Below are 52,378 nucleotides of genomic sequence, written 5' to 3'. Positions count from 1 at the left end.
AGCAAAGTGTTGTTAGAGCGCATCTTTGAATTCACGATCAAAATGTCACCTTTGGGAGCTCTCTCCTGAACTGCGTGTAATTTTTTGTAGAAAGCATCCCTCTCCACTGCATCCATGGCACTATACCATTATGATTCTCCTTAACCTGAACCGGAATTTTGCAGTCAGAATCCTGTTAAAACCCGGTTCCCAGGTCAAGATAGCGCATTTTGAGGTAGCCGTCAGAAACAACTCGACACCGGATTCCCGTCTGCTACCACTTGGCTTTCCAGAGTACAGAGGCACATGGCCGCAAGAAGGAGAGGAGTACTTTCCAGAGTCCCACTGTCTTACTTCGCTTCGGCCCAGGATGTCTACCTTATATCGTTGGAAACTAACTTGATTTGGAGGAAGCGAGCATTCTGGGGACCCTCGCTGCCGTTGTCAAGGAGCCGGCCCAGATTCCAGAAACCAACCGTGAGGTCAGCCTCTATCGCGTCTTTGTTGACGTTCCGGTAGCAATAAAGTTTCAAAATTTGCAAGTCGGTTGCGTAAAAATTTCTACCACTTACGACAGGGGAGCCTTTGAGTGTATTCTTAGGCTCCAACTCACAGGGTGCATCTCATACCTTTTGAAGGTATTGTTTTTTAGAAGTTTGTGTTAGGGTCCATGTTTCACATCCTTGACATAGCAAGGGTCTTATGATCGTTTTATATACTCGGAGCTATGTTTTCCTAGGTATGCAGCTGGCTTTTAAAATCCGCAGGAACGAGTAGAAGGCTCTGTTTGCGAGCTTCATTCCGCGACTATATAAAGTTGTGTACATTTTTCAAATTGTACGCGTCAATTATTATATTTTATCTGGTGGGCGTCATTTTTCTCGTTTGCGTCATAATTTTCGTATTGTTTTCGTTAATTTGTAGACAAACTTCATTTGCTGTTTGGTCGACATTTATAAACATCATATATTTATGATATATAATGTTCATATCGTCCGCATATACAAGGATTTGTAAGGACTTTTAGAAAACGTGCCTTTTGTACAGGCAACTTTTATATAACCTACTGTAATGCTAAAGTGTCAGACCGTCTCCTTGTTTTAGTCCGACGTTTATCTCAAATGCATCTGTCAAGCTGTGACTGTTTTGGGCCGCACTGTTGTGTGAGACATTGTCATGCTACCTTTGGCAGATTTGCTGGAATTCCCATGCCAAACATTACTTTATACAAACCATACCGGTCAATAGTGTCATATGCCTAATAGAAGTCAACGAATATTTGACGGACGTCGCATATGATGACAAGTTCTTCTTTGTGGATAGGACATATTACACTTTTTGACCACCCTTGCTGAACCTGTTTTTGGTCCCAAATGGAGAGAACCACATTATCGATAGATATCATAGTCGGTAAAGCCGCCTATGACAGTATAGCCAGGGTAAAACGGAAGAATTCGGTACCCCAACGAAATTAATGAGACTGACTAGGCTGACCCTGACCAATGTGCGAGGCCATATGAAAGCAGGAGGATCACTCTCGAGACCATTCAACATCAACAACGGTCTCAGATAAGGGGATGCCCTATCATGCGTCCTCTTCTACCTGGCCCTGGTAAAAAGGTATTCGCGATGCCGATGTAAATGCGAGATCCTCTTCAAGTCCACCCAACTACTGGCCTACGCTGATGATATCGACATCATGGGAAGAACAACCCGAGATGTACAGTCTATCTTCATCCAGATCGAGCAGGCGGCACGAGGTCTTGGGCTGCACGTTAATGAAGGCAAGACGAAGTACATAGTGGAAACGTCAGCCCCAAAATCAAAAGAATGAACAACATCGAATCGCACTGGTCAAACGAAAACAATGAAGGTAGGAGACTACTACTGTTGAAAATTGCTCCTATCTAGGGTCGAAAATCACAACCGATAAAAGCTATGACGATGAATTCTGCGCACGGTGGTTGGCTACCAACAGAACCTATTTCAGCTTACAAAAACTGTTTCGCTCAAAACGTCTCACCATAGGATCAAAGCTCTTACTCTCGGAGACTTGGGCTCTTAGCAAGAAAAATTGTGAACTGCTGCGTTAGAGAGAAGAATGCTCCGAAGAATTTTTGGTCCCCTACATGAGGATGGACGATTCCGTAGCCTACATAACAATGAAATCCATGACCGTCAAGTTGTGGATAAAATCCGGCTCAACAGGTTGCGCTGGGTGGCACTTAATCCGTATGGATGAAGATGATCCAGCCCGAAAAGTCTATAAGGGCAGTATCTATAGTAGAAAAAGAAGACGAGGCAGACCCTACCTGAGATGGAACGATGACGTGAGCCAGAACTCCAGACAGCTTTTAGGGGTATTGAATTGGTGGACCTCGGCGCAAAACCGGAATGTCAGGAGTTTCTTATTAGATCAGCCCTAGACCGGATACCGCTTGTTGCGCCGTTGATGATAATTTACTCAGAATCTTAAAAAGAAGAAATCCATTGTGCAAAATAGCTATGGACTCATGAGCGACAAAATCAATTCCCTTAACTTTCTTCATCCTCAAATCGATCTACACCATCCCTACTTGCAGACATTCTATTCCCAACAAATGAATGACACAAACATAGCGTGGCGGCTCCTCGATGGTGCGAAGACTGTTGTTGATATTATTATTAGAATGGTGCCGGTCTTCAAATTGCATTTCGTTTCTCACTTTGTTTAAAAGGAGCAACGTATGCTGCATATTTACATGCAGCGTGCACGCAAGATGCATCTTTTCATACACATGTGGCGATAAATTTAACGTTGATTTTAAGACTACGATTTTTATTGCACTTCTAACAGAAGGTGGCGGAGGTAGCTCAGGATGTTTACAGCCCCTTCAAGTATATAAGATCTCTCCTATTTGTTTGTGTTTCAGATGGTCCCTTATGGGTTAGGCAGTTTAAAATGTCTTTATTTTTGATAATATAAAAGCATTAAAATCAGCAACTGTAATTTTCTACTCATATCGTTTAGTGTGCATCTACGGGGAGTTTCTTACTCTTTTACAGATTTTCCATTCCTTCGACTTCCTCATTTGCATCACGCAAAAAACCCGACACCGTAAACCCACCATTACATGAGTGCAGAACATTGGAATGCTTTGCGTACTTTAGGGTCACTTTCCTTTCTATTCTGGGATTGCATGTTCTTTATTTAGCCACGCATCTCTTAAATCAGCTTCGCAGGATTGAAGTGTGTTTATAGAAAGTCACTATTTATTTTAGGCGATGCAACCTTTCCGAATGCATCGTGACTAGATTGAATCGCTATTCGAAATTAGAAAACGATCAACCACGACAAAATGAGCTGAAGAAACTGATGCGTGAGTAAAAACGGAAGGAATTCTGGAAGCAATGACTTCGAAACTATTTGATGAGGTTTAGATTTAATCGAAAGTGATAAACGATTTTGGGATATTTTTGATGAGTTGGACTCGAAAGAATCTTTTGTCTGACTTTTGCTTGTTTTGAAGGTTGAGAGAAAGTTAAGATTGTTTGGCTAAAAGAGGAAGATGATTCAATTAGATGATGAAGCGAACAGGTTAGTACCGAAAATTCCATTTTTTTTTAAGGAAATATTTAATATAGAAATGAAAGAAAAACAAGGCATATGAAAGATCTAAAAAATTTAAGATAAATTATAATGTTACAAACTTGAGTTACGACGCTGTCTGTAAGTGGCAATCCAAATAGAATCTTTTGGATTGGATTCCTTCCAATGATATCATGGACAACGAACCTGAAGCAAAAATAATATGTATATAGGGTTTGCAAGTCTGATTCAGAATTTTCCAAACCAAACTCTGAATTTTCCTAACTGCTGATTTTTCCAAATTAACTTCAGACTTTTCCAAATCATTTTCACATTTTTTTCATTTCAAATTCAGAGTTTTCCATTCAAAAATCAGAATTCTCCATTTCAAATTCCGATTTTTTCAATATTCCACTATAAGACTTTATACCAACATTTTATCATTGGGTATGGACGGAGCTTATCCAGTGAAAGAAATCTGAGCTGCCCATTAATGTTCTATCATTGCTTGTTTTCATGGTCTGGAGAAAAAAGGAACGCCCTCAATTTTTGTTGCTTTTTTCATGACTTCTAGACATATAATCTTGAACTTGTGACTGCAGTTTATTCCGCCATTTCGTGTAGAACCTCATGAATGTGGACCGATAACCGAGAGGATATCCCAAGTACTCAGAAGCTTAAATGGTGAGGTTACTAATTCCTTTCAAACATCCGGAGTAGGCGAAATGTCAAGAGCCACCTCAACTCCTCAACTGCTTGGTCCTTGGTTTTATTGAAAGTATGTGTGACGAAACCCTGAAAGCACACTGGGGCAAATGAAAGGACTATCTCATCGAAGTACAGTGTACATTTAAGTAAATCGACAGGTTCAGAATGGCCTGAGGGAGCTGGAAATAACACTTAAACAGGTCGGGAAGCTGGAAATTGGACGCTTCATGTATGAAAGGTTTTGTGTATTCCTTTTATAAATACATTTGAGTGTGCATTTGCCCCATTAATACGTAGCACGTTATATATGCATATATTATGTGAAAATATCCACTTTCAAGTGATATTGACACTCAAAGTCTTGAATTTGCAAGAAAGCGAAAATTTGACCTATTATAACTTTGTTAGTATAGTGCGATTTCCACAAAATTGGGTAGGATCTTCTATGTTCTATGTTATAGCCTATACTATCGTAAAATTTCGTGGCGCTAGGATGAACTTAAGGAGGGGTTTGCAGTCAATTACTAAAAATTATAGTAATATACTATTATTAACTTAATTTGAAAGGATATCGGTATGGAAAGTATTTCGGAGCCTAGGCACCACATACAACCTCCTGATTTTTTTTTCAGATTTTTCGGTTGGGTAGTTTTTGAGAATGGGTCCGTTAAAGAGATGATCACTTTCGACTCGCCACACTCCCCACCTTTCCAACAAATGTCAAAACTAAGGGCAGCTTCGGAAAGCACCAATCAAGACCTTCCATTTGATACCCTACATAACTACATTTGGTGAAAAAAAATTACACCCCCTTTTAATATGTATCTGGAACCCCCCCCCCCCCCGCGTTAAATTCGACGTAAAATGATGTAACTCACTGTATGCGTGAGCATTCACAGTTCCCACCTTTCCACAAAAGCGATTGACACGCTATAACCGTTTCCGAGAAAAATGCGTGTGATGGACAGACAGTAAACCGATTTTAATAAGGTTTTGTTTTACACGAAACCTTAAAAGGGAACTATCGAGGTTGACCGCATGCATTCTATTGAAAAACTTCGCAAAAGGAAGGATTATGCCGCGAGTTCCAGCAGAACGTTTTTAACTTTTAAATCCTCATCTTCGTAGAACAGAAGCTCATTCCCGACGCGGCAATTCTGTTGTGCTATTTAGTTAGCTTAGTTTGCTGGAGGGAGCCGCAGCTCCGAGCACTAAAGCCATTGTTAGGCACATTGTACTATCCCCGTAATTCGCCTATTTAATGGCTTTCCGCCTACGGCGTTCGTAGGCTTTAGCGAATTTGAGAACATTCAATAGAGGCAGAGAGTGTGCAGATTCTTCATTGAAGAAAACCTTACCAAGGTGTCTTTCTCACATTGGCTGCACATAGCCGAAACCACTACCCCAATCTTTTCCATATGATAGTTTAACAAGCAGTGCCCAGTTAAAAGCCCAACTAGGGTTTTCATGTAACACTCCTTAAGGAACATAAATGCCGCTCTGGCGACCCCAGGTTCTTTCACAACGATTTTCGCCTGCCGGCAACAGTTCAAATTTCTCCACTCGACTGCGTGAATCCTTGCAATTTCACCCTACAGAGTAGACTTGACAGTGGATGACCGGCTGCCAAAAGCTGGTTCTGGCGCCACCATTGTGGATCCTGACCCTCGGTGACCAGTCTGTCAGCCTCCTCATTACCAGCGATATTTGAGTGCCCCAGCACCCACCTCAGGAATGTTTCGTTCAGTCGGTCAAGTTTAAGCAACACCTGATGATAACTCCACACCAACTGGCTTGATATGTCGTTGCTGCTTAGTGCTGATAATGCTGCCCTTGTCGAAACAGATTTGAATATTACAAACCCTCCATTTTTTTCGATATTCTTCTGCTGCCAATGAAATGGCATATATCTCCCCCTGGAATGTGATCGTAATTTTTTCGAGGGGTTGAGCCAGCTCCATAATCGGATTCCCCGAGAACACCTCTGCGCCCGATTCGCCTTCCTTGATTGACACGTCGGTGAAAATTATTAAGTCTGTAATCTGAAAAGACTCATGACCATTTATCGACTATTCTTCTCTTTTGGTGATTATGGCAGTGTATGTCGGATCTGGAAACCATATGATCGGCCGGCATCAGAAGAACTAAAAACTAAGAATCAGAACTACCGGATGTTTGTCAAGGAATTTCCCGCCTTTCCACGCTCCAATGGTATCGAGTCTATATGCGTCATTAGCAGCTTCCTACTGTCAGCAAAATTCAGTCTCAGCCACCAGACGATGCATGCATACACCAAAATGGGTTTTATTATAGATGTATACATTCAATGTATCCGTTTTGGAGAAAGTCGTCAGGTCTTACCTATCGGAGGAGCCATAGCAAGGTATCCACTACGAGGAGCAACAACAGAGGAGAGAGAACCCCTCGCTGTGGACAGCCCTTAAGATATCCTGCCTCAATAGACTTCTAGCCGACCAATATGTGGATTTTTCTCCACCCTCTCTCTCTTCCTACCACCTTCACATCACACCAGCTAATTGGAATATAAGACTGTACTAGGCATGCAAGATATATATTCCGAATATGTAGACCCAAGCATCCATTCCCTCTGTTACTAGCACAGGAATGATACCATCCGGACCTGCAGACTTGAAGTTAAATGCCCATTTTACTCATTCCAGTGATACTACTTCGCATACCAGATTCCAGTCTCTCGGTTGAGGGCTGAATGCACCTGTCGGTCCCGAGATGAGATTTTGGATGCTGTCTGGAAAGTGCACTTCAAGCAAATAATTTGCCGTTTTTCATCGCTTTCTGTGTACCTCCCGCTCTGTAAACGTAAATAACGCAGCTTCTGGCTACGTTCTTTAATTAGGATCCGCTTCAGCTTTGAGGTTACCTCAAGAGAGTTATTCTCTTTGCAAAAGCGTGTGCTAACCGTACCAACAGTTCGAGGAAGTAATGGGATCCTTATAATAGCTAAGAGTAACCAAAAAGTGGTTCATTTTAAATTCATCACTGCAGGAAATTGTAATGTAGTCTGTTTCATAAAACTTGTGACGGAACTGCAAAAAAATGGAAAAGATCAAAGGCGTTGTGCTTATGGACAAGCAGCTATTCATTGAGCGTCAACAGTAACGGATAAAATGAATGGGGGAGTAGAGATACTCTAGCAACATTAGACTGATTATGCAATTTCCGAGGGTCTGCATTGCTTTCGCCCCAAGCTCAGTTTTTGGTTCCTAGGACCCTAGAGCTGCATCATCTGAAATGATCCTAAAGGCAGAATATATGCTGTGTGCTATCATTATGTGGACAGCACTCAGTTTATGTACATCGCATGAGATCTGTAATGACATTCACAAGCGGGGCTACGTAGAGAGAGAGAGATGGAGCCCAATACTCTAGATACAGACAGCCTTCAGGTATACCGAAGTCCCCAATATTCGTCTCATCCTTGCCAGAATCATGCTCACAGTGGATGCTTTACCGGAAGCATATTATGCGTGCGGCTTATAACTGGCGTTTATTATTACCTCCAATAATTGCCCCTACGACGCTTGGTAGTGAAAGCCACACTATTTGCTTCGCATAAGTAGAACTCAGAATTCTTCAATGCTGTGCTGCTATATAGTCTCCGTAGCCTACTCCCAGGGCTTCTTCTGGAGCCGAAAGGTTAAAAACATTATTATATATGCCATCCGCAGCAATCAGCTTGGCGCGACTTCTATAAGACACTCGCTCTATTCATTCCATTGAAGTTTGGAGCAACTTTATAATTTCTCTAATTCTGAGAATCTTCCTCCTCCTCTGCCCGCTCCGATGAAGGATTTTGCAGTTCACATAAGAATTAGCTGAAGAACATATTCCACAAAAGTAGCGGCAGCATACTACCTTGAAGCAACCTTTCGTTACTTCTGCCATGAGATAACGATCAATACATACTTCGGCACACAAAAATTCCTTCGCTAGGGTAGCAGAAATCTACTCCACAAAGTTCTTTCCCGTAACCACCCGCATCGCACCCGCTTTCCAGAATTGCATTCCCTGACTTTGGAAAATTAGGAATTAGGTGCAGACTCATAGGATTCTGCCGACTGACAGGTACGTCCTTAGCACTTTTTCGCGAATACGATGTTCAACCAGTCGCATCAGACATTTCAATGAAATGATATTAGGATAATTTTTCAAAAGTTTCTTGACAGATGGAGGTAGGTTACTGTTTGCATGATTAGAAGATGGAAGTCGCAGTGGATAAGCCATACATTGAAAAGGCGACGAGAGGATCACTCTCTTAACATGTTATGAAAAGCAGTAAAAGGAAGCTATAGGCTTCTCACGAAATACTGATGAAAGAGTAGCAACTATGATTTTCCATTAAATAATAAAAAAAAAAAATATTGTTAGCTACGCAATTCCAATATTTGCAGTTCGTGACAGTACAAATTTGTCTCCCTTTTTAGTTGGTTTACCCGGTTAGATTCATCTAAGCTCACCCAGTAAGCAACGAGGCTCCCTCGACGATTACCTACCTTGTCGTGGTAAGGGAGCTCAGTAAGGAGGATCCGGGAAACCAGAGGTGACACCTGAAGCTAAGCAGTAATCAAAACCCCAAGCCAGGTGTAACTACCGTGTCAAATGCTGAATGGTCCCAGGGGTTAAGATGTGGCCGTGAATGGCGAACTCTGGATATCAGGCGACTCCCAGTTTCAACTAGCATCACATCGACAAAAAGAGGCTCTGCCGAGATCCACTTATTTTTCCCGGTAAAACAAAGGCCATGACAGCCAACTATGAAGAAATTAAAATCCTAAAGATGGGTAATGAGCCCACATTCTTCAACGTGGTCATCGACATCACGGTAGCATCCCTGACATTGCTGCTGTTATCGGAGAGCGGAAAATATCAAACGATATCACGCTCTCGGATCACAGGCGCATTGTTTCCGCAATGGGCATGGATCCATCTTCACCCACTCATTTCGGAATCCATGTAAGACAGATTGGGCGACGTACAAAACAGAACTGAGCGCCCGAGTTACGATCTTTGGGAGACTCATCAAATCCAACAAACAACCCAGATGATCACAACTACTATAAGAGAAGCTTTCGAAGACAACTGCCCACTTATGATGCCAAGGAAATGCCATGCTAAAACACTATGGTGGAACTCGGCCATATGCAGAAGAAGAGACGGCGTGTAATTTGCATGCAGTTGCCCATCCTCCTCAGACTTCAGACGAAGATACCTTGGTAAGGTTTGCTTCCAGAAAGAGTCTGCGCATTCTCTGTCTCTGGGTAATGTTCTCAGATTCGTGATGAATAAGCGATCTCAGGGGATAGTACAGTGGGCCTAGCAATGGTCTGAGTCTTTGGAGCTACGTCTTCCCACACTAAACTAAACTAACTAAAGTAACGATTTCGCGAATCTTTTACACTTCCACAAAACATGATGGTCTTCCCTTTACTAAAGGATGTGGTCATGATATCTCAGAAAGACTCTTCGTTATAGTAGAATTTGAAACTTTATTCAGACAATGTTAAAATATATCTAAACTTCATCAAAATTTCCATTTCGTTTTTTTTTCTTTCGAATCCTGTTTGGAATTGACCTCCAGATTCAACAAGTTGCCTTACAAGTGAAGCGTTTTTTTTTCTAATGCAATTGGAAAACCAAAAAAAACTGAAATAACGTTTCAAATGTCGAGTAAAGAGAATTTTAGTTGTCACTAACAGAATATTTTTCCTGATATATCAACCATATTTTTTTAAGATTTGAAGAAATAGTGTTCAAAGTATTTTTACTTACTGTTTATGCAGCTTCGTTGTTGAAAAATGTTCGCATTAATTTTTAATATTTGTTAGTTGATGGTTTAAAATTATTAAGCACCGTCAAATCGCCTTATTTTTAATTGTTTTAGGCATTCAACCCTTTAAATTCTGGTTATTGTGTTTAAACTAACTCTTTCCATAAAACACAATCACAAACCGTCAACGAGCTAAACGCTCAAAACAAATTATTCGGAACGTCATATCCTCTCGTTTCGGAAGCTACATGTACAGCGGCTGCATTTTCCGAACGCTTCATAAAAATATCCCATGTAAACAGAAATTTCCCTCGGCCACCATATTCCCATAAATCTGTCAAGAAAATCCGTAATCCTGTCAGTTGTGTGTCAAGGGAGAAGTTTTCCTTTTGCGAGGGGCTTGTGTTTTCATTATCAGATCGAGAAAAAGTATTCGAAAGACATGAAATAAATAACAAAACTTGAAGAGAATTAACGGCTGACCGAAATTGCGGTCAAGAGCAAAATCGGTCGTTTGGCAAACGAAATTGCCGCATAGCCAAAAATTCACGACTTCATAATCGCAATCACAAGTGTCAATCGGGAATCTCATAAATTCGAAGAGTGCAAAAAAAAACGAGAACACGGACGAGGACTTTTCCCTATATATTTTTCTGGGACGACACTAGTCGTGTAAGAAATGAAAACATCGCTCTTTTGCTGTTCATGAGATTATTTGCCTGAACTTGCCAAGCAGAACCCACCACGGAAAATCGGACGAAACCAAAATGACTTCGGCTGTCGATATTCAAATAGTGAATCCGCCAAATTTGGAGAAAATTCAGAATTTCTTCAAGGACGCGACATATCGCGAAACAATTGAGTTCAGTGCAAATTTCAATACGCGGCTATGTATCGAGCGGCGATTGCGGCTACCATTCATCGACCCCCAGACGGGAGTAGCGCAAAACCACTCGCAATTGTTTATGGATCGGCGACAGCGTTTGCCCCCGTTTCGGGAGGGACAGATCTATTCATATCCGGCTGCTCGATGGCGGAAGAGTCGACGCCAGTATTTGAGCAAAATGTACAGGTGGGTTGCGTTGTTTCTACTTTTTTTCCAGCTTCTCAATGTTCACTCATACATATAAGCGCGGAGTGCTCAGCGAAAACTTTCGACGGCCGGAAATTCTATTCGAAATGCCCTCGTTAAGCGATAACAGCAAAGTTCGGCTATCTCGGTTCGCAACACAGTTTGCTCGTGTTGTACTTTTTGCAGCCCAGTGGAAATGCTGATCGCCAATTTGATATTGAGGCCGAACGGGCAGTTCAGCAGGGGCTCAGAACAGTGTATAGTACTAATGTATGCAGCTGGCGCACTTTGACCTCTAAAAAGCGAAATGGAGCAACAATTAGTGTTTAAATTGGGTCTTTATTGAATATACGGCTCTGTCAGAAGCTCCACCATGTTTAAACATCCATCGGAGGCCTAAAGATCAAAGCATTTTGCTTTGCAACGGGGTTAAACGTTTATTTCTCAGAATATCAAGCATTTTCCGCGCACAACAGTATCAGCTTCAGAAGTGGAAGACCGTCATCTTTGCAAAAAATTCGCTGTTGCTCTTCTTCCATAGGTACACAATATAAAAGGTGGTGAAATGGGGTCCGGGAAAGTTTCCCATTTTCAGAGTTGTTAATTTTCCTTATAGAGGTGCAAAGACTATCCCGTGACCTGGGAGAGGAATTGAAGGATGGAAATTCTTCCCATCCAGCAGCTCATTTTGCATATTTCGGGCTCATATTTGCAGGTGAAAGTTGTATTCTCCTCCTGTTTGACCAGTGCGGTTCGATGTTGTTGATTGGTTGGTTTTCGGTGCTGACGTTGTCTTGCCTTCATTGATGTGCAGCCCAAGATCTCGCGCCGGTTGCCGCCTGCTCGATCTGGATGAAAGCAGTTTGTACGTCTCAGGTGGTTCTTCCCATGATGTCGATATCGTCAGCATAGGCCAGTAGTTGGGTGGCCTTAAAGAGGATCGTATCTCTTACATTTACCTCAGCATCACCGATCACTTTTTCCAAGGCCAGGTTAAAGAGGACGCATGATAGGGCATCCCTTTGTCGTAGACCGTTGTTGATGTCGAATGGTCTTGAGAGTGATCCCGCTGCTTTTATCTGGCATCGCACATTGGTCAGCCTAGTCAGTCTTATAAGTTTCGTCCGGATACCGAATTCTCTCATGGCCGTGTACAGTTTTGCCCTGGCTATGCTATCATAGGCGGCTTTAAAGTCGATGAATAGATGGTGCAACTGTTGTCCATATTCCAACAGTTTTTCCATCGCTTGCCGCACAGAGAAAATCTGATCTGCTACTGATTTGCCTGGAGTGAAGCCTCTTTGTTATGGGCCAATGATGTTCTGAGCATATGAGGCTATCCAGCCTAGCAAGATAGAGGAGAATATCTTATAGATGGTAATCAGCAACGTGATACCTCTATAATTGCTGCACTGTGTGATATCTCCCTTTTTATGTATGAGACAGTTAAAGCCTCGTTGCCAATCGTCAGGCATTGATTCGCTGTCCCATACCTTGAGCACAAGTTGATGAACCACTTGGTGTAATTGATCGCCTCCATATTTAACCAATTCGGCTGTAATTCCATCGACTCCAGGTGGCTTATGATTTTGAAGCCAAAGAATTGTACGGACTGTTTCTCCTATACTTGGTGGTGGCAGTATTTGTCCGTCGTCTTCAGTTGGCGGGAACTTCAACTCGCCGATGTTCTTGTTGTTCAGTAGCTCATCTCAGTACTCAACCCATCGCTCCAATATGCCCATTCTGTCGAAAATCAGATTTCCCTCTTTGTCTCGGCAGGATGAGCATCGAGGTGTATAAGGCTTCATACTGCTGACTGATTGGTAAAACTTTCCCGCCTGGTGCGGTTGATCCCTGTACTTTTCCAGTTCACGGACTTGTTGGTTCCCCCAGGCTTCCTTTTTCCGTCTGTGAAGTCGCTTCTCCGCTCGACGGCTGAGGCCAAGTATCTTTGTGGCCGTATCAATGATAACGTTCTTCAGGTGGTTGTGAAGATCATTTGTTGATGTTTCATCTCCAGGCCCTCTGTTGACTGCGGTTATTGCGATTCGAGTCTATATTGGCCCCCCTATATGTTCTGACATTCAGCAAGGCTGAGAGGTGGCCGCGTTCAATCAGCACGTGGTCAATTTGGTTGAAAGTGGTCCCGCCTGGAGAGGCCCACGTATGTTTGTGAACCTCTTTCCGCGCAAACCAGGTACTTCCAACAACCATTTCGTGCGATACTACTAACTGGATAATGCGCAATCCGTTATCATTGGTATCCCTATGTAAGCTATGGGAGCCGACGTATCGCCTGAATACGGTCACCGCCCCTACTTAACTGTTGAAATCTGCAAGTATGATTTTGATATCATACTTTGGACAGGCTCCAAGGGTCCGCTCAACTACCTCGTAGAAGATATCCTTCTCCGACTCTGTAGTCTCCTCTGTAGGGGTGTGAATGTTTATGAGGCTTATATTTCTAAAGTTGCCTCGCAAACGCAGAGTGCATAGCCTTTCGCTTATATTTTCAAAGCCGATAACAGCAGGTTTCATTTTTTGGCTGACTAAGAAACCTACTCCGAACACATAGTTTACTGGATGGCCGCTATAATATATGGTGTAGCGGCTCTTCTCCAGGAGACCGCTCCCTGTCAATCGCATCTCTTACAACGCTGTTACATCAGCCTTATATTGGGAAAGGGTATCGGCTAGCTGCTCAGCAGCATTCGGTCTGTACAGGGAGCACACGTTCCATGAGAAAATGCACAAATCGTTAATCCGTTGTCGTTGCCGGGTTCGTCGTTGTAAGATCCATCCTGTCCGAAGCTCCTTTCGTGGCTTCGTAACATCGGTTTTCCGTGTAGGGTTGTCAGCCCTACCCAACCCCCAACCTGAAGGACCATTTGGTACATTTTGTACCGTTTTTAGGCGCGGGAGACTCGCCTTCATCCTTCTCCGTCTGTAGTTTTTCATAAAGAAAGAGCTTCCAGCGATCACCACTTGGAGGTGGAGATAGGGTTTGCTAGTAGAGCTGTTGGTGTTGGTTCAGCAGGCGTTTCCCAGGTCTTATGCTCCATCGTGGGTACAAATCCACGTTTCGCCCTGGGACCAATACTTTGACAGCGTTACTATGGAACTGGCTATTCCTCGTAAGCTTTAGCCCTTATAGAGTTTGCCATTTGTGTGCTATCGTTGTCGATATTTTGGAATGGGCTCCAAATTTGTTTAAGTCTTCTCGAGAAAGGTGCGATAGTTGAGGAGGCAGACTGTCAGCCTCTCAATCTTTTTACTTTGGGTTCGGCTGCAGGTAGCATGCAAATACCCTTCTAGTTGTCGCACTCAAGACGGATGCTCTTCGGAATCTTAACGGCCATCCGCTTCCTCCACTCACTCAGATTCCCATGATTTACGAATGAATGGAAATAACAAATCTGCAAGGGCCGACTGAACAGTTCCGTGGGGAGATCGTCTAGGTCTTTTTTTACTCCCCTTGAACGCGTTATTGGCAATGATAATGTCGCTCCTGCTTGGAGGACCAGTCCTTATCCGCAGGATACGGCGGACTCATATCATATCATATCATTCGCAGTTCACCGAAAGTTATACCATTCAGAAACTTGGTGGAGTCCACGTTCCACTTGTTGCTATACGTCGTGGATGAGAAGCTTACGTTTAACTTCTTTACTATTCACGACAGCTTCTACTTCCCTCATCAACGCAATGATCGAATTTATTTTGTCACGCTGTACGCTGAGGTGTATTTTTCGCATTTTTTCACGGTAACGGAACTCCAGCGCATCACGCTCAATCGCACTCGCAGTCGTTAACCATTCCCTGCGTCACCGATCCGCCTTCACATTTTCGCAGTCAGTCAAGTCTTATAACGCCCTTTTCGACGTGGCCAACAACTTCATCCACACAAGAGATAAAACATTTTTGAGAGCAATATTCTCGGGTGAAATCACGGAAACGGCCCATATTGAATTTGTGGGGCTGACGTTCTGGTTGCCTGCGAATTGATGCAGTAGCGAAACGCAAGCGAAGGTAAGCGGTCATCGAATGATGGTTCATTTTACGGCCACCATAAGACAGCTTCTAAATCTATTGTTGTTCACGATATAGACGACCAAATCGCCTATTTAACAGCCTCCTGCTTGCGGCGTTCACATCATTTCGTAAATCTGGGGACAATTTTTCAGAGACATAGAGTACGTAGTTTCTTCGTTGACGGAAACTTTTCCAAGGTATCTTCTTCTATGAAAGCAGGCCCGCCAGCTGCATATGGAATGCGGGACGGTCTTCTCCTCCTTACATTGGCTACATATAGCTGAGATAATCATCGTGATTCTTTTTGAATACGGTAGTTTAAGGATTAGTGTCCCGTTAAAAATTTCTCTAAGGCTTTCATGTCATCCCAGAAAAAATGCTGCTCTACGGCCTCGGGTTGTTCAAGAATTCAAATTTCTCCATTCGGCTGCGCGAACACTTGCACCTTCGCTCAAGAAATAGTCTAGGTAATCTCAACTACACCAAAGCTGGGTCTGCAATAATTACAAGGGCTATGAGGAACCATGGCTAACTAGGCGAAGTATTAGTATTGGTATTCAGGCTCTGGTATGATGCCCCTGACGGATTCAAAAAGTATATTGTTCCTCTGGGTGTTCCACAGGAGACTACACTAGACCCGCTACCTAGTTGCCTCTATTTACTTACCCTATGATTCTTTGTGCCCTTCGCCCAAGCAAGAACTAAGGAATCTGGTAGTGCATGCAGAAGCAAGTAGCCTCGAACTCCTATTAGGTTGCAATGCGAACGCTCAGCATATTTGTTGAGGCAGTAGCAAATGCTCTTCTCTAGGATTGCAGCTGAAGCTGTTTGATTTTATCACTTCAGCTGGTCTGATGACCGCGAGCGTAGTGTGCGCCCCTGCGTTCATGGGGACAAGAAGAAGTGAAGTAGGCCTATCAATCTGCATTTCAAAGTTGTTAGAGTAGATTAGTTGTTTAGAGTGGACTAGCAGTCTCACTCTCCTATTTCCCAAGTGGGGAAAACAGTTCCATGGTGGAATCGAGAACTTCAAAGACTCAGTAAATCAACCAGACGAGTTCTAAATCGTGCTTTCAAAACCAATAAGAATGAAGGCTAGTTAAACTTTCGGAACTCGCAGCTTCTTATGAGGCTCGTTTAGTGTTCGAAATGAGACTTCTTTAGAGATACTGTGAGGAACTGAAAGATGAAAGGAAATCTTCCAGGCTGTGCAGAGTCCGTAATGAGGATGAGTCGGCCAAGTAGGAGTCTCTTAGAAAACCGGATGGGTCAATGCTGATTGACTCACTACTATGCCAAACGCAAAATCTGCAAATATACACTCAAGCTTACGCTGGAAGAATTATTGGAAGAACTGAATGCAGTTTTCGCAATGCCTTCTGATTCTCGGTTCCTCGTTTCCTGTTTGGTCGAAAAAATGAAGTTATCTTGAAACGAAGAGAAAACTGGGACAAACCAGAACAATGCTTGTCAAGATATACTGACGTCTTCTACGCCGATAGCTCAAAAAAGGGGTCTGGAACAGGAGTCTACCCCTCAAATAAAAACAGGGTCCCCAAATGCGTTATCTCCAATCCTTTCTATCAATGACGACGTCCGCCTGTTCCTTATATGTAATAATGAAGTGCTATCGGCGTCGGCTGATCCTCCCATTGTTTGTTTGGTTTCCCAAAAGATCTGGAGCCATCGATTTTCGTTTGGAATACTCTTTAAGATATTCTCAAACGGCCTATTTGTTGAACATGTTCAACCCATTGGAGAATTGGCAATTTGATCATCTTAGAGGCTTCCCGGTCGTCGTATATACCTTGCCTAATTAACCATCCATCATCTTCTCGAACTGTTCCCAGCGACTTTTCTTAACACCTTGCTCAGTCGAAGCACTAGTTCTCCATTCGTAACATAACAGATCTGATAATTGTTCTATAAACACCGAGCCTTGTTCCATTTTGTATGGAGTAAATCGAATAATATAATTTTTTTGCAAGCTTTGTTTTTTTTTTGTTTCATATGCTTCGTATGCGTCCTTCGCCAAATATGAAGCGTTCCCCAAGTTGTATCCCCCAATTGTGATATTTCGTCTAGCTAGCTTCTAGTTTGGAGCATGATCTGTGTTTTTTGACTTGTGGCCCTATACCCTTCGCTGCATCATCCAGCTTCACGAAGGCTAGAGCGCGGTAAGACATTAATGTACGCTACTACTTGCATTGTCTTAAGTAGTAATGTACCTTTGTTGCTAACAGAGATTTTTCTGATTGGGTACTGAAGGACCAAGTTGAGGACCATCCCGTCCCCCTGCTTGAGATTGTCGTTAAAACTGGATCCGTCAGACTATTTTGAATTCGCATTGGCGAAGTTGAGTCCGTCATGGCTGATTTTGGGAGGCAAACTAGGTTCGTTGATATTCCAAACTGAGCATAACTTCATACAGTATGTTGCCATCGATACTGTCCTATGTTCGTTTGAAATCGTCATTGAATTTCCAGCAGCTTTCGAGCACTTGATTTACGGTAAAAATTCATTGTTGAGCAGCCACCTTTAAACTTAGCTTGGTTCTCCCCGATGATTTTATTCACGTAGGGGATCAGCCTTTTTTCCTAGGATTTTTGTAAATACTTTTTAGACTGAACAAAACAGTAAAATGCCTCTGTATCTGTTGCATGCCCGCTTGTCGCCTTTTTTGTACATTAGGCAGTTTATATTATAGCCGTTCTGATTGGATTTCCATCACCCTTTCATATGTGCTGGTTAAGTAGGTTATCTGTGTTTGTCACGCAACTGCTGTTGCCTTAAGAAGCGCGGGTATATCATCGATTCCCGGTGTTGGTGTGTCGATGTCACCTAGATGGTTTTCTTGTCTGTGTTTCTTCATCTTATGCCAGCAGGATTAGTTCATTCGAAAGATTAATCTTGGATGCACTAACTTATTTCCTCCGCACTTCCTAGGAGAGCAAACATGGATCTATTGCCGAGATTGTTGCGGGTGTATGGTTCCATCAAGCTTCCCATAGAGGAATCTTGAAGCTTCATTCGCCCAGTGATTCCATCAAAATCCATTACCATTAATCCGAAATGAATCTATAAGGAAGCTCTGCCTTTGGTTTCCTCTGGGATGTGAAAATCCATAAACAGCTGTCTAAACTGTTGTTATGACAGATGCTGCTACATGCCCCAATGCACTGCATTACATACACATTTTGCTCGTGCAATTCCCGTCGCGGTCGATCGTGCGCAAGACTTTTCCATCTCCGTACCTTTTTGCAAGAACATTCAAATAACGAGCACTGATAATCTCTGCCTGACTGTCCTTCACTCAGTATTTCATTTTGAACAAACGCTAAAATGCAGCAATTCAATATTTCTTCATTTCATTTCTTAATTCCAGATACTCTGAGCGACCATTCCAAGCACTTAAACGACCGGAACCAGGAATAGAAACAGCCGATTCAGATTTCAATGGAACTTTACTTGAAGAATCATCTTCCCTTGGTGGAGCCGACACATCAGACAGCAAAGACAGCCAACAGCATCTTAAAGAGGATCTACCAAAAGAATGGTTCTACGACGAAATGGACATGAACGAAATGGATGCCCTGGAGGAGCCAAAGTCGCCAGCTGACGATGAATACGATTATGATCCACGTTACGGCAATAAGAAACGAAGAAAACGACGACCCGGCAAGAAAGCTATGTTGCCGCATTTAACCGATACTGTAAGAAAAGGTCGTCCTGGCGCTGGCGCATCAGGTCGTGGCCGAGGAAGGCGCAAGACACCGCGCGAATCGCGCAATATAGATCCTCCTAGCCCTGGTCTGACATCAGAACCGCCATCATTTGAATCAGCGGCGGCCGCTGTATCCGAGAGTGTGACGGGCGGCGATGACTCTGAATTGAGAAATTACCGAAAGTACCTGTAATATACTCTTTATCGGATTTTTATTTTATTTTATTGCTAACAATTATTGAATTAATAATATTTTGAAACTGAGATGATGATTAATGGAATCAATCAGTCACAGCGGTCGATGAGTTATACAAATTTGTAAATTCGGGAAAGTGGTTTTGTCATAGAAACTGGTCTGTACAGAATAGTTCGATAAACAAAATTGAATAGAATGCGACCAAACTCATCAATATTGCTTGAAGTCACAAGAAAATATTTTTATTTACAATATTTCTTTAATTGTTTTGAGTAAAACAATTACTCGCGAATTGCAAAGTGAAATTTTATCTTTCGTTCGCGAAGCTTTAGCAATTCGACTACTGTGACTGAATTTTAACATTTTAAAGCATAACAGCATCAATAATTTAAAAATTATAAAATTGGGTAAAAAATAAGTCGTTCATGTGGAAAAGGAATGAAATTAGAAAGAGAAAATGAGAAAGATTACATTTCAAATGGAACGAGAATAATTTTATTCAAATTTATTCAACGCTTGTAACAACAACAGAAGAATGCATCACAACCTCGTTTGCACAACACACTCTAAATATGAATATTTATTATTTCGTCCACGAATAGGATTTTATTTTGGAGACTATACTTTTCTGGATTAGTTGACTGAACAATTGTTTTAGGATAGAAACGCATACACTCGCATCACACGCATCCAAAAATCTTTAAAGAAATAATCATCTTCTCATTATGTCAATATTCTATATATGTATGTGTATGGAAAAGATTTATTCTCCTTTTAGGTTTTCTATTATTATTCTCATATTTTTTTCAAAGAAATTAAAATATATATAAATATAACTAATAAATAGGGCATATGTTTGTGTATGTATAATAAGACATGAGTACACAGAAGTTGAATAAACAACAATTTATTGTAGACGGAGCGCGTTTCATTTCGATTTCTCCCTTTTCGAGCGTACACCACACTTCAATAGCGGCTGATTATAGCCTCAGCTGAGGTCAGAAAAATTTCTTAATTTTGTTCATGGGACCTGCTTCTATTTTTATTTCGCTTTCTTATAGTCGGAATGTAACATTTTTTGGTGGTATGGTTGTTTCGAATGGATAGGGATGAAAATCTTGCAAAAACGCTGTTGGTCGAGGTTGCAGCAGAGTGTGGGATTCGTACCCACTAAAACCATTCCACTTTTTCGTCCGTAGCCTCGTGAGACCACCATAAAGTATTACTTCCCAAGGGGGGAGAGGACGGCTCAAATTGGCGTCCGATATGTTTTCCTAGCCCGATCCAGTTCCTGCAACTTATTTTTTGTATTGCTATTGTTGCATTTGTTGCACTCCAAATTGGTTTTGATCTCAGCATCTCCACACTATGCTAAGGTCACTCAACTACCTGCCTACCTCGGGCCTTTGGAAGTAGCGCCATCCAATCCGAAACAACTTCGTATAATCACCATATCCTGTAAAGAACTGTGCCAGGCTCCAATTATTTACACACGTGTTTTTGTTCGCCCAATTTCTCAATACATAAGATCAGCGAAGAAGCATTATCTTTCGATAAAACCTTTAGCAGTCCGCAGTCACCTCGGACGAGTTCGCCTTCCTTTTCTGGTAAAGGCAGTGTGCTCGAAGATCCAATGGGATTATTCCTGCGTTGACACACTGTTGAATGCTCATACTCTTTATCGTGAATTGCTGGTATAACCATCCTCTTTCAGCCACGATAAGCAAACTGCGACTATTTTGGTCTTCCGATATTGGGCATAATCCTTGCTAGAGTTAAACTAGTCAAGTGGGCACTTGGCATCGATCATGAGCCCCAGATACCTAACGATTGATTTTGAGACGACCTTGTGATTATCAAGATAAAATTTCGAGAGTATCGTTTTTTCTGCCAGTGCGGCTTCGTCTTCCTCCTTTCCCTCCTTCGTTAGGTCCACTTCAAACATTCGTAACCATGATTTGATGGCATAAATTGTTTCACCTTTATAAAGTTTCGCGTATTCGGAGTGCTCTGCAACTGCTACCACCACCAGGTCCTCAGCAAAACCTCTGGCACGCGAAGGCCTAATGCTCCATCATAGGTAATGTTCCACAACAGAAATCCCAATGCAGAACATTGAAGAGATACAGCCTGACACAACTTATTCTTTATGATTGTCGCCCGTTTCGTAGCAGAGAAGCCGCTCGGAGAGGTAACTTTAAGTTAATTGAGCAAATAGCCAGGGACACTCAGTTTAAGAAAAATGTCGTTAATCCAACCCGAGTTGGCTAGAACGGGCTCGCCGAAATCATACTGCTATCTTCGTGAACGATGCCATTTTATGTGAAAATGGTTGGTTAGTATTCATCATGCTATGGACAGCGAGACAGCGTGCATTTGTCGTCGGACAGTATTTATAATTTAGGAAAAGTGTAGTTTTGGTGCAGCGCGCATTTAAAAAATAATTTAATGAGAGTCTTTCCAATCATATACCGATGTTGAACTGGGTCGATTGGGTGAACAACTTGGATCGAGAACACTATCGAAAATGTGCACGCAATATGGTCACGAAGCCCGCGCATATCAGTACATCGAAAGTTCCTAGGCAAGATAGGACCTGAACACCCATCCGAATAAAATGCAATTCGCTTAAGAATCGAAACCCGCTCATTCGCCAAAAAAGATTGGAATTTTGTGGGAAAATTAGAAGAAATTAGAAGATTTTTTTTCAGTGGCAAAGCTCATTTCGATTTACACGAGAATATCAGCAAACAAAACATGCGGTATTACGCTATTAAGAACCCAAGAATCACGCATGCAATATATTTACATTGCCCTTGGATCACTGCAGAGTGTGCAGTTTCGGCCACGGTTTTACTTTTTCGAAGAGGAGCGTTTGAACTTCACCGTTAATGATAGCGGCTACCTACCTAAGTTAAACGAGTTTTTTCATCTCCTCTTTGCGTAGAAACGAGCCTCCCTGTAGACAATATGGTTCTAATTACATGGTGCGAATTTGTATATTGCTACCGAAGTTTTAAATCTGCTGAAAGAGTAGTCTTTCGAATCGATAGATTTACGGAAACATAGAGTTTCTTTTAGATCTTACGTCGCTAGCTTTTTGTGGGGCTAGCTGAAGAGCCATGTATATTTAAATAAGCGAAAAGGGATCGAAGCCTTGAAATCTGCAATTCGTAGAAACTATGAAGATAATTGCAAATTTCAAGAAAAGGGTAGTCGAATATAAGAAATGAGGTAGGAATTATCTTGTAAGGGTATTAAAAAAAACAATTTTCGATAAGATAGCATATCTCCTTTTCTTTCTACGAAACATTTGAAAGTAAGGAGTCCGTTGTCATTCACTCCTCCCATCCCTCCTTCTCCCCCCATAGTGGCTAAAAGACAGATAGGGTGATATGAAGAAGGTGTGCCAGGTAGATTTCAGCGCTTCGGTAGCAGAATCAACTTCTGGCCCTTTCGCTGGGCACAATTCAAATGTGATTATGACCCATTTGCACCTGATCCTAGTAGTCATCTTGGAGGATCCCGTCCAATCCCGGAGACTTGTTATCCCCTATACTTCAACAGATCTCTTATAGTTCCTCCTTGGTAACACCAGAGATCGATTGTTCAACCTTTAGCGAGAGTTCACTTTTCTACTATTACGGAAAAAGGCTTGTAATTATTCTGAATAAAAGCCGAGGACACGACACTTGGGGTAATTTTTGCTAACCGGCCTTGTTTATTACAGCATTATAGACATCTGACTCATCTCCTTTTAGAGTCGCCAGAAATGTCTCCTCCTCATATACCGAAGTGGATCATCTAGTTTTTCTAGTTCCAGTGCTCCTTTGGATGTTACTTCGTACATTTCCAATGTCGAAAAATACGGCCATTCTCCAAAGAGTTGTTGAGGTATATCAGATCAATGATCGATCCTAATTGTCCACTTTAGAAGGTTACTAAGCATATGACATTGACCAGTACAAAGTCCAGCTCCCTACAAATTTCAAGTAGGATTTGATCCTCCTCCCCCACTCCCATGCTTTGGCGCCGGTAATTATTTAAAGTTGTGGTCACTATCATTCAAACGCAGATTGTTTTGCCTCTCCTTAGCCTCTGGGAATGGCATTGTTTCCTAAATGGCTTGTCTTCTAGATACCATACCGCGACCTTCCATGAGGTAGCTAGCCTTCACCACGTAGTGCCAGAATAATTTTGGTATGTTTCGTAGATTCCCGCCACGTTTATATTCGCCTCGCGAACGGCTCATTAAAGCCGATCTTAAGTTGTCTTGCAGTTGCAGTGGTTAATTTGGATTTGTATGGACCTCATTAGCCCTTAGGCTTTTTCATATATGCCGGACATTTGCCATCACCTGCAAGCTGCCGATTGCCTATTCAGTCTTTCTCCTTGCATAACATGCTTCGTGGATCATCCGTACAATCTCTGATGAGATAGTTGTCTTCTCTACACTTCCTGCACATTTTCGATCAAAGGTACTGACTGGTATATGCTGTGAACTGACCAAAATTGAGGCACCTAAAGCATTTGTTTTGGAGATACTTCCTGAGTCGGCACATGGCTGACGCTATTTTCATATTGCTCGCGATAATCATGTTACCGGCTTATTCCACCAGCAAACTAATAATAGTGATCTGAGAACCTCCATAAGTCTTCTTCTTTCTTTGGATGGTAACTTGTTCTCTTCCACTAAAATTAGATTGTCTTTTAAGGCAACATAGCTATTTGCCCACCATGTAACCTCGTCTTAATTCTTGCATTTGGTTGTTATCCGCTGTTTTCTGGCTTTACCTACATTGCCTAGCATACCCACGTCCGTCAATTCTTCCACTTTTCGAAGGATACCGGCATAGGACATATCTACTTAGCTTTTATTTCCAAACCTTATTTTGCCGCTGTTTGTTGTTCATATGTCCATTGCTCATGGCTATGAATTTTTGATTCTTCTTTTTTTGCTGGTGCTGAAGCCATAATCGAATAAAATCAACTGTCTATAGTATTCTCGCTAGCTCCACTTTCCGGCGAAGAAGCTTTTCTCTTCTAGGCCATTTGCTGAACCAGTGAACTTCTTGGCATTAAAGAGCAGTTCCTTAAACGACTAAGACTCATTTTGCGAGACAAGCTTAATTGGAAATCTTGCCCTACTACCCGAATAAAGAAAACTTATAAAAACTTTGCCATATATGAGTCTAGAACCTTTGGAGAAAAGGGGGAAAGAGTCACCAAAGTCTGAATGGTCTTGTACCACGCAATCGTCTTAAAGAGTAGGTGGGGCAAATTTTACTGCTAAAACTGGATTCACTCTGAGGCTCCTTTTATACCTCCGTTTGTTTTAAGGAGGTGTACGAACACCATGCTAAAAAACTATTTTAATGTCCAGCTTATCGGATTATTAAAACTTTACATCAGTGGAGCTGAAAGTATGAGAGGGAATATGGTTTGATTACGTAAATCACACTTCATTTTTCTCGGGAGAAGTTTTCAAGTTTAGACATGGTAGAATACGCACTAACTTTCCTTTGTTAGCGGTTACTAGTTTGTAATGGGATTGACAACCAAATATATGCACGTATATGAATTGGAATTTAGTAGATGGAGACATTTCTTGCTATTCTTTGCAATTTGTTAAATGGTTGTCATTAACCTCTTCACTTTCGGAGATGCTGGCGCCTTTTCCCCCCTGTTCTGCGCCATGTGATCGTAGGTGACCCGCTCGTCGGCCATGTGTGACCTATCCTTTGCCACCTCCGCCTTCAGATCAACACGTCGACGAGGTACGAAGTTCTACGTTCGATATTATATCAGGCTAAATTAATATTAAGAATTTCGCAAAAAGGAGCTTAATTCGTGATCACTACTATCGGGGGAGGGTCTGAGCTCCAAATGGTATATAGGTTGGGGGGTCTAGGTGCTAGGAAAATTGCCGTTTTTCGGAGAAATCTTGGGAAAAACTTGAACTTGAAGCCATCAATTGGGTCAACTTGACATTATTAACTGGGAGAACTAGAACTTGTTGACATACAACACGAAGGTCATATAACACAGTAACTATGACGGAAATCATCACCCATTCACGAGAAGGTTTATGTATGGACCAAAAGAAACTCGATCAATAACAGAACAGTCTCAACTTAATCTTGGTGTTGAGATAATTGCATTTCCAGACTTTAGACAAAGCAGCGAAGGCGGATCTAACGCAGTTAATGTGTCAAGCAATATTCAGTTTGCTTCCACCGCCGCCATTAATGCAAGTAAGAAGATTGAAGAACAATGCAAATAAGAAGATTGCAATGACTCGTCAGATTAAGAACCTTGATTTTGTTGGTATTTGTCTTCAGTCTGACTTCGCTTGCCTCTACCAAATCTAAAGCCATTTCGCCTCCGGACAAGGCACCACGAAGAACGTCAACGATAACAAGAAGAAATAAAATCGATGACAAGATCTCAATTTCATCTCAAATTTTATCACGGTGCAGCACGTGATGTTTTATGCCATTTTATCCCGCTCTGATAATAGCTGTTAGCTTCTCCGGAATGTCTTTCCTGTGTAGAGCACTCCAGTTACGCTCGCTGTTCACGCTGTTAAAAGCCCTCTCGAAATCGATGAAGAGCAGGTGAAGCGAAGATGAGGGATGAACTCGCCGTACTATTCTACGATGATCCAAAGGGTATTTATGCGGTCAATACAGGAATTTACAGAGCGGAAAGTAGCCCGCTTTCTCCCGACCAAGCCTTTGAAACTTTCCTTGGGTTCTAGGATTACTTTAGCTATTATCTATACAACGGTAGGGAGCGCGTAGATACCCCTCCAATTATGACACTCAGGACAAGTGAACCTTTTCGGAATCTTAACGATGATCCCTCCCCTTCTTCCAATCTCTGGGAAAGGAAAAGCAGTAGCAGTAGCAATATGTCATACTCAGACCGTCCCATCGCTAAACAAACAACAAAAATTAAAAGACTTTGACTATTAAATCATTTTTTAATATATTCATTTAAGTACATTAGTTTTATTTGCTCTTTACGCTTCCCCCTTCTCTTCGCCCACAATATCATTTTTTCATTACTCTCGCCTGTCTATGAAAAAAAATTAAATAACATATCGATATAATAAAAACAATAAAAGATAATAAAAATAGATGTTAAGATGTGTTAAAAGACAATATTTCTCACATTGACAGTGACTTCTTTCTTCATAGATGCTTCCGTATATTTTCTTGTTTTAAACAAATTTCTCTAGAGCTTTTATCACGACACTTTGCTTTTATCAACTACACAATATTTAACTTCTCTCGGTCTCTAATATAGCTTCAATCGTTTCCGTACAATCTTCCTCGCTTCTCTGCATAAAATAGAATAGTATAGCGTACTTTGTTTTTAAATTAGAAAAATAATGATCAGATTGTAGAGATGACTTAACAAGAGTTATTACAGCTAAATAAAATACATTCAACACTATCGACTAATCAATACAAAATGAAAATGGAAAAAAAACTTAGACAACGTCTTTTTTCTTGCCGAACTCATTTGCTTGCTTTTGGACAATTACGCAATTTGTATTTAGGGTAAAATGAATGGTTGTTATTTTCCGAGTGATTCGTTTCAAGAGTTTTGCATGCCGCGGAGGTGATTTGACGCGCGCAAGCGACGCTCTGGACCCCGTCCGCATGGCTCTGCTCTCCGAATAGTTAGATATACGTAATATTATTTTTTATAAAAAAAATGTCGATCGAATTTTTATAAAGAGAAATACATACATAAGAATAATAATATTTTAAATTACCGTGGCTCTATAACATCATACAGTGCTTCTTGTTTTGAATTTATTTTATCGCCTTGTATATGTATATTTATATAAAAGATATCTCCTTTTCTTGTTAATCACTAAACAATACAATAGAGAAATAACAGCTTATTTAGGGTATATTTTCCTCGTTTGTTGGTTTTCGCCTTGTTGCACTAGTCGAAACAATTCTCCGGGAATCCGCTCACTTCAGTTTGTTCGAGAACTGGTTGACCGTCTAATACATATGATATGCGAAGTCTCATTCTAAGGACAGCCTGCAAGGTGAAAGATCGATTTTAAGATGGTTAATACTAGATATTGCTGAATGCTAAGACAAGTGTTGGTTAAAAATTAGTGTTGAGAGAAAAGCGACTTTACATTTTGTACAAAAACTGCAATCGTGCGTTTTTCGACATGACCATATCATTACAAACTTTAGGTGGGACTATGTCTCGTTACCATTACATAACATAATTCAAAACACATTTCCTCGTCGCATTGGCGGACTCCGAAAAAACATGGTGGACACAACATTGGATACAAAAGGGATTGAGATCTTCACGTCCAAAAATGCGAGAGCAGTTGGACTGGGCTGCGAAAGCAATAAACCAGCAAGCATTTATGGATGTTTGTTGTATCAGAACAGTCACACGTCAGAGTAAACGGCTGGCTGCTTCCAATAGCAAGACTGTGAATATTCTCCAATCAAAGATGAATAGATGAGATAATGAAATGTCGGATCTCCGATCGGAATACTCAATAAATCCCATAAGCTAGTTAGCTGATAAGTCTAGGTTAGAAATATGTACGGAGTCCCTGAAAGCACATTTTGCGGATGGTATGTTTCCCGTGTCATGGAGATGCCGGAAGTTGATGCTGAAGTCTACAGACCCACACGCCTCTTGAGCAAGTATTCTATAACAGATCGCTCCCCGTAATTGAATCTCGAAGACATATTACATCGCTCCGCAGAGCCAGGTGAACCATCATTTGTTGCTGGCTTAGTTGGCAACACAATGCGTAGAAATCATAGTAGTTCCCTGGATATGAGAAATGCATTCGATTCCGCTCATTGGAGCGTAGCAAAATCTCGGACTATACTTATCGATAGCTGACAAAAAAGGCTTCGATGCGACAAGGACAACGGATTCAAGATGTATACTGGCTCTGCGGGTGCCCTACAGGCTTCTTTGCTAAGCCTACGCATGGTCTCAGGGGGCTAGGGAGTTTTTTCTTTTACCGCGGTAGCTTGGTAGTTTAAGTGACTACAATCGAGTTTCGTGCAAAGTGTAACTAGATATCTATAAATGACATTCCCGAAATACTTCATTAGTTTAAAAATAATTGGGCAGGCGTGTTTTCACTTGGACCAATAGTGTTTACTATTCGGCTAAGAGGCTGATGCCCCGTTGAGTTATTGACTTTTCTTTGAGCTTGGGCCTTGGAATTCACTCGAAATATTCTGGGTTTGTCGTAAAACGCTACTAAAAGGGATATAGATCTGTAGGTTAGCAACTTTCGAATCTCCTTTATGCTTCAGAAACGATTACCTTGCTTCGAAGGCGGACTGATCTTTCGGTTACAACCTTTTGTTTCATCAACATTTCATGATTAAATTCTGGAATGTGCAAACGGTCCTCGGCGACGATTTCGGAACTCACTAGAACGCTTGATTGCTGCAACTTCAATGTAAGCATCAAGGAACATAATAGTAGTATGGTGGAAGAAACATTTCACAGCAGTTCTTTGCCGTATAACATCTGGTAAAGCTCCATTTCTGGTAGATGAAAAGGCTATTCATCATAAAATGCTAACATGCGGATATGGACTGCTCTTCCATGGTAAAGCGAAATCATTTCATTTCACTACTAAATCAAGGCTTTCACTCTGATCGATCATCGCAATCTTCCTATTTGTCGGCGTCGATAAATTTGTCTGTCTCGGTAACATTGTTTCATTAATACTTCTCAATAGTATTCGCCATCAACCTATTGACGGCCACTGAGATAATGGCTACCCAGTGAAGTGGAGATTAAGAATTCACTCAAAGGATTCCCTACTTGCCGTGAAAAGTGACTAAAATGGATAAAAATTTATAGGCGGCAGTCTGGAATTCTCAAATCTCCGTCCAAATTGTCGGAAACGGCTCGAGTAAAGATGAAATCATTAAAAATGATTTTCGATTATCGTACTAGGACGCAAGCTGGTTTTTGGAATTTATATAAGCCTTTCTCCAACTTGAACGAAACGTCTAGTGTTTCAAGCTGGATTCTCTTGGGTCAAGCGCTGGTCTCGGACAGGACACTGACTGACTGTAAAATTCCCGTTCAGAATGAGAAACATTTCAATAGTTCAGTTTTACGCAACGACGGGGGCTTGCGATGCAGGGGAGAATGAGGATTTCTATGAACAATTGAAGGTAATCCAGGGAAAATCCCTAAAGGTGGCATTGTGATGATAATGAGTGATCTGAATGCCAAGGTGCTCTGGAAAACACGGATTTCTGTAATTTCCAGCGCCTCGTCATTGGTGGCACATTGTTCGAGCACAAAGCTCACCATAAGGTTAGTTGGGTTTCAATTGATCGGCAACGTATGAGCGACGAGATTAACAACATTGCGATCAGCAGTAGATTTAGGAGCTGTCTTGTGGATGTGCGAATAAGAGAGGTGCTGACATTGGCTTCGAAAGAGTTCATCACCTAATACTTGCTGGCATTCATATGAGGGTTGCGTCTGCCACTTCTTTCAGGGCTGGAGAGTTGTGACTCCTGAATTCAACATTATTGATTGATCGCTGCGCGCAGTTACGAACGCGAACCCTTCTATCTCCCACATCGTATGCAATCCCGGAAAGATAAGCAGAGGGTGTGCCGTGACAAAAGAAATTTCTCCATTGCGCTGGGGAGTAAGCTGTCGCAGATAGCAATGGTTTCATAACCGTATACCGCATAAAGAAAGACCTTGCAGATGGTCGCAAGTATTTCGATAGTCCCGTGAAGGGCGTTAATGATCGACCTCTCATTCACAATGATGACCAGCTAAAGAGGTGGGAAGAACATTTCGCCATAGTTCTTAACCGAATCACATCCAGTAAAATTCCAACACCTCACCACCATTGACCACCTCAAGACCCTACGTACCAGTGTGAACAGGGAGTGTATCTCTAGTCAGAAGGAGGATTCCACAGAAACCAAAAGCTATTATCAGAGTGACATATATTGGCGCAGAATATCATGTGATGCACCGAGGTAAAATCTCAAGGGGTCCAAAGCGGAGTGCGCCAGGATTGCATTCTGTGGTCGGTATTATTTTTTCTTGTTATCGATGCACTCCATGATGCCTTGTCCGTGTCGTAGACCTTGTTCAAACGAACCTGAGAGCCGAATTTTAAGTTAAACAATGAAACAAGGCTCTTAGTCTGAGGGTCAGCGATCTCTTCCTATCTGCATTAATGGCCAGAATGTCGAAGGCGTGAAATAATTTGTATTTATTTAAGGGGCCATGTTTTTGTCAACGGCACACCCAATATTCTCTCTATACTGCTATCTGAGACTAGTACATGAAAAGTGATTGTTATCGTTACCCGGAAGCTTTAAGCTTTCATCATTTAATGTCTGATTCCAGTGAACCCATTGGGGAGTACCGTTCCCCCATACTTGTAGAGGACGATCAGATCCGAGTCTGCAATGAGACTCACCTGAAATGGCTCTTTCTACAAAACCTTACCGGAAATTATTTGTTAACATGGGAACCGGAATGGTCCTCTGAGGGCATATGTGCCGGAGGGAATGTGTTCTTGGCCCGGTTATTTGCGGTTGTGCCTATATTGCGGAAAAAGCTCCTTAGTTGCGACAGAGGTGTTAAGATAGCCTCGAATCCGCTGATGTGAATGCTGAGCCTCATTCAGTATAAACTAGTGCCGCGGTGCCAGTCACACAAATCAATTCGCGTCCGAAGAGGACCGCGGAGTATGCCTACATGGTGGCAAATACTCACGTTAAACCGCTAGGACCTTCATCAACCCATGTCTATGTTGTGTTATCGAAGTACTCTGGGCTAAGACAATAACAGGTAAAGAATTTCGTCGGCGTATGAAACATATCCGTGGGCGTATTGATCAGAAGGTAACCGGCAAATAGCATCGGAGGATAGTGGAGGAAGAGTACAAGTTGAGATACATTGTCAGGAATCGCTGACGCGCTATTTTTTGTTTATATATGTTTATGGCAAACAGATTTATACTGGCAACACTGAGATGAGCCCTGGGAAAATCATAGAAATACGTTGATCTACTTTCGAATCACTGAAGTTAATTGAGAAAGTTGTAGGTGCTGCTAGATTTTCTTTTATAAACGAGTAATGTACAATCCTTCAACAAATACAAAGGGGTTTCCCTAACTACTTCCCAAGGCGGCTAAACGTTTGTCCACAATTCAGACTGTACTCCGTCTTTTTTCTTTAAACAAACTTATTCCCAATATTGTCGGTAGAAAACTGATGAGCTTTTGGATGATAACAGCATAAAATGACACAGAATGGAATATACAATCCAATTTCCGCATTAGCTTCACATTCAAATTACACAGAGTTTAATATTCGCAAGAAATAGAGAGTATCCTCGCGAGTAGAAAGAACATTAATCGAATGCAGTATTATTCAATGTTTCCAAAAAGATTGAACTTCCACATCTATTGATTTGCCATGTTTCTAAAAAAAAGAAGGCAAGCCCTTCGAGAGGTAGTTGAAAAATTTAACAGGTCTCTCTAGGCTTGTTTTGCACAGGAAACAATTTTGCTTGGCACTTACCTTCGATGTACTAACTACTCGTAATTCTTGTGTAATTGTTCCACCAGGTGGAAGTGTCGATCCAGACGGTGAAAGCATTTGTAATGTAAAACTCCTAGGAACAGCAGCCTAAGGAAAGTGAATATTTGTGTAGCTTCCAATAATACAGAAGGCAAAACCTAATTTACCTGAAATAAAAATTGCTCTATTGAACTTAACGAACTGTTTGTTGTCGTCATGAAGATCTGCAGACACCCATTTCCTTTCGACGGTACTAACTGAACAAGAATACCATTCTTTTCTAAGGCTGTTATTTGCGGACCACAAGGCTGCAATTTAAATGGGTTATACACAGAATAACTGCTGTCTGAATTTTTAGACAACTTACCTGCATTGTATTTTGTGTTAATGATAAATCATCTAAAAATGAGTTTGTTAACATACTAGCATCAACAGCAGGTTGTGTTATCGTGTTGAAATTAACCGAGTTCAATTGTGATAAATCATTGCCATTTAACGTGCTACTATTTTCTGCTGTTGCAATTGGAATACTACTAGTCATCGGCGGTGGAACGTTTAAGTCGATGCCACCTAACAGATCTAATAAATCTTGATTACTTGGTTCAGATACATTTTGATTTGCGTTCTTTGAATTTTTCCTTTGTATATTTGTTGTAGCTGTTTTATCCGAGATATCCGAGCCACCTAGTAGATCCAGTAATATATTCTGCAAAGCCATCGGGACGATGTTTTGAATTGCTATTCTCAACAGTACAGATTTGAAGTTGATACTTACGGATGACTGGTCAACACTGGGACTGTCCTCTTGCAGTCCATTCTCAAGTAAATCACTGCCGCTTTCATCCGGGGGAGTGCCATTTTGCGGCGATACACGAGTGATTTGCATCGGTGGCATCTTCTCTAATAGGGCACTGCGAAGATGATTGTTTGCACCAAAAAGTTGTGTGAATTCAACACCACGTTGTTGCAGATCCACGTTCAAATGAGTGCCAAAGGTTTCGACGATGGTTTTGATTTCCCTATAGGTAAGATGATTAAATTAATCCAATTATTAATAATTTTTGGCAATTGTAAGAACATACTCATGACAGCATTGAATCCTTGAACTGAGTTTCATGATTGACACCAGTGCGAATTGCTTACTCGTTACGGACACTTGTGTTGACGATAAGAATTTATGATACATTTCTATTAATTCTAACTCTTTCGGTTTTTCAAAATCTGTAAGAAATGATTTGTATAGAAATCTTCAACAATAGGAAAGCGCTTGACCGTACCCTCATTCCCTTCAGCATATAAAAAGAGATCGGCATATTCTCCAATCGACCACACTGCGACTTGGAGTAAAGGTTGCTTATCTTCGCAGTGGTTAGACACCTGTAGCGATTCCCATAGTCGTATTGCTATGTAAGATTGTTCATTGGGTGGACTACTTGATATCAGTTGAATTGTGGAAGAGACCACATCATCGCGAACATAGTTGCCAGCCTAAATGAGACATGATTCAGATGAAAAATCGATTTTTTTGTTATAAGCCAAGGAATCTTACAGCAATTAAAACAGCTAAAAGAGTATCTAAATGCCAACGCGTAGAAGGCGCGTAACGTTCAGCTGCCAATACCATTCCCGAACTGCATTGAGCTTTAAACTCCGAGTCCGCCTTCTCTAAGAAAACCAACAACTCCTTAGTCATCGTTCGAATATTTTGGCCATTTATCAAAGCGAACGACAACTCCATAGCTCGTCTCCGAATCGAGACATCCGGATCTTTGAGACACTCCAATATTGTGGTCCGATGCCTCTGCACAGCAGATGTATCTGCATGCACGGTGCGCAACAATGTATTCAGCGCAACGTATCGAATGTTTTTGTCGCTATTCAATAAAAACCGACCCAAAATATTAACAGCCAGAACTCGTAATCCTCCTTCGGATCTATAAACGAAAATAAGGTCAGCGTCAAATCTATATCTCCCTGAAGTCTTCTTTGTGTTGAATTACCTTATGTCCATAATCGATATAACTGTTTCATATAAAATCGTATTTCCTACATTTTTACTAGTTTCCGTGTTAGTTGCAACTTGAGCTAAAATATCATTCATTGCTTCAGACGCATCTGGATCGTTGTGTCCCAGTATGCGTAGTAAACGTAGGATTTTCACTTGTAAGAATGGATCACTAACGCCACTAACATCATGCTCGGGTGAATATCCAGCCAGTATAAGATTTTTCAAAATCCTCACTAAATTCGGTACAATCTGCGCATTTGTTTCGATTGGTATGCAAGGAAACGACAAAATTACGAATGAGAATAGAATCAAATAAATGCGATGAAGAGTTCAAGTTTAGAAAGAAGTAGCGAAAGTAAAGGCACAAAAATAGTCGCCAATTGTGTTGATCTAGGTGATTAGAAGTCATCAAATCTATCTGATAAATTAGATTGGATAATGTTCATCAATTTGTGTGTGCAAATGTGTATCGATTTGTTCCAACAACGATTTGTCTTGAATGTGAATTTCTGTTTTTTGAAATTGTTTTGTAATCATCAATTTGTCTACATTCTAAATTTTGAAAAAGCTGTGCGTTTACTTTCGTGAAATAAAATCGGAGTCTTAATGACTAGATGTGAAATTGTTGAAGCTGTGTAAGAAATTCAGCAGTAAATAATATAAAAGCGCAGTAATAAGCGTTAGCGATGCATACCTCTCGATTTCCACTATCCTGGCAAGCAACATACAAATCGGTTTTAGTAAAATGCGTTTTGTTTTTAATTTAGCGTATGTTGTCAATTCAACATAACGTATGTATGCATGCATTTTTGATTTATTTTAATTATGTGCCAATTAAGTGATTGTGTAACTATTCATAAACGGCCAACGCCTTGAGTTTATTGTTTGCGAGGGTTAAGAGTTTCTTTTCACAAGTCATATTTGGAAAGGGCACTCTCAATCTGAATATACGTTTTCAGTTTTTGTAGTTGAGAAACCAATAGCAAAAAATTAACTAGCAAAATTCAACAAGTAACTAGCAAAACTCTTTTGTTAGTTAGCTGACATTATTCAAAGATTTCAATTCACCTTTTTGAAATGGTTTAATGTGTCTACGCTGTTCTCGCACATTTCTGTGATTAGAGTTACGCCCGTTATAAGTATACCTGAAAATAGAATAAATAGATTGTTAAATTTCAAATAGAGACCAATAAAATGAGTTCTGAAAGCAAAATAAAGGAATCAGTAATAAATTGGCCATCGTTTCCAACAAGTGTTTATGCTAAATACGAAATAAACCCTGCTATTAATAGGTTTCTTGCATATTCGATTTCAACTCACCAAAGTCAGTGAGTAATCGATAGCACGAAAACCTTATTTAGATTTAGATCTTAAAGTATGTTAGAGCATTTCATGTCAAGATCCTAATGGTACACTAGAAGGGTGTGGGTGGTCAAGATTGCGCTCGCTGGGATTATTAACCTGATTCAACTCAGGTACTCAGTTGAGCCACCTTGTATCCGATATCCAGTCACGATACAAATTCCTCTAGTAGCAGTGAGAATTGCGGTAGTTTGGTGCTCTAATCACTAAGCCGTCTGGATCATCTCTTCAAGGGTCCCCTCGGACACCACCCTGTCGTGGCGGGGGAGCCGGTAGTAGTTTACTACTAAAGTAAAGGTTATTAAAACACAAATATGGAAGTTTTGGATTTAAACTCTCCAAACAGGTCGCGACCGAGGCGCACATTTTAGAGGCCTCACCGAATTTATGCGGAGAAATTTGCTTTCCAACTCAATGGAAAGCTTGTACTTAGTGCCTACCGCGAAGTCAGACAGAAAGGGAAGTACGGCAACTCTCACCTCGGGAAAACTGGAAATCCGACTACGGCCGGCTTAAATCTAGCCGAAGCGGAAGAGGAAGATTGGGCAGAAGGAAACGTCACTCCCTAAGGAAGAAGAGCTACAGGTTGAATCCTGCCTGCCAGAACCTTAAAAGGAAGAGCGGAAGAAAGGGTAGCTGATGATGTGGACGCTACTGGTTTAACGGCGGTATGTGAAAATCGAACAAAGCGGCCCGGACACCGTGAACCCGAGAAGGGCCGCAGTCAGCGGCTGAAAAAGGCACTGCGGAAGATGATGAGAAGAGAGGATTGGAATCTACGGCGGAAGGTGGGGACAAACTGGTAACCCCGGTAAAACGCAACAGACTCTTCTGTCGGCGGTAATACCCACAAGAAGTGTAAGACCAACACATCTGTGTTGGGCAACACTTTATTGTGCTCTGAACTAGGGTCTACATTCACGCTTCCCGAAAAACGAAGGATACGAAGGCGGGGAAGAAGAGGGCGTATGCGCAATCTATATCCTCATTTCTGGGCGCTGCCGTGAGAGTTTCCTCCAAGAATGCGACATGAGCAGTATGTCATCCGCCTTCCTCAAGGTCAATCTGACGGGAGAGTGCATTCAATAATATGCAGTATTCCCCTTTCTTTCTCAGACATAAGACTCCTCTCAATTTCATAATTTCTAATCCGACATTCCTTTAGATTCGACATTTTGATTTAATTTTTGCTTCCGCTGAGCCGATGCTGAATTTGAATTTCAAGGCCAGGGTCGACGAATCAGAAATGAGAGGGACCGGGTCCGGCTGATTGCAGCGACAACTTATCAACTGGACGCGGCGAGATCGAATTTGGGATAAAGAAGTGTGCTGCGATTGTGGAAGGAGAAAAAGTAACTTGTTGCAGATGCATGGTTGATTAGGGGCTGAGCGTGAAGTTTGTTCCATCATGAAAAAATTAAATAATTACAAAAAAACAAAAACAACTTCTGAAAGTGAGAATGAGAAGTGTGCAATTAATTTGCAAGCGTGAAAAATGACATGACACTAGAAAGGCAGGCAACTGATAAATTTACGATGAGGGCAGTGTAAACATCTGAACATCTTAATCAAGGTCCCAAAGGTCGTGAATACCCTCTCTTCCAAGTGTAGCGGTGGAGACTACATACTGCCGATCGTATCATTACCAATAGTCGATGCAGGATATTTTTTGAGAAGAGGTTTTAGCTATATACATGCAACAGGTAAGGCACGTATACTTAATTCAAATTGAAGAGTGCTCAGTTTTTCTTGCGGGAGTGACGTAGAAGTTTCTTTTTGATTTGTTTTTTTTTTTGTAGTTGTTCGTTCATCGAGCACCTTTAATTTCTAAATAATAGTATCTCGTGTAAATAAGAAAAAGAAACATTTCAACAGTAGTAAACACAAGTAAGTTGTCTCTCGCTGTGAATACCTGAACGCCTGTCTTCGCGTCTTTTCGGCGACCAGAAGTTTGCGGTTTTTAATCGAGTTAGCGTCGGTAGGGGCAGAGACGAAGGAACGTATTAAGGGATGGTGCTCAACGAGTAGTAGAATTCTTAATAAAAGTAAAAGCAACTACTTTTTACCCTATATTTTTAGTTTTTAATGTTTTTATGCATATTATTTTATCTATTATTTTAGTTTTTTACTTACTCTCATTACTTATTTATCTCATTATTTTATTCGTTTTTTTTTTCCCATTCCATTTTACTATTTATTTTGCGGTATCTTCATGAATGTTTTTGATTGAATAGAAGAACATCAATTCCAAATAAATTCTTCTTTCTTCTTCCTCTTTCCTCTTTAATCCCGCAAAATTATCTCTAAATAAGGGACAACATAAAATAGAATGGCCTGAGGATGCCAAGGTACGGAGGGAACTTCTAAAGCCGCGCAGGCAGGAGCAACATCGGTCGAGGATGTGATCCATCGCGGATCGTCCCTTTCGAGCATAGCCCTCGGTTCGGAGTTTTACAGGTCTACGCTTTTAGCTGGCGTGATGTTATTTTGTTAGGCTCCCGCGAATCTCTGTTTGTGAATTTTTAGGATCCGATATAGGCCCACGCATCGCAAAGGACACCTGAATTTTTGTATAATGACGCGTGAGGGATCGAAGTGCTTCAAGTACCGCCTTCAAGTATAGACTACGGACAAAATCAAAGCTATTTAAGAATCAGCGCCGAATTTCAGCAGACTAGAATTATAGCTAAAATGCCGCCATCCTCGCCTTTTTTCTGTCAAACGTTTTATATGAAGTTAACCTTACTCGTCAGTTCCATAGTTGATGACTCTGAACGAATGAGTTCCAGCAAAGCTAACAGCTGTCTTGAATTCCTAATCAAGCGACCTAACTGAACCTACTAGGATGTCTATAAATGGCAGTTTTCTAAATATCGAAGAGTAAACAAGGCCATTTGATATGCCATCAGACGCCAGACATTCAGTGGACATAATTCGCAGATTTAACGAGTAGACTATTTTGAGTGTCATATACTCAAAAGAGCTTGGCCTAAGTAATAGCTGATCCTACAATTTCACATATGAGGAGAGCATACGAAAAATAATCGCCTTCAAACTATTTGGACTGGTCGTTACGAAATGCTGAATAAACGTTTTTTAGCTGCATTGACGATATATTTATTATCTGAACATTTAAAGGGGGACATCACGATTATATACCTACGCTGGGTTTTGTTGGACTTAGCCAACCCCCCAAAATACAAAACTTACATCCAACGAAGACATTGGCAATTTAGAGTTTACTTCAACATTGTCAACATTTTTTCTAGTTTTTTTTTTCGGGATAATCAGCTTCTACCATAAATTCATACACATCGCACTGGAAGACAAAATATCACTAAAATAACTATTTGCATCTAATTTTAAGAGCAGGTCGTCAGCCAAATGGACATTAGGATACGCCGCATACTCGTAAGATAATATATGTAGTACTGGTCAATGCAACTAACGCTGGCAATTTGTTGATAATCAGATCTTTTGCTTTTTGTACGAAAAATCCCTCGAGAGCATTATTGAATGCAATGATCATTACTTACATGGTGGGAACGATGAATCTCACTGCATAACTAGTAAAAATTTGCATTTTGCATACTTGTGAAGTCAGCTGCAGCATCTTATTCGCGATACCAGAATGCTCACTATTTCAATTTCCATTACATTGCATAAGTCGTGTCCAATATCATCTAGAAGCTTTATGGGTCCTCTCCAAAATATGCTGTCATAAACATGCCGGTTGGCTAAAAGTTTGGTTCGACAATTAGATTTGCAAAAATCAACATATCGCCCTATCGTCAAGCAGTGTTCCTTAGAAACTGGATTGTCTGACTGCAGGACCCTAACCCGTGATTTAATCGAACATCAATGAAGTATACACAAAAGTCATACTACAGGCCTATCAGCATTATTTTGCCGACCACCATGACGATTCGACGTTATCAAACTCTAATCAGTCACCATATTCTATGCTGGGAAATTCCGGTATAATCTCCCATGCATATATCTAAACACTTCCTCTAAAGCCTGCAGCAATCCGATTGATCTGATCACTGCTCTCAATGAGAGGCGTGTAGACGTTGTGATTTCAGTTGATTTGGTTATTTTGCTATAATGCTGGGATTACAAACTAAATTAACTTTTTCAGGGATAGGTACCAAGTCCAGTAAGAATGACTTTTGAATGGTGCATGCAATAAGATCGCCAAATTATGAGATTTATCTTGTATAGAGATTAAGTTACGCTAGAAGATTGGGTTTCAAATGCTAGCACCACAACTGGCACTTTGTCCAGCGCATTATGTCTTATGGTAAACAGTGGAAACATTGAAAGACGCCAATTTTAATGTAATCTTTATCATGGCGCATAGCACTCCAACAGAATGAACTAGATATGAAATTTTAATCCAGACATTAACCTCCCTCCACGTACTTTTCACCGAATGTATCCTAATCATTCGGCATTGACTAGAAAGACTATTATTTTTTGTGTCGAATTTCAACTCCAACGGAAATTAATTTACTCTGACCCGGCATCGAAAAGCATTAAAAAGCAATCGAAAGAGAATATTGCTCATGTTTAGGCCGACAACGCTCTTCGTAATTAAATGTCTGGCAACCCCCTTTCTGGAGAGTTGCTGAGCAACTGGATGCTTTCCATTTCTATGTTTATCTTTAGGTTTGGCGGGATTTTTAGTATTTTAGTGGTTTCATATATAACGCCGCATTTTACAACATTTTTTATAACTACTCAACCACAAAAATATCTCAAATTTGTTTCTCAGTGCCTTTCACAGCCGCAACTGATCTGTTGGCCCCGCGCGGCTTGCCGCTATATTGTATTTTCAGTTCAACATGCAACTGAAAGACTTGCCGGATTTTGTATGGTCGGTTTAAGGAACGAAGACCACTATCCCTGTCATATTAAGCAGGAAATTAAATTTTCTTAGTACTTACCTTTAGAATGTTCACACAGTTTAAAAGTTCCTTCAAAAGATACATGTTCAAAAAAATTACTTACCATGATTCTTCTCACTCAACAACGATCTTGTTGCTGGCAAGAAAATTTCCATAAGCTCGGGAACTCTTCGTATTACACGAAACGCACATAAAATTGCTTTTTTCCTTATATAAGTATTTGGAGACTTCATTAACCTTTCCACTTCACTGGCTAAATCTCGAGCCATTTCTGGTGATGCAATTGCTCCTAGGGTGCATAATGCTAGGCCGACGACAAATTGTGTAGAACTATTTAAGTCACTGTAATTGAAAGTTGAATGCATTGATTAAAACATAACGCAACAGGGGAAAGGCAGCAAGGATTCAATTCTGACTTTTACGTACTTCTTTAAGCAGTTGGTTATAAGTAGATGTACGTCTTGTCTCTCGTCCAAAAGCAGCATAGCACCTAAGTATCCTATCCGTTTATCTGTGAATCTTGTGCTTGCTGTCAGTTTTAAGCATTCTAGCTGCCCAAAATGTGCCGGATAGCCCAGCATGTGTATGTAGAGAAGTTTTGCTATGTTTCGACATCTGAAATGTAAAATATGGATATTAGCGGCATGTTGACTGTTGTAAAGTATATTACAACAAGAAAATGTGGAAAAACAGTAAAAGCTGAAGATAATATTGCCGCCTAAGATAAATTCCAGTTATCGGTATTAATTTAGAAAACAATATATGAGTCAAAAACGATGATTCCCCTTCACAGAAAAAATAACACTTTGAGTCAACGAATTCAGGTTGTTACATTCCTCCAAAATTATAGCCTACCAAGGATCAGTAATATAGACCCATAATAGTGAGGTTTATTCGTTTTCATGTCCAAGATATAAAATGATATGTAGTCTAAACGAAAAGCATGATAAACGCTTGCTCAAGGAACACACGAAGAATATGGAATGTGCAGTCATAGTAAAAATGATGATGAGATTGAATATTTCAAAACATATTCTCCAGATTTCATTCAACGGCAGCGATATAATAGATATAACAAGAAGTATTTAGAGCAACGAAAATGCCCGAAAAAAGAAGGGACAACTACTTTTAAAAGGCTCTTATTGATTTGCATAGCAAATTTTCCTATATAAATTAAGCGTTGACTTCGCATATTCATTGCTTTATACATAAATCTCACACTTTCAAATTATTTACATACGTTTACATCACCCGAGCTTAACGAATACTAATTGAAATATCTCAAAGTTGATTCACAGCTCTATGCGAGCATATCAGCACTCCGCGCGACAACTTGATCAAAGAGTACATATCTGATTATACCTGTTGGTGACGTAGTTCGATAGCAAGCAAAACACAATTGAGAGATTTGTAGAAGCATTTTGGATTCGGTTCCGCAATCAGAATGGACATCAGAAACTTGAGAAGATAAGACTATGTCAATTGGTGACTTTTTTGGGGATTTATAATTTGGCCAAGCAATTTCAGTATCAATTTAAACTTTACAAAATGATATATCACCTTCATTCTGTTGGTTGTTTGCTTGCGTTAAATAGAAATAGAAACAGCAACAGATAATTATTACGACTATTGCTGTATTATATACGACACCTAATTCAATGGAAAATAAATGATGACAGACAAACTAGTATGACATTGTGATGCAAGAAATGCAAAGTAAATCCTAAATTACAGAGATACTGCAGATGTTACTAAGGTAACAACAAAATTGTAAATTATAAATTACAATCTAATTAATTATACACTCTTTTCGTTAATAACATTGTAAATATTACCGGATTCATTTTATATTCAGGTACAGTTTAAAATCTGCAAATATTTTGAAAGTTCAACTTGAATCGCGGCTGGTTTACATGAAAATAAAAACATGCTTTTCTTCCTGTTTCTTGGTTAGAATGAGGACGAGCAAACATGACAATGACGCTAGTAATGTGCGCCCCTGAAAACGATTCTGTAAAGAGCTTCGATTCTCAAAGAAAAAGAATAAACTTATTTGTTGTGTTTCGTTCGTTCGGACAAGCTCATTCAATTCCTGCGCCTTCAAAACCCCAGAATTCCCATGGACGATTGGGTTGTTATTAAGGAGGTGGAACCCCAGACAAACAGCCAACCTTTTCTACGATGACAATCGACGGTCCGACAGGGACTGACGAAACCCCCACGCAAGCAGATCATGCTGGGGGTAACGCAGATAAATCTGCAGCGCTCGAAGTGCGCCTCGGCTAATCTGCTTGTCTGCCTCCTAGAGGAAGACATCGACATCGCACTAATACAGGAGCCTTGGCTTGGAGGCGTCCGAACCATGAAAGGGCTCTAAACCAAATATTTTAATTTATTCCACAGCACAGGAGACGCTGATCAGGACAGACCTAGAGCATGTATTCTCGCGAGGAAGAGTCTGCACGCTTTTCTGTGTCCGGACCTGAATTCCAGCGACCTAGTCGTGGTCAAGCTAGAGTAGGCGGGGGCAGAGAACATGGATATTTCCTCGGCTTACATGGCTGACGACCGATCAGCTCCCCCAGAAGAACTACAACAACATAGCAACAAAGAAAACCAACCTGTTGATAGGCTGCGACGCCAGTGTAAGGCATACGTTTTGAGGCAGCTCGGAAATCAACGAGAGAAGTAAGTCATTCTTTGATTTTATTATTACTTCAAACCTATCGGTGGGTAACAGGGGCAGTACACGAACCTTCCATTTCCTCAGCGCGGAGAACTGTGACGATTGGGAAGAGGTCCTTGACATCACCCTAATAACCGACAATGGGATTCTTAGGGCGGAGGATTGGAAAGTGTCTGACCAGAGATCCTTCTCTGATAACAGTTGGATACTTTTCAGTCTATATGTCGCCGCAGAGATCTCCAAACCTTTCAGAGACCCCAGGAGGATCGACTGGAGAATGTTTGGTCAAGTAATTAAGAACAAACTCTCCGGTGCGCAAATTGGTAAGACTGGCACGACAAACGAACTGGACTCAAAGGTCTCTGGAAAAGGGATTCGATGCTGCCTTTAAAGTTTCGTGCCCTACTAAGTACAGCAAAAAGACACTGCCGCCGTGGTGGAATAAAAATCTCTCCAGCCTCAGGAAGCTGACCAGAAAAGCCTTCAACATCTGCTACAGGCATAAATATTGGCAACCATACAAGGACTGTTTGAAGAAGTACAAGTCGGCCATCAGGACCGCCAAGAGGCGGTCTTGGTTGGACTATTGTCAGAACATCTAAAGCACCAGTGAATCCGCAAGACTCAGTAAGATTCTATATAAGGAACATGAAGAGCCCATCCTTTCTTAAAAAGTCGGAAAGCTCCTGGACGGAATCTTCTGGTGAAACCTTGAAGCCGCTGGTTCAGACAAACTTTCCCGCCAGCGAGGAGGACTGTGGGTCAGAACCTTGCTTGGAGGGTTTGCAGCCACCCCAGCTGTGCGAGAATATCAAATCGGTAATTACCGAGGATAAGATCGGCTGGGCTATAAACAGCTTCTCCACATATAAATCTCCTGTTCATATCGAAAACGAGCAGGGGCAGTCATGAGTCCGCGAAGGACTTTCGACCAATCAGCCTGACCTCTAAAGCGCGTCCTGGACATCCACTTAAGGATGATTATGGGGAGAACGCCTTTCTTTAAGTCCCAGCATTCCTACCTCAAAAAAAATCCATAGAAACCGCCCTCTACGAGGTAATTGGCACGGTTGAGCGGTCGCTGCAGTACAAGCAGTATACCCAGCTGCCTTCTTGGATATAGAGAGAGAGCTTTCAACAACGTTAGTACCAACCCCATCAAGGAAGCCTTGACCAGTATTGGATTGGAGAGGTATCTTACGCCTTGGATTATATCCATGCTAAGTACCAGGAAAATTCAGTCGGATCTGGGAGGCAACCACTTGACCAGAGCTGTGAACAGAGGCACGCCCCAGAGTGGTGCCATCTCTCCGGTGCTCTGGTTAATTGTAATGGACGAAATTTTACGAACATTGGACAGCAGCGGGGTGAAGGTGATGACGTATGCCGACGACTTGGTGATATTAGTATCAGGGATCCGTCTATTATGAGCGACATCATAGAAGGAGCGTTGCGAAAGGTGCGCCTGTGGCCCGCAAGATGCGGCACCCAGCATAAACCCAACCAAAACGGAACTGATGCTATTACCAACCAAGAAAAGGATACCTGGTGGAATTCAGGCTGAATGAACAAAGATTGATTCATTAGAGGAATCTAATGTAAAGTATCTGGGTGTAATCCTGGATCCAAAGCTAAATAGGAGATTGAACATAGAACTGAGGGTTAAGAAGCCCTGTATAGCCTTCTATGTCTACAAGAGAACCTTTGCAAGGAAATGGGGTCTCCGGCCGAAGATGGTTCTCTCGATGTACACTGCTGTGGTGTGTGCGATTCTAACGTACTGCTCTATTGTATGGTGGCAGGCTTTGAGCAAAAAATACAATAGGATGAAGCTTAATAGTATTCAAAGAACCGCGTGTGCAAGTGCTACTGGGGCTCTGCAGTCCTCCCCGGCAGATGCTCTCAATGTACTCCTGGATCTCCTCCCCTTAGACCTCTACATTAAATACGTTGCAGCGTGCAGTGCCGTTAGACTATGTGAGTTCAGATGCTAGACAGGAAGTCCTACGACCACAACAACATCCTAGACAAAGTACCTCGGGAAATCTGAGCATTCTCCATGGACTATGCCACACGCAAGCTGAACTTCACGAGAAACGTTGCTGTGGACTTTCCAATCAGGACACACTGGGCACACTATTCTGATTGGGAAAACAATACAACCGGCCCAATCTGAAAGAAATGAGCATATTTACATTCAGAAGAAATCGCTACTTGATGCAAATTATCGTCGAAAAACAAACAATTTATCCCAGCAACGTAGGGTGTCGCACAATGATAAACATTTTTTGAAGAAATAGAATATATGGATAGAATCCACTTATATTCCTCCGAAAAGGAAGAGTACGTAGAAAGTTTGGCCACCGCCTAAAACTATAGTAGCGGAAAGAGTCTAACGAACTAAGCTGTAATGCATTACAGTACCGACATACCCTTGGAAACAAAAAAATAGAATTCGCGATCCGTGAAGGGCACTTTGAAAAGTTTTTGCGTTAGGCATGCTTTACAAAGCTATGAAGTAGGTGATACTAAAACCGGGGCAGTCCATTAGGCCGCTAAAAAGTTAAAAAAAAGAGTACATATATCGGGAAGGTTATGCGTAGTTTTAGGTAAGGGAAATTAAAAGAATGGAATTGGATACAATAGTCCACACAGGGGAAATTCTTCTTAGAGAAGAGGTACGTCTTCTTTTCATTCTTTTGTTGGAAGTATCACAGACCTCTTACGTTTTTGTTAACAGCAAACATCGAACGAAATTTCCTTGGATTTTTTCAAGAAGAAGACAATCAAATTTGCGGGAGGAACAGAATACGGAGCAGTACTCAACGATGCTTCAAATGAGGGAGTTTGAGAGTGCTGGGATTAGACAAAAGCAAAGTCAGGAAAGGTACGCAACGTGAAGTCAAACATTCTGGAGGCGCAATTACTGACATAAAGGCAATGTTCGCCGAAGCAGAACTTATCATCCAAAGTTACCCGGGGTCTTGGATGGGACTTACTTTATGCTATGGCCGCCAAAAAAGCTGGAAAACGGAGTGACAGGAGGATCATGTGACTAACAGAGTCAAAGATTCTTTTTGATAGGAGACGGGCGACACAAAATTTTTATCATAGTATGCTCCTCTCGTAAAGTATGATGAACACCTCCTGCACCTAATTTTTGGGGAAGCGCGTTGTTGCCGGTTGAACAGGATGAGCTGGGGTGCTGCGCGGCGTTTCTGTTGCCGGGTGAAGATGTTGCCCTTCAATGTAGTACAAATACTGGCGGAAGATTGGTTTGGCAGGAATTCAAAGTATTCCCTGCTTGTCATAAAGGACTAAAAGGGATAGAAATTTACGGACTAGCCACCTGCAATTCTCAAAATTCCTTATACTTCGCAAGTGGCTATCACTCCTCGAAATCTGACTGATTTTCCAGCTACAATCTTTTGCCTTCATAAAGAACTTATGATTGGATTCTGGAATGTGCAAACTCTTCTCGATGACGGTATTGAGTCTTCTAGTACGTTCGCTTGCTTCACCTTCAGCGAGAATTTTTGCGATACAGGCTGGACATTCTGGGGTTAAGTGAGTTAAGATGGTTGGACTATGGGGAGCGCTCTGCCTCCTTCAGTACTGTTGCTGTTGTGCTGACAGAAGGTGCAATTGGGTTTCAATGATCGCGACCAGATTTAGAGTTTGTCTTCTGGATATGCGAACCATTAGAGGCGCTAACATCATTATCGAACGAGGTCATCACTTAATGATCGCTTGCCTTCGCTTGCGTGTTTCATTCGCATCTTCGGAGAGGTGGGGAGCCTCGACCTCCCGCGGGTCACTTTGGAACACGGCCGCCGTTCAGCAGTGGGAAAACTATCTTGCCGACTGTAATGATCTTCGTGACAAAAGGGAATTTGTTATTACGCTAATCAAGGAGGTAGAAGCTGCCGAAAAAACTTCTTATCCACGGCAGCCAGCTTCAGAAGTGGAGGGAATATTTCACCAAGGAACTCAACCGTATAATATCTGATGAAGTTCAACCTCTTGTCTAGTCACAGTAACAACAAAAATGAAATCATCTCGGCCGTCAATACGACCAAGTGGGCAAGTGTAATGACAAAATGAGATTGGAGATTGTCGATGATCAGAAGACCATCTTGAGTAACCGGAAAAGGCCAAAGGGGAGAGCTATCCTCAAAATCTAAAAAGATGGCGAAATTGATCGTAAAGGCCCGTCCCCAAATACTGAACATCCATCGAAACTAGAGAGGAGGACGGAAAGAGGAAGTCCCCAAATTAAAAAGAATTAATTAAAATTCATATATCTCTATTCCGTTTAAAACAAGTCATACACGTGCCGCAAAATAAATAAACAAATGAAATGATTAGAATAGATTAGAAGTGCAAAAAAATAAAGATACTAAAATAATAGTGCATACATCTTCGATGTTGCGAGGAGTTCTCGAAGGATTTTCTCACTAACCTACCACCGACCCCTGCGTCCCTTTATCTTTTAAGTAGGTACGATCGTCCGAGCTTAAATTCTTGGCACTTAGTGCTAATATTAGGTAAAATCCGGCATCCGCCAAGATTGTGATAACTGGGATAAAGTAATAAATAAATGAATAAAATATTAAAAGTTAAAATAAAAATGAGAAAATGGAAAGGAGCGGAAAAAAAGATAGAAGAAAAAAAAATTAAAATATCCGTCACCCAGTACTCCAGGATCGGTGAAGTTTGATGGGTTAGCTTTCCCTGACGGCGGATTCTTCCCTCCTGGGCTGTCGCTGCTTACTTTTTACTGGATAAGTTAATTAATGTTGGATCACTTTCAATTTTTCTTCTGATACACATTTTCGAATGTAACCTTGCTCATTTACACTCCTTCAAAAATGTTTTCACCGCCAACCATCAAGAGCAGCTTCCTTCCAAATTCCAATACCCCCCAAATCGTCGCACTCCTTTGTGAATGTTTTCTCGATTTCATTTGGTTAGAATCCGACACTTAACACCCGAGCAATTTACCGCGCCTGGCTTTGTCAAGAACCGAAAAAGAAGAATATCTTCATTCCTCTTCCACCAAAGACGCACTCAACTCCCAGATTCCATCTCTCACTCATCAGTCGTTTTTCCCATCAGCCGGTCCCGATCATTTCTGATTTCACTGATCCTGGCCTTCAACTTCAAATTCAAGTGGCTCAAGGGAAGCAAGAAATAAGCTCACTTTTTTGCATGGCCCAGGTCAACCGTTACGTCTATGTACATTCAACAATACGTAACCGGGGCTAGTTTAAGTACCAACACAAAAAGGACAATGTTCGTTGTAATAAAGAATTGTTAGTAAAGGCACTTTGAAATTTGTTCAAATCAATGAATGATTATTAAATTTAAGGGAATGCGACCAATTGTTAGGTTTTTTTATTTTCAATGTTGGATCCAAACGAAGTTCAAGATAGAAATTATACAATTGAAAAGGGTAATTGAGAAAATTAAGGAGTGTTATAATGGGGAAAAAACGATCAAAATGAAGATTTCATATTATTGAATGCACTCACTCCTGTCGGATGGAACCTGAGAAAGGCGAATGAACTATATTGCAAAGCCGCGGACACTACAAAAAACTACTGAGATGGATTGTCTCCCTACATAACTACATTGTAACTCCTGTCTTTGTGAAGCTACTTCTTTAACTCACCCCTAAAACTTGGGAATATGCGACCTTTGCCAGTGAGTGGAAGGAGATCATTGTTAAGATTCTGAAGAAAAGCACCCACTTTGAGTGCGACAATTGAGAGAGTATTTGCGTGCTCCCTGCCATCGCAAAGAGCTAAAACTATATTGGAACGCAATAAAGAACATTTAAAAAACTTGATCAACAGAGAGCATTAACCACATCAACATCCTTTGCATCACTTTATAGTAGTGTTCGGAATTGAAATCTCTGCGTCACCTAATCTTCTGCGATTTCTAAAAGACTTTCGACAACGTGAACAGGAAGTGTGTCTAGAATGTTAGACGCATGATTCGTATTCTAGAGCAATTAATAGATGAAGCTAACAGTTAGCGACATATGACAAAGAATGCTGATGATATCTGTTTGTTCTTTTAGCGAATAATGGGCTTTGGTCAAATGGTTGTGGATTAGGAAAAAGAGGCGAAATTAGAATAAAAACCAATAAATCAAGGTTCTCAGTCAGTGATGAGTCACTGCACTCTTTCTATCTGCATTACGAGACAGAGCATAGAGGATGTCGATCAATTTGTCTATATGGGGAATTTAAAGATCAGAAATCCCACCATCTTTCATTCAGGCACATATTGGATAAACCAATCTTTATCACAATTGTGTGTGTATGGTGAGGGAGAAGCTACAGCTTCTGTCTAACGAAATATTCCGGATTCGTTAACGTATCGCAGGATTTCCGTTAGTGGATGTGATGCTACCCGTCGCAATTGGAGAACATCGGCACCAAAGATCTGATGCCTGGCATTCACATAGGAAATGCTCCGTGGATTCCGCTTCCTCATTATAGGAGGGACACGTGTCATCTTCGGTATTCCCTACTCTGAACATATGCCCAGCTAGTGAATTATGGCCTGTCAGAATGCCCACAATACGCCTGCAAGTCCTCCTGCTTTTCGACAGTATAAACTTTGCGGTACGTATGTTCGGTTCTGGCAGGAAAAGTTTGGTGCGTCCAGCAGCATTTAGGCTCTGCCACCTGTCATTATGGGAAGCTTGTTCCCAGTTTTTGAAAACCAAAATTAGTTTGGGGCGATATGTGCAATGGAGGACTGCAGACTTGGGGGCAAGATATAAAAGATCCTGAGTACAAAATAACCAAATTTATTAGGAGATATTGGACAAAACTTACCGCCACACAGAATCCTCTTCCCGAAACGTACTCCTGATGTAGGCACATTCCTTATTTACTACCGCCCGCTCCTCTGCCGCTGTTCTGGCCGCTCGAATCTGTCGTATCAAGTCCCTGAGTCTTGTTGGTGTGGGCATTCTTACTACAAAACCAAAATTATTCCCATTACTATCAACCGAACCTCTCACCAGCACAAATTCAATAACCCAAAATAGAAATAGTTCTGAATTGGTGTTAATTAGACAACAAAAACAAAACGCACAACAATGAATAGAAATTCAAATCAATTTACCCCGTTCGACAGCTTCGCTGAACGCTTGCCGGATTGTGGCCATATTAAAGGCCGGATTAAACCTATTTGGTAGTTGGGCGAAGAATTACAAACGAGAATGAGCCATGCAAGAAAAGAAAACACAAAATAATGGAAATTAGTAAATTTCAAATCTGGTCGCTGCGGATGAGGGTCGGCTGCGAGGAGTAGACTCCAATGATTTTGTTATTAAGTGATAAATAATTGCGGATGTTACCCATGCTCGGAATTCATTTTAGGACTATGTTTGCGATCCGGTTATCGGCTGTAAGCTGTTTTCCGAGGTGCCTGGTGACTTATCGACTTGGAATGTATGCGAAGAGTTAAATGGGACGTTTTGCTCTTATTCGTCGCTACACGCGGACAGCCCTTCGCGGAACTAAGTTAGAAACTAGCGAAAATAATACTGGAATGGAACGTTTAGTTTGCCAGAAGGATAATAGTGAATGAATGCCAATAACAGTCACGAGAACGTGCAACACGTCCCGTTCAACACATTTTCCAGCGTTCAAGTCTCTGGCGAAGTTCACTGCGAGTCACAACAGGCCACAAATGACACGAAACTGAAAATACTTCAAGCAAACAACGAGAACACTGACATCGGAAAAGTCACACACATTCGGCAATTATATCTCAATCACTGCAAACGTTTCCAATAATTACTTCAGTCCCCAAGCTGAAATCTTTACTGTTTCGGGTTCGTTCGACTGTTTCCTTTTTCTTTTCTCGGCCCGACGTCAACTTTTCTGTGGCTTATTGGGAAAGGTGCCCCCAAGAATGACAATATTTTCTCGCTCGGTCAACTTATCCACACGATTTTCGTAGAGAAAACGCTCGGCTGGGAAATTGAATGGACACCGATGTGGCTTTTACAGACGTTTAAAATCTAAATTTAAATAAAACGATGAAATAAGGTAAACAAAGTTATTAGAAAAATTGTAGAAAAAAATTCCCGTGCAATCTAAAGACATCCGAACATTTTGTGACGATGACATTTTATGCGCTGACATTCAGCGTTCAGCACTTGTATCGTCTTCTCAATGGAGAGGTGTGGAGATCTAAGCGATTATCGACAGACAGATGTCACCGTGACCGCGGGAAGGATTCAAAAGTGGAGAAATTGCATGTGGAAGGATATTTGGGCGCGTAGTTTTGAATTCACGATCACAGGTACCATCCTTGAGTTGGGTGCGGGGTGCCAACAAACCTTCTATTCTGCTCAGGAGGCAGGACACTCCAGTCTGACTCGTAGTACGGGTACATGTTGCTTCTTTTTATCTTATCCGACGAACAACGCTATCAACGCACATAAAAACACGAATCTCGGAACACAAACACTCAGCACAGGATTTCCCTTCTTAGGGGAGAGGGAGGAATGCCGCAGGATGCTTTGCTTCAATCTTTTCGCACTTTTTATGAATTCGGCATCCTTGAAATTTCACGATCTCGATATAAAAATTATCCACGATACGCGAGCAACAGGCTGTGATGACAAAACGGTCGTTCAGTCTGAGGAGAGAGCGCAATATCATCTCGCCGCCACTGATAAGCCCGAAATTTACTTATCGCGTGATAAGACCGCAACCGAGTCAATACTCAGTGCGCTGGCACGGTGTAGAAAATTGTTTATCTCACCTGTGCGCGTTTCTTCCCATTATTGCTATTACAAACCACTTTTGAGAGCTTCTCGCTTTGAATCGACCGAATTATCGGTTTAAGATAGTGTAGGTACTCGGGCAGATGGGATTTAATGAGTCTCTATAGGCCCTAATTCGTTACTTATGTTTTCTCGAAACCCTCGATGCTTGCACTAGATTTTTTTTCGTGGAGCGATTCACCCAAGACCGACGTTGTTGACTTCATTATCGTTCAATTTATTACATTCCCACATAGTCGTAAAAGGGGTGCCACTTTATGAGTGTAGAAAACATTCCGATCACATTTTACGTACTGAACCTCAGGAAACAGAATTTATTCGATGCACGAAGTGCGTGAACCAAAAGTCGGCAATTTAAAGGAAGGAGAGCAGAACGGCTTCAATTTGTTTCACTTCCAATCTATTTCCGCGCAAATCAGAACACTTCCATGTAGTATTTATGCTTTACGAAAGCGACTGATATTGCGCGCACTCATTATTTTTCACCTTTCGTCATTGGTCATTTGCATTCCGAGTTTGATAAAAGTTGGACGCATAAATTAATTGTGTGGTAAAATAGGTATATTTGTCGTCTTATCAGTTTGACGGCTTTCCAGGTTGTTGACTAATTCTAGAAATGGTTTCTAGGAAGGGGTCTACGCGGCAGAGATAGTGGATTCCTGAAACGCTTTGGTTCTATTCGAATAAAGGGTGAACTTCCTTCTGACTACAGTAAATATTGACAAATAGCTGACATTTTATCAGATATTAATCAGCAATCAGAGTTCCCCGAAATGTTGGTATTACTTCTCACAATGGTCCCAAACTTAGTCCAATCCACCTTATCTCTGTCCACTTTTTTTCAGATACCTTTGCTTTGCAATTATGAATTCCGCGAGTCAAAGTAACAGAGGTCGTAGGAACACCTAA

At 41.3% G+C, this 52,378-nt stretch overlaps 2 protein-coding genes across 6 annotated transcripts; one reads left to right on the top strand and one right to left on the bottom strand.

Annotated features, from left to right (window-relative positions):
- The first annotated feature begins 10,390 nt into the window (after positions 1-10,390).
- Positions 10,391-20,000, top strand: LOC119657299 (zinc finger protein DPF3). The gene is made up of 2 exons (XM_038064145.1): positions 10,391-11,133; positions 18,551-20,000. Exons 1-2 carry the CDS (start codon positions 10,829-10,831, stop codon positions 19,080-19,082), a joined length of 837 nt encoding a protein of 278 aa, XP_037920073.1. The 5' UTR covers positions 10,391-10,828; the 3' UTR covers positions 19,083-20,000.
- A 6,230-nt stretch (positions 20,001-26,230) lies between these two features.
- Positions 26,231-51,712, bottom strand: LOC119656639 (AP-1 complex subunit gamma-1). Of its 5 annotated transcripts, none has more exons than XM_038063083.1 (16): positions 51,020-51,712; positions 49,795-49,856; positions 49,503-49,644; positions 40,389-40,577; positions 40,066-40,304; positions 34,759-34,835; positions 34,385-34,402; positions 33,683-33,939; positions 33,232-33,616; positions 32,960-33,170; positions 32,765-32,903; positions 32,458-32,701; positions 32,050-32,388; positions 31,850-31,990; positions 31,683-31,790; positions 26,231-27,149 (listed from the first exon to the last, which is right to left on the bottom strand). In XM_038063083.1, the coding sequence occupies exons 1-16, from the start codon at positions 51,073-51,075 to the stop codon at positions 27,048-27,050; spliced, it is 2,709 nt and encodes a 902-aa protein (XP_037919011.1). In that variant the 5' UTR covers positions 51,076-51,712; the 3' UTR covers positions 26,231-27,047. The 5 variants fall into 5 exon arrangements, with proteins under 5 accessions (XP_037919011.1, XP_037919013.1, XP_037919012.1 ...); XM_038063085.1 differs by lacking the exon at positions 51,020-51,712 and adding an exon at positions 50,030-50,825; XM_038063084.1 differs by lacking the exon at positions 34,385-34,402 and having other exon boundaries at positions 51,020-51,423.
- Positions 51,713-52,378: the final 666 nt, after the last annotated feature.

The sequence above is a fragment of the Hermetia illucens genome, chromosome 5 (genome assembly GCF_905115235.1).
Source record: "Hermetia illucens chromosome 5, iHerIll2.2.curated.20191125, whole genome shotgun sequence".
NCBI lineage: Eukaryota > Metazoa > Arthropoda > Insecta > Diptera > Stratiomyidae > Hermetia > Hermetia illucens.
The sequence above is the reverse complement of the archived record's forward strand: the minus strand, read 5'-3'. Positions and strand labels throughout refer to the sequence as shown.

Excerpts from the sequence above, each read along its gene's own strand:
- LOC119656639 (XM_038063083.1), bottom strand. The coding sequence starts at position 51,075 with ATGTACCCGTACTACGAGTCAGACTGGAGTGTCCTGCCTCCTGAGCAG. Across the intron at positions 40,305-40,388 it reads ATAACCAACTGCTTAAAGAA|TGACTTAAATAGTTCTACAC; the intron begins GTACGTAAAAGT and ends TTTCAATTACAG. Across the intron at positions 33,171-33,231 it reads TTTTAGCTGTTTTAATTGCT|GCTGGCAACTATGTTCGCGA; the intron begins GTAAGATTCCTT and ends TGTCTCATTTAG.
- LOC119657299 (XM_038064145.1), top strand. The coding sequence starts at position 10,829 with ATGACTTCGGCTGTCGATATTCAAATAGTGAATCCGCCAAATTTGGAG. Across the intron at positions 11,134-18,550 it reads TATTTGAGCAAAATGTACAG|ATACTCTGAGCGACCATTCC; the intron begins GTGGGTTGCGTT and ends TCTTAATTCCAG.